Source organism: Scyliorhinus torazame, chromosome 2 (genome assembly GCF_047496885.1).
Source record: "Scyliorhinus torazame isolate Kashiwa2021f chromosome 2, sScyTor2.1, whole genome shotgun sequence".
Taxonomy (NCBI): Eukaryota; Metazoa; Chordata; class Chondrichthyes; order Carcharhiniformes; family Scyliorhinidae; genus Scyliorhinus; species Scyliorhinus torazame.
In genome coordinates this window covers 305344504-305416592 of record NC_092708.1, presented here as the reverse complement: position 1 = coordinate 305416592, position 72089 = coordinate 305344504, and the positions used below count along the sequence as shown (strand labels likewise).

The 72089-nt window shown below is 48.7% G+C and overlaps 1 long non-coding RNA gene across 1 annotated transcript; it reads right to left on the bottom strand.

Annotated features, from left to right (window-relative positions):
- Window positions 1–11702: 11702 nt before the first annotated feature.
- LOC140407889 (uncharacterized) lies at window positions 11703–67856 on the bottom strand. The gene is made up of 3 exons (XR_011939864.1): window positions 67816–67856; window positions 37096–37179; window positions 11703–13691 (listed from the first exon to the last, which is right to left on the bottom strand). It is a non-coding gene; the product is annotated as an uncharacterized lncRNA (long non-coding RNA).
- Window positions 67857–72089: the final 4233 nt, after the last annotated feature.

Sequence of the window (72089 nt, the reverse complement as noted above, 5' to 3'; positions counted from 1 at the left end):
TCGCACTCTGCCCTACTCCGTCGAGGAAGTAATGAGTCACCAGGGACTGCCAGGTCTGTGCGGAGTGCAAGCCGCACTTCTACCGGCCGGACCGTACGTGCCTGGTGAAGGCTTCCCGCCCCTTTGAACGCCTCAGCGTGGATTTCAAAGGGCCCCTCCCCTCCACCGAACGTAACACGTACATTCTCAGTGTGGTCGATGAGTACTCCAGATTCCCCTTCGCCATCCCATGCCCCGATATATCGTCTGCCACAGTCATCAAGGCCCTCAGCACCATCTTCGCTCTGTTCGGTTTCCCCGCCTACATCCACAGTGGCATGGAATCCTCATTCATGAGCGATGAGCTGCGTCAGTTCCTGCTCAGCAGGGGTATAGCCTCCAGCAGGACAACCAGCTACAACCCCCGGGGAAACGGGCAAGTAGAACGGGAGAATGGGACGGTTTGGAGGGCCGTCCAGCAGGCTCTACGGTCCAGGAACCTCACAGCCTCTCGCTGGCAGGAGGTCCTCCCTGACGCTCTGCACTCCATCTGGTCACTATTGTGCACCGCCACTAATAACACACACCATGAACGTGTTTTTACCTTCCCCAGGAAGTCCACATCCGGGGTGTCGCTCCCGACTTGACTCGCTGCTCCAGGACTGGTCCTTCTCCTTAGGCACGTCCGACTCCACAAGACGGACCCCTTCATGGACAGGGTTCACCTGCTCCACGCCAACCCTCAATATGCCTACGTTGAGTTCCCCGACGGCCGCCAAGATACTGTCTCACTCAGGGACCTGGTACTGTCAGGTTCCACCCGAACACACACACCCACCAATGCGCCCCCCCCACCTCCCACCACGCCGCCAATATTGACCCCACCAGACCACCACCCCCCTCCCCTTTTCCACACTAGAGGACGAAGAGGACTTTGGCACGATCCCGGAGTTCCCCGATGACTGGCCAGCATCAGGACCACCACCACCGCCATCGGTGCCACCTCCACCACCGACTTCGCCGCCAATATTCCAACGAAGCACCAAAGCACCGGGCCGGCTGAAACTTTGACGGACTCCGGACCGTCAACATGGACTTTTCTTTCCCTACCACTGTACATAATTGCACTAATTGCATATAGTTTCACGTCACCCCCGCCGGACTCATTTTTAACAGGGGGTGAATGTGGTGAACCACTGTAATAGGATATGTAAGGTAGGACCTGCACTACTGGTTCGCTGGTAGCTCCTGCCGGCTGGCTCCGCCCACGGAGAACTGTATAAATATGTATGACCTCCAGTGCCCTGCCATTTTGCCAGCTGCAGAAGGAGGCCACGCATCTGACTAATAAAGCCACAGTTGTACCCAACTTTAGTCTTTGTGCAATTGATCGTGCAACAAGCATGTTTGTGTGTAACAGCCTGACTGGCTTTTTGCTGGTCTGGGAAGCTGGAGGATTTGTGTCAGCTGATGGAAAGCCTCTCCCATCAGCACCATTATTAAAATATATAATCGAGAAAGCCCAAGGAAATGAGTATGGGGTAATAAGGTAACAACTCACCATCAATCCTCTGCATCAGGCAACATAAGAGCAGACGGGTTAGCTAAACAAGGCGCCAGGGAAGGCATTCCTTGGATCTCCCAATGACCGAGGAAATAAGTGCTGTCCAGGTATGTCAGACTAAACTGATTCAATCACAAAGCCAAGATGATGGTTTGAAATAGATTAGCGAAGGATCAGACCCGTTCCCATCATCATACAGTAAGTGGAAAAACAAGCTACAAGTCAAAGACAGACTAATTATAAAGATGACGATACATGGTACCAACCCAAGATTGTAACCAGGTGATTTATCCATGTCAAGGTCATTAGGGAATAAAAACTACTGTGGAAAGAATTAAAAACTCATGTTGGCGGCTAAAGTTGGATGAAGATATAAAACACCGCATTGAAAATTGTTTGCTATGTGCGGTATACATCCCCGATCGCTATGCTCATGAAAGAGAGTTCGGACAAACCGGGCCCATAGAGTGACTCTGGACAAATTTACAAATTGATTATGTGGGACCTTTGTCATGTAAGGGGGGGATTTAAATATATCCTAGTAATCAATGATACTTTCAGCAGATGGGTAGAGCTGTTCCCACAAGTATCAACACTGCAAAGGTGTAAATAAAGTGTAAAAAATAGCAGGTACTACCTTGATCCACACAGATTTGAAGCATAAATGAGGAAAGATGAATTGGAAAGGATATTTACTGATCCTGGACACTGTGACCATCTGGACTCCCAAAGTTGCAACAAATCTCGTGGCCATGTTCATCCACAGCTTCACTGATGGATCGTAAGAGATAGGAGACAACCATTGGCCTGCGCAACTTCACATAAAACCAAACTTGATTCAGGATGTGTTAAGTGTATATATCATTTGGGAAGAACATAGAACATAGAACATAGAAAATACAGCACAGAACAGGCCCTTCGGCCCACGATGTTGTGCCGAACCTTTGTCCTAGATTAATCATAGATTATCATTGAATTTACAGTGCAGAAGGAGGCCATTCGGCCCTTTGAGTCTGCACCGTCTCCTGGAAAGAGCACCCTACCCAAACTCAACACCTCCACCCAACACCAAGGGCAATTTGGACATTAAGGGCAATTTATCATTGGCCAATTCACCTAACCCGCACATCTTTGGATTGTGGGAGGAAACCGGAGCACCCGGAGGAAACCCACGCAGACACGGGGAGGACGTGCAGACTCCGCACAGACAGTGACCCAAGCCGGAATCGAACATGGGACCCTGGAGCTGTGAAGCAATTGTGGAATCCACAATGCTACCGTGCTGCCCTTGAGAACAAATAAATCTACACTATATCATTTTACCGTAATCCATGTACCTATCCAATAGCTGCTTGAAGGTCCCTAATGTTTCCGACTCAACTACTTCCACAGGCAGTGCATTCCATGCCCCCACTACTCTCTGGGTAAAGAACCTACCTCTGATATCCCTCCTATATCTTCCACCTTTCACCTTAAATTTATGTCCCCTTGTAATGGTTTGTTCCACCCGGGGAAAAAGTCTCTGACTGTCTACTCTATCTATTCCCCTGATCATCTTATAAACCTCTATCAAGTCGCCCCTCATCCTTCTCCGTTCTAATGAGAAAAGGCGTAGCACCCTCAACCTTTCCTCGTAAGACCTACTCTCCATTCCAGGCAACATCCTGGTAAATCTTCTTTGCACCTTTTCCAAAGCTTCCACATCCTTCCTAAAATGAGGCGACCAGAACTGTACACAGTACTCCAAATGTGGCCTTACCAAAGTTTTGTACAGCTGCATCATCACCTCACGGCTCTTAAATTCAATCCCTCTGTTAATGAACGCGAGCACACCATAGGCCTTCTTCACAGCTCTATCCACTTGAGTGGCAACTTTCAAAGATGTATGAACATAGACCCCAAGATCTCTCTGCTCCTCCACATTGCCAAGAACTCTACCGTTAACCCTGTATTCCACATTCATATTTGTCCTTCCAAAATGGACAACCTCACACTTTTCAGGGTTAAACTCCATCTGCCACTTCTCAGCCCAGCTCTGCATCCTATCTACGTCTCTTTGCAGCCGACAACAGCCCTCCTTACTATCCACAACTCCACCAATCTTCGTATTGTCTGCAAATTTACTGACCCACCCTTCAACTCCCTCATCCAAGTCATTAATGAAAATCACAAACAGCAGAGGACCCAGAACTGATCCCTGCGGTACGCCACTGGTAACTGGGATCCAGGCTGAATATTTGCCATCCACCACCACTCTCTGACTTCTATCGGTTAGCCAGTTTGTTATCCAACTGGCCAAGTTTCCCACTATCCCATGCCTCCTTACTTTCTGCATAAGCCTACCATGGGGACCTTTATCAAATGCCTTACTAAAATCCATGTACACTACATCCACTGCTTTACCTTCATCCACATGTTTGGTCACCTCCTCAAAGTATTCAATAAGATTTGTAAGGCAAGACCTACCCCTCACAAATCCGTGCTGACTATCCCTAATCAAGCAGTGTCTTTCCAGATGCTCAGAAATCCTATCCTTCAGTTCCCTTTCCATTACTTTGCCTACCACCGAAGTAAGACTAACTGGCCTGTAATTCCCAGGGTTATCCCTACACCCTTTTTTGAACAGGGGCACGACATTCGCCACTCTCCAATTCCCTAGTACCACCCCTGTTGACAGTGAGGACGAAAAGATCATTGCCAACGGCTCTGCAATTTCATCTCTTGCTTCCCATAGAATCCTTGGATATATCCCGTCAGGCCCGGGGGACTTGTCTATCCTCAAGTTTTTCAAAATGCCCAACACATCTTCCTTCCTAACAAGTATTTCCTCGAGCTTACCAATCTGTTTCACACTGTCCTCTCCAGCAATATCGCCCCTCTCATTTGTAAATACAGAAGAAAAGTACTCGTTCAAGACCTCTCCTATCTCTTCAGACTCAATACACAATCTCCCGCTACTGTCCTTGATCGGACCTACCCTCGTTCTAGTCATTCTCATATTTCTCACATATGTGTAAAAGGCCTTGGGGATTTCCTTGATCCTACCCGCCAAAGATTGTTCATGCCCTCTCTTAGCTCTCCTAATCCCTTTCTTCAGTTCCCTCCTGGCTATCTTGTATCCCTCCAATGCCCTGTCTGAACCTTGTTTCCTCAGCCTTACATAAGTCACCTTTTTCCTCTTAACAAGACATTCAACCTCTCTTGTCAACCATGGTTCCCTCACTCGACCATCTCTTCCCTGCCTGACAGGGACATACATATCAAGGACACGTAGCACCTGTTCCTTGAACAAGTTCCACATTTCACTTGTGTCCTTCCCTGCCAGCCTATGTTCCCAACTTATGCACTTCAATTCTTGTCTGACAACATCGTATTTACCCGTCCCCCAATTATAAACCTTGCCCTGTTGCACGTACCTATCCCTCTCCATTACTAAAGTGAAAGTCACAGAATTGTGGTCACTATCTCCAAAATGTTCCCCCACTAACAAATCTATCACTTGCCCTGGTTCATTACCAAGTACTAAATCCAATATTGCCCCTCCTCTGGTCGGACAATCTACATACTGTGTTAGAAAAGCTTCCTGGACACACTGCACAAACACCACCCCATCCAAACTATTTGATCTAAAGAGTTTCCACTCAATATTTGGGAAGTTAAAGTTGCCCATGACTACTACCCTATGACTTCTGCACCTTTCCAAAATCTGTTTCCCAATCTGTTCCTCCACATCTCTGCTACTATTGGGGGGCCTATAGAAAACTCCTAACAAGGTGACTGCTCCTTTCCTATTTCTGACTTCAACCCATACTACCTCAGTAGGCTGATTCTCCTCGAACTGCCTTTCTGCAGCTGTTATACTATCTCTAATTAATAATGCCACCTCCCCACCTCTTTTACCACCCTCCCTAATCTTATTGAAACATCTATAACCAGGGACCTCCAACAACCATTTCTGCCCCTCTTCTATCCAAGTTTCCGTGATGGCCACCACATCGTAGTCCCAAGTACCGATCCATGCCTTAAGTTCACCCACCTTATTCCTGATGCTTCTTGCGTTGAAGTATACACACTTCAACCCATCTCCGTGCCTGCAAGTACTCTCCTTTGTCAGTGTTCCCTTCCCCACTGCCTCATTACACGCTTTGGCGTCCTGAATATCGGCTACCTTAGTTGCTGGACTACAAATCCGGTTCCCATTCCCCTGCCAAATTAGTTTAAACCCTCCCGAAGAGTATTAGAAAACCTCCCTCCCAGGATATTGGTGCCCCTCTGGTTCAGATGCAACCCGTCCTGCTTGTACAGGTCCCACCTTCCCCAGAATGCGCTCCAATTATCCAAATACCTGAAGCCCTCCCTCCTACACCAGTCCTGCAGCCACGTGTTCAACTGCACTCTCTCCCTATTCCTAGCCTCGCTATCACGTGGCACCGGCAACAAACCAGAGATGACAACTCTGTCTGTCCTGGCTTTTAACTTCCAGCCTAACTCCCTAAACTTATTTATTACCTCCACACCCCTTTTCCTACCTATGTCGTTGGTACCAATGTGCACCACGACTTCTGGCTGCTCACCCTCCCCCTTAAGGATCCTGAAGACACGATCCGAGACATCCCTGGCCCTGGCACCAGGTGGAATGTGTTACCAGGAAACGTAAAATGAACTGGGAAGGGAACTGGGACTATTCACCTTTCATTTGTGGAATGCGCCACACAGATATTTATGCAATGCGCCGCCCGAAGATGTCATTTCCACGCCAGCTGGTGGGGCACCAAAGGCCTTTTCCGCCAGCTGGCGGGGCGGAAATTCGTCCGGCGCCGACCTAGCCCCTCAAGGTTGGGGCTCGGCCCCCAAAGATGCGGAGCATTCCGCACCTTTGGGGCGGCGCGATGCCTGTCTGATTTGCACCTTTTTGTGCGCCAGTCGGCGGACATCGCGCCGTTTCCGGAGAATTTTGCCCCTAGTGTTGAATTTACTGTACTAGTTTTACATACATAGATCATGTATATTGATATACAGAGATCACTACACGTCTCCCTAGGGAGAACAATCCCAGTTTATTCAATCTTTCCTCATAGCTAATACCCTCCATACCAGGCAACATCCTGATAAACCTTTTCTGTACTCTCTCCAAAGCCTCCATGTCCTTCTGGTAGTGCGGTGATCAGAATTGGACACAGTATTCCAAATGTGGCCTCACCAATGTTCTATATAACTGCAACAGAATTTTTGAGCTTTTATACTCGATACCCCGTCCTTTGAAGGCAAGCATGCCATATACTTTCTTTACCACCATTTCCACCTGTGCAGCCACTTTTAAGGATCTGTGGACCTGCACACCCAGATCTCTCTGTGTCTGTATGCTCCTGATGGTTCTGCCATTTATTTTATAGCTCCCACCTGAATTGGATCTACCAAAATACATTGCCTCGCATTTGCCGGGTTAAATTCCATCTGCCATTTCGTGAAAACCCTAGGGGAACTAGACAGGTATGTTTCAGGTGATGAAGGAGCAACGCTTCCTCACCTGATGAAGGATCAACGCTCCAAAAGCTAGTGATTCCAAACAAACCTGTTGGACTTTAACCTGTTGTTGTAAGACTCCTTACTGTGCCCACCCCAGTCCAACCCCACATCACAAGTACAGATCATGACAATGATCAGCGCTACTGAAATCCCAAAATTAAAATTGATATGCTCTGAGCAAGTAGAAGGACCTGAAAATGGATTAGTATTAGGGGAGACAGATTTAACTTTGTACGATAATGTTCAACATAAATTGGTGCCAGTTGTTTTGAATATGTGGTACCCCGCAAGATGAAGACAATTATATGATAAGTTGACGGGTACTTTACTGGGACAGGAGGTAGGTGTAAGTGATAAGAAGGAAACAAAAATGAGGAAAAGATGAGGCATTGTAGAAGAAGTGCTCGAAGCATACGTGCGAGTAAAACAAGAGATTAAGAGGATTGATAAGGAAATTAACTACATGATGGGGCTACAAATGTAACTGGGGAGATAATGTACAAATACACTCATGGGTCGGACTGCCATCTTATTTTGTGATAATACTGATGATGTTAAGAATGATATATCAGTAAATTGTAACCATTATGCTACAAAGAAGGAAAAGAGAAATACAGTGGATGTTAACTATGAATGCATTCGAATGGAGATTGAAGAAAAAGATACCTTACTTTAATAATCCATATAAATGCAATGATGCAGTTTAAACAAAAAAAAAAAATCGAATGTCATGATGTTTTAAATGTGAGATTTTAATTGAATTTTGTTTTGATTTTTAAACTTTTTTTGAAGCCACAAATGGGATGCAAAATCCAACAGAAATCACGGTCAGGTGAACCTATGCAGAAGAAAGACCAAATAAGTGATCCAGTACCCAGAAACCTGGGTGAACGGATCAAATGGGAGGCGGGATGTAGCCCTGGCCCTCGGCTGACTGGGAAATATAGCCAAACTACAAGAGACACTGTAGCCTGATGGGAAATGTGGTCAAGTAACAAAGATACTCAATAAACCACAGATGCTTTCTGGAGACTTTCTGGGAATGCAGTTTCTATAACAGGAAACAAGACAGCAGGAGGCCCCTGGCTTAAAAAGAGATTGTTAGCAGCTCAAGATACCAGAGGAACAAGTGGCTGGATTCTCTATTATTGGGACTATGTCCCCATGCCGGTGTCAAAACGGTGGAGTTTCACACCAGAAAAGCTGGCATGAAAGGGACACAAATTCCTAGCCCTGCAGGGGGCTAGCACATACGGCATAGATCTAGCAGCTTTTGCTGCAGATACGGGCCCCTGCACGTCCGGGTCGGAGGCTGCGCATGCGCAAGGCCGCAGCCTCCGGCGGCGGCGCCGTGCTCCATGGCGGACTCGACCACGGAGCTGGACTCAAAAAAGAAACCCCCGATCGGCCGCCCGCCCGACCCTCAAACCCCGCACAAATATTCCCCAGCCGCCTATAAGGCCACCCTTGGCCTCCAATCAGCCCGCCCCCGACCAGGGAGGCCATGGACTGAGTCCGCAGCCACCACGCGAGTATTCTGACTGGCTGGACCATATTAGATCCACACTTTCGGGACTTCGGCCAGTCGGTGGCGGAGATTGACGGAGTACTCCGCTTTTCGGGGCCCGCAGAATCGGGTAACCGGCGCCGGTCCCGATTCCTTGCGGAAAAATGGTATCTCCTCCCCTGCGCCGGCCACGATTTTGGCGTTGGGGTGCAAAGAATCCAGCCCAAGGTCTGGGAGTAAAGGCAGAGGCAGGATGAGAGACAAACAAGTGTGACGAATTGCAGGCCATAAAACATTAGCGGTTGCTATGGCTTGACCAAACATTAGCATTTGCTGGGACCTGTCTGAACAAATGGAGCTTGCTTACTGGATCTGTGAAAGACAACTCAGCAACCAGAGGGTCATAAAACTGACATCATCGACCCTTCGGAAAGTATAAAGAAGCAGGGAACCGAAGCCACTTCAGTGGAAAATCTGGGAACGGCCATAGCTGAAGATTACCCCGGGTGGGGCTCGGTGACCAGTAAAGCATCCTTCCAGGAGAGCTTGGCCAGCCGTTCTGCCTATGGTGATGTTTGAGTTAAATTTGTGAGTTTAGTAACAGTTACCGCTTATTGAGTTAATGTCTGTATGACACTTATTGATTATTAGTCTGTGTAACTGTTTTACTAAGGCTTAAGTATTAATCTGTGTGGCAATAATTAACTGCATCAGCATCTGTGTGACACATTTGATCCGAATAAAGTATACCTGAATCAAGAATACCTGTATAAGTAGTTTGTGTGACATGTCAGTTGTGACCTTCATCCAGGAGGGGCAACTCCAAAAAATTCTGAATTTCTTTATTTAATTTTGAACTTGCACATATTCCAGAAGTTGTCGGAATTCTTCCATTGTAACAGTGATAGCCTCACTGTTATTCAAATCTTAGTTATTATGGAAAAATTAAATACACAAGTAGGTTTGCATGTAACAATTGTTTCAGAAATTCAAGACCATGGACAGTGTTATAGATTTTCTAAAAGGTTAATGATTCAGAGAAAGCTGCTTGAATTCAGCTAACTGAAGAAGGATACAATAAAGACATATTTCAAACATAGTTTGAATGAAACGGCAGCATCCTGGAACTCCCTCCCTAACAGCATTGCGGATGTACCTACACCACATGGACTCAGCGGTTCAAGAAGGCAACTCATCCCACTTTCACAAGGGCAATTAGGGAAGGATACCAAATTTTGGCCTAGTCTATGACGCCCACATCTCGTAAATGAATAAAAGAAAATGATTTGCAATAAAGGCATTTTGAAATTTTCTCCCGAAAGATGCTGCTAACAAGAATTTCTACTTCCACGAGTTCTCAGAATCCAATCCAGAAATCCCTGTATGTGAACAATGGCAACTAATATGATCATTGAAAAGGCCACTTTGCAAGTGTTTTTATTTCTGAGAAAATATTTCTGCCTTTAAAACCTGATGTATTCTGTGAAAATACTATTTCAGTTTTTTTCTTAGGGTCCAGTTTACTCCCTACACCTTGTGAAGGTTGTTTCTTGCAGAAATTCAATATGAAATGATCTGAGATGTAAGAGGGTAAGACATAGGAACAGGAGTGTCCCATATTGCTCCTCAAGCCTGTTCGGTCATTTACTAATCTCCTGGCTGAACTACTAACTTAACTCTATATACCCACCCTCTCCCTATATCTATTGATTTCCAAAGATCTATCAATTAATATACTCAACAGCTGAGCCCTCCACGATGAGGAATTCCAAAGATTCACGATACACTTAGTGAATGTATTTCTCCTTATTTCAATCTTAAAGAATTGACACCTTATTCTCAGATGATTAACTCCACGCCTAGGTCCTTCCCATCCAGGAGAAACAATCTCTCAGCCATTATCTTGCAATGCTCGCCGAGAATTGTATGTTTCAATGTGAATATCCCTTCTTCTTCAAACTATCCAAAAAAAAATTAAGCCTGGTTTACTCAGTCTTCCCTCGCAGGACAACTCCTCTTATTCCTGAACCAATTTAATGGACCTTCATTGCATTCCTTCAATGCCAAGTGCCATTCTCCCTTATAAGGAGATTACAAACTTTACTCAGTGCTTCTGGTGTAGTCTTGCCAATGAACCATACAATTGCAGTAAGACACTCATACACTCTAATCCCTTTTTAATAAAGGCTGACGTACAATTTACTTTCCCAGTTGCATGCTGTATCTTTATGGAGGGGGGGGGGGGGGGGGGGGACAGTTAACCTGGATGGTTGGTGTCCAGTTCAGAGTAATACCAATGGCAAAAGTTCAATTCCCATACTGGCTAATGTACGTTTGGGAACTGTCTCCTCATCCTGCCTGCCTCACGAGCAAGGCCATGACAAACAACCACTGATAAAAGCTACCAGGAAAACAGCTTAGAATGAGCGTCAGCAGGACAATGAGCTAGGCGCTGTCTTTGGTCAAAGCACACAGCAATGAATGAACCTGTACATTCCCTTTAAGTGATTCTTTTACAAGGACACTCAAATCCCTCTGCTTACCAACATGTAGCAGTTTCTCAGCTTGAAAGAAAAACACTTCTATTTTTCCTGTCAAATTGGATAATTTCACAATGCATCACGTGATCCTCCATCTGTCAATTTCCTGCCCACTCACTTAACCTGTCTGCATCTCTTTTTAGCCCCTTGGCATTCTCCTCACAGAATATTCTCCCACCAGCTTTGTATCATCAGCAAACTTGTATAAATTGCACTCAGTTCTCTCATCTATATCCTGGATATTAATTGTAAGTAGCTGAGGCCAGTGTTCCCTGTAAACTGTGTGGGTGTGTGGCTGTGCAGTAATCCACAATGGGCCTCAGAGTGAAACAAACAGGCCACAAGCAACCAATGTGTCTTTTAATCTGTGTGAAATTGCGGCAACGCAGCAATCTTAAAGGGGCCACGCAGTGCAACAGACAAGCCATGCACTGCAAAACGAACGCTGGTTGAGGCCCGAGCCGACCCTTACACCAATCCATTACTGACAACACATTAACCCAAAAATGACCCATTTATTTAAGATATCCAACTTCATACCAGATGTGCACTTGTCCAAGGTTTACCCTTGTAGAAAACAGAATACAAAGCAGCAGTGGAAAATGCATACTTTTTAAAAATATATAAATTTAGAGTACCTAATTCTTTTTTTCCAATTAAGGAGCAATTTGGCGTGGCCAATCCACCGACCCTGCACATCTTTTTGGGTTATAGGTGTGAGACCCAACAGATAGGGGGAGAATGTTCAAGCTCCACACAGACAGTGACCTGTGGCCCCGCTCGAACCCGGGTCCTTGGCGCCATGAGGCAGCAGTGCTAGCCACTGGTCACCATGCCGCCCAGAAAATACAGGCTTAAACTAACAGAAGGTAATGTAAAGCTACAACTATAAACATACCTACAAATACAAACATAAAACACCCTCACTGAAAGCATTTATTGTTCTGTCACTAAAAGATGGGCCTTCACTTTGAACATTGAGAATCCAATACTGTACAGCTGCAGCTACATCAATTCCACAGAGCAAACATCCAACAAGTGAAAACAGCTTTAAAGGTGAAAGGTACCCTTCCTGTTTAAGCACTTGGAATATTTTGCGATGCTAAAGGTGCTGCTGAAAAATAAATCATTTTTTAGCATTTTAGGTGGCATGTACAGTTAACCATAAAAAGTCAGATGTTGAATAATTTATTCCTATGATTAACACAAATGAAAAGCAAGAGTGACTGGGTTCTCCATCAGCGGGATCCTTAGTTTCACCGGCAGCACACTCACGCCCGCGGATTTCCCGACTGGGAAACCGCATTGGACGGCAGCCGGGACGGAGAATCCCACTGCCGGCGGGGACGCATCGCACCAGAAAACAGGAGCTGCGGGATGGAGGTTCCCGTCCCATGTCTTTTGAAACTATGATTTGGGATATTGGTGTGCAGACTCTTAGCACTGAGAAACACTTGAAATTAGAAAGATAAATGTCTTTATCTGAATAGATTTGTTAAAATGTATGCTTTTACCCAACATTCTTAACTGACATTTTCAGAGGAAGATATCTTCTTTACAAAGATCCTATGAGCAGAAATGCTAAATGCGAATTGAATCGGAAAGCAGGTCAATGGAAAAATACCAGGTGATGGAGATAATATAGGCTGACCACACTATCCTTCCACATGTCAAGAGGTGGCATATTTAAGACTCTTCCGTTCAGACTAACGATATTAACAAATTAAGATAAATGCAAAGGCGGAAGAATGCACTAAGGGACAATGGTATAGATTCTAAATTTAGGGTAGCAGACTGGAAGAAAACACTGGCTGGCTGCTCATTTTGCCAGCAAAGAGGCTAAAGCCATCTTAAGGCACGGGCTGCATTAAAAAACGATCTGCATCTCCTTAACCAATGAGATTCGGGGATGGGGAAAGAAATTTAAGAATCATGGAGAAGGAAATGGCACCACCTGCTGCTCATGCTGCACAGCCCCCAGTGACCTGACCATCAGCAGTCGGTGGCACTCTGGACTCAGGCCTAGCTTCTAGATGCTCAGCCTCACCCTTGCACACCTACCAATGCTGCCAACCTCAGACCCGCCTCTTGCTGCTTTCACATATATCCAATTATCCCGCTGTAAAATGCACTTCTCCAAAACACAGTGAAACACATTCACTGACAATTCTTTCTTCTATCTTATAGAACAAGGTGACACGGTAACTCATAACTACAGGGAGCAGAGAAGAACAGAGGTCGTGGGGGGTCGAGTTGGGGGTGAGAGGATAGCAATGGCGGTGGACAAGAACACTTGCATCTCCTGAACTGTTTGGAGGAGATGGTTGCCTGTATCATGGAGCCAGTGCACTGAGAGCAGTGATGGTGGGTTATGACAGTATTTTCCTGCGTAACGCCCATCCTAACTTCCAGCTTATCCTCATCCTGCAATATAACATGGTGAAGAAGCTGCTGACGATGTCATCATGGACCTCTTGCTTTCCAACTTTTCCCAATTCTTTCAACTCAATGTTTTCCTTTTTTGATTTTCTGCTTCCAGGCTCTCCAGAAATGTCAGCTGACCAGCGCAAGAAACCTGAGAAGGAAGAACGAAAGCAACACAACAGCACTGATGAAAAAGCTCCATTTGTTGATCGCACAGTGACAACCGCCAGCTTGGAAAATGGCCGTTCACGACATGCAGAGAGTAGTGTAGAATCGGGTTATGCCCGTGGCAAGTTATACGGCATGGGTAAGCTGCAGCCAGGCCAAAGGGTTAAGGGTAGTACCTGTGTCAGTGCACTGGAGGAAAAGACCACAAAGAAATTAGGCTGAAAGGTCTCAGATGAGCAGCAGTATGCAGGGCAATGCTGATGAACATATAGATTGCGACGACTGGGACATTGGCAGGCTTACCAGACATCCTGTTACCACCTCCGAGGAGCATGGAGCTGGCTGCTTCTAGCTTTCCCAAGGCATTGTGAAAAGCACGGATCCTAATCTTTCCAGCTTGGATGAACTGGTCAACTCAGTCACAGCACCTCTGGATCTGAGCATGATGCAGCATCTGATGACCACTGTCTCAGCTTCTATTACAACCATGCAGAAGCCACCTAATGTCTGAATGTTATGATATGGAAATGCCGGCATTGGACTGGGGTGGGCATAGTAGGAAGTCTTACAAAACCAGGTTGAAGTCCAATCGGTTTGTTTTGCATCACTAGCTTTCGGATCGCAGCTGCTTCATCAGGTGAATGCCGAGGTGGGTTCCACAAACACATATATAGACAAGGTCAATGATGCAAGATGATACTTTGAATGTGAGTCTTTGCAAGTAATTAAGTCTTTACCTGCAAAGACATGCATTCAAAGTATAATTTTGCATCATTGGCTTTGTCTATATATGTGTTTGTGGAACCCACCTCTTCATTCACCTGAGGAAGGAGCTGCGCTCCGAAAGCTAGTGATTCGAAACAAACCTGTTGAACTTTAACCTGGTGTTGTAAGACTTCTTACTGTGTCTGAATGTTGTAATGGATGCTCAAACACAGGGCCTGAGATCCACCAATGCAGGTTCAGGCTTTTGTAATCGTGGCTTCAGATCTCAATGCTAGAAGGTGCTTTCCGGATCTCACCCAGCTGTCCAGCAATCTGACCCCAAGCAGGTTACTTCTTGGGCGATTCAATGAAAAAATGTCGAAGTGTGGGAGCTTCCCGGTGCTCGCACCAGCGTGGTCGTCACTGCAATCCAATGTTAATTGGTCAACTTAAGTAGGGCCATGGGCTTCATGCTGCAAAATATGGTTCGCCACCCGATTTACGGAAACTGCACTCCCAGTCCCCCGCTAACAAGGTAGAGCAGCTCTTGGACAGCCAACCCCATTCAGTTTGCAGCAATGGCGCTGAGACGATCGGCACCATGATTCAGGGATGCAGACCTGGGAAAGCTCCTGGAGGCGGTCGATGTCAGAAGGGATGTCCTGTTCCCCTGAGGATCCTAGAAGGTGAGCCACAGAGCAGCCAGTGCTGGCTGGGAGGAAGTGTCAGTGGCTGTCAGCTCAGGAAGTGTGAGCAGGAGGACCGACCCCAGTGCCACAAGAAGGTCAGTGACCTACACCACGCTGTATGGTTGAGTTGGCACTGGACCACCTACCTCCCCACGGGGGACTATTTTGTTTCCTACAATGTAACATCTTAATGCCCTTTGTGATGTCCTCAGGTCGTGAAAGGTGCAATATAGATGCAAGTCTTTTCCTGTTTTCTTTAATGATTAACATGTGGAGAAAATCTTTAAGCAGGAATTTATAATCATAGAATCACAACAGTGCAGAAGGAGGCCATTCGACCCATTGAGTCTGAAAGAGCTCCTTACCGAGGTTCAACCCCCACCCTATCCCGTAACCCACTAAGCCCACCTAACCATTTTAATAATAGTCTTTATTAGTGTCACAGGTTGGCTTACATTAACAGTGCAATGAAGTTAATGTGAAAATTCCCTAGTCGCCACACTACGACGCCTGTTCTGGTACACCGAGGGAAAGTTCAGAATGTCCAATTCACTAACAAACATGTATTTCGGAACTTGTGGGAGGAAGCCGGAACGCCCGGAGGAAACTCATGCAGACACGGGGAGTACGTGCAGACTCCGCACAGACAGTGACCCAAGCCAGGAATCGAACTGGGACCCTGGTGCTGTGAAGCAACAGTGCTAACCACTGTGCTACACTAAGGGGAAATTTAGCACAGCCGATCCACCTGAACTGCCCACCTTTGGACTGTGGGAGGAAAACGGAGCACCCGGACGACACCCACGCACACGGGAAGAACGTATAAACTCCCCACAGACAGTGACCCATAGCTGGAATTGAACCAGGGTCCCTGGCGCTGTGTGGCAGCAGTGCATACCATCATGCCATCGTACCACCCGTCATCATTCCTGCAAAGCTTTTTCAAATCCCACTTGAATAACAGGAACCATCAATAAAATAATACAATCTGTTAATTGTATATTGATTATGTTCAATTATATGCAGGTGCAGAGCATTCATTTGGATTTCGTTTGTGGGGGTGGTGGGTCATGGTCTGGAGTTCATTATCAATCCTGGGAATCTTATTTGAATTTGAGTTGTTACAATTCCTTTGAAGTTTTGGGTTTATCATTGTTGCACTGGGTTTGCAATGCCCCTTTAAAAGGGGAATTTCATTATTAATGGGTGCTTCAAAAGAAGTATAAAGAGACACTGAAACAGTCCTGTGGTTAAGTTAGGAAGTATATGCTTACAATATTTCTCTCTGTAAATAAATGTAAGACTGAGAAAAGAAACAACTCTAATATTATCCTTCACCTTATCATCCTTATTTGGAATAAATCACAATTTGTGGCTGAATTATTGGACATTAATAATGTAGTTAAAAGCTTTGATAATGATGAGTGTGAATATGAATACAGTGGTACTCAAGGAACTACCAGTGTTTCAGGTCGCAAAAGCCCCGAACAGGCGCCGGAATGTGGCGACTAGGGGCTTTTCACAGTAACTTCATTGAAGCCTACTTGTAACAATAAGTGTTTTTCATTTCATTTCATTTCATTTACCTCTTCAAAGTCTGTTTCACAGCAAATGGAAAGTATTATAGAACACATATGGGTTACGGTGAATTCAAGATCTATGAAACCTCAACTAAGTCTGCAGACGACATGAATTAATATGAGGTAGAAGATGAAAAATAAAGATCATCAACCACAGTGACCTAAATTTTATGCTTCCCTTGTCTGAAAAGGCAATTGATCCTAAATGGATGGAAAATTGGGGTGGAAAACAGTCCCACATAATTTTCTGGCCACATCAGATAACAAGAGCTGGCAGATTCTTTTCATAAAATTGCATTTAATAATGTATGAACACCTTTCAAGCAATGTCCTGATATTCCTGCATGGTCATGGCCAATTCATCTACTCTGGGCAGCCAAAGTTGCTCGGGCCTGAGCTATTAATGACAGATTTAAAGAGCCCGAGCTAAGCACTGCAAGGGAAATGGTCTGGTAGCATCTGGCAAAAGTCAATGTTTCAGTAGCTCACAGAAGGTCATCAGACAGAAACAATTGACCGCATTTTACCAGCCTTTTGAGGATGGGCTGCGAGATGGGTAGGCTGGCAAAATGAAGAGGCAATGTTTCCGGTGAGCGCCCAACATCTTCCCATTGCGAAGTCATTTTTCTTGCGTCAGGAATTATGGCAGTCTAGCCATCCTCTGGTTCCTCACTGAACCACCCAAGTAGCCAGTTAAGGGCCACCACCCACCTTCATGGGTATTTTGCCAGTGGCCATGGTGTCTGCCACCACAAACCATAACATCTGGCAATCTCTGAGTGGGCATCGGGGAGGGCTCCTCTAGAGGGTCTCTTTGGTCCAAGGAGGGGACCCCAGCAGTAAGGCCCAGCAAGCGGGGTCACCCTTTGTATTCTGCCCCTGCAGTGGGACTTCTGCTGTAAAAAAAATTGCTCCTTTCTCCTCAGTAGTTGCCAGACCTGCTGAGTAGTAACAGGTTTTTCAGTCTTTATGTTTATGTTAGATTCCCAGCATCCACAGCACTTTGATCTTGGAAGGGGAATTTCCACCCTTTTGTGCTTCCTTTGGTTGTCGGTGTACATTGTGGCAACTATTGCGCCACTACTATTTCTGCCCCAAACTCATCAATAGTGATAGGATGAGAACTGCCTTGCCTTTCTGTTTTGTGGCAGAACAGAAGGAGGAATAACACAGGAATACAAGGCCAGTTATACATCGCTCTGCTCGTGGCAGTGAATGTCACAATCATGTTTTTGGGTTTTCTCATGCCTCTGGTTAATTGCAAAGTAACATCAGTTTCATCAGTCAATGTATAATGATGGCAATGGCTGTTACTGCAGTAATAATCTTGGGACCTGAGACCAAAAATTACCATGGCAGTGGGGAACCTAAATTCAGTTGATTCAGATGAATCTGGAATAAAAGGCTAGTATCTGTAACAGTGGCCATGAAACCATCAGATTGTCTGAACAACCCAACTGAGGAAAACTGACGTCCTTACCATTCTCGCCCATAGGTGTCTCCAGATCAGTAAGAATTCAGTTCAACAAATTGAGTCATATCAAAAATGCTACGATAAACGATAATAATGGCTAGTGACCTGGCATTAACCTGGGCACCATGTTCCATCCTGACAAAAGCACATGCAGTTGACCATGGAAAGTGCTCCTCGTGAACATATGAGTACTTTGTGCCAAAATTGAGAGAGCTGTCCCACTGACTAGTCAGGCCAAAGACTCATGTAGTCATATTCATTGGGTCATACTTTATAATTATGTATATAGTCACACCTCACAGACACTTTACCAATACCATCCCTTCGTATGTCCTGTCCATAGGACAAACCCACCAGATGTGGTGATACAGTGATATATAGTAATAACGATGTGTCCTAGGAGTCCTCAACATCAACTCCAGGGGCTCAATTCTCCGTAATCAGCGCGATGTCCGCCGACCGGCGCCAAAAACGTCGCAAATCAGTCCGGCATCGCGCCGCCCCAAAGGTGCGGAATCCTCCGCATCTTGAGGGGCCGAGCCCTAACCTTGAGGGGCTAGGCCCGCGCCGGACTGATTTCCGCCCCGCCAGCTGGCGGGAAAGGCATTCCAGCAGCGGGACTTCGGCCCATCCGGGCTGGAGAATCGCCGGGGGGGGGGGGGGGGGCAACCGGAGCGGCGCGATTCCCGCCCCCGCCGAATATCCGGTGCCGGAGAATTCGGCAACCGGCGGGGCGGGATTCACGCCAGCCCCCGGCGATTCTCTGACCCGGTGGGCGTCGGAGAATCTCGCCCCAGATCTCATGTAATTTCATGGCATTACCTGCTATTTACCACCTTCTGCCCTCCCTCAGCTGATGAATCAGTGCTCCTCCATGTTGAACATCATTTGGAAGAAGCGCTGAAGGTAGCAAAGGCACAGAATGTACTCTGGGTGGGCCATTTCAATATTTACCACCAAGAGTGCCATGGTAACACCATAACTGACAGAGCTGAGCTAGCCCTGATGGACATTGCTTCAAGGCTGGGCCTGTGGTAGGCGATGACCTCACCCCCACAGACAAACCTGCAGTAGATGCCTCTACCCATTCCAATATTAGCAGGAATGACCACAGCACAGTCCTTGATGGGACATGGACCCCCCTACACACTTGAAGACACCCTCCATTATGTTGTCTAGCTCGATCACCATAATAAATGGGATGGATAGATTAAACTGGTCATGAATGTGAAGTTGTGAACCATCAGCAACATCAAAATTGTAGTCAATCACAATCTGTAGCCTCATGGTCCAGCATCTCCCTCACCCTAGCATCATAATCAGGCCAAACTCTAATGCAATGATGAATGTAGAACATGCCAGAAACATATCAGGCATGCCTAATATTGAGGTCCCAACCTGGTGAAACTATAATATTAGACAATATGTTCCGAAACATAGAAGTCGCATGCGATAGACAGAGCTGAATTATTCCACAATCAACAGAGCAGATAAACCTCTGCAGCCATGAATAGAGGTGGACAATTAAATAACTAGTTGGTGGCGGTGATTCCATGAATATCATCAACCCCGACGATGGCAGAGCCCAGCCTGCCAGTGCAAAAGACAAGGCTGAAATAATTAGCCAGAAATGCCAAGTGGATGATCCAGCTTGGTCTCCACCTGAGGACCCCAATATCACAGAAGTTGGTCTTCAGCCAATTTGATTCACACCACATGACATCAAGAAATGGCTGAGCATGGTGGATTCAGCTGAAGCTATGGGCTCCAAAAATATCCCAGCTTTAGTGCCAAAGATTTGTACTCCAGAGCTTGCCATGCAACTAGCCAAGCTGTCCTAGTACAGCTACAACACTGGTATCTACTCAGGAATGTAGAAAATTGGTTGCTGTCACAACAATGAGGTTTATAATATTATTGCTTTAAACTGTGTCGTCAGGCGTAAGTTAAAATGAAGTGGGTCATGTGACTAATCCGTATTATACCTGACTACGAGCCTTTCTTCAGCGACTGGCTGAGCAAGGTGCAAAGTTCTCACTAATTGCTAATTGTAGCATGCACAGGCGGATACCACCATGTCCAAGTACTTTCCAAGTCACCCGGCGCCGGCCTAGCCCCTGAAGGTGCGAAGAATTAACCATTTTCGATTGTCGTAAAAGCCCATCAGGTGCAGTAATGTCCTTTTGGAAAGGTAATCCTCTGCCCTCGTCTGGCCAGGCCTATATGTGACTCCAGACTCACAGCAATGTGGTTGACTCTTAAACGCCCTCTGCGATGGCTTAGAAAGCCTCAGTTGTATCTAACTGCTACAAAATCAATAAAAAGGAACAAACCAGACAGACCACCCAGCATCAACCTGGGTAGCAGAAACAACAACGGCAAACTCAACCCTGTTGACCCTGCAAAGTCATCCTTACTAACATCTGGGCGTCTGTGCCAAAATTGGGAAAGCTGTCTCACGGACTGGTTAAGCAACAGCTGGACACTCATGGAATCATACCTACAGGCCAGGTGTGAGACACCACCATTACCAGACGTCACCATTTCTGGGAGGGAGCTGCTCTGGGAGTCCTCAACATCGACTCTGGACCCCATGCAGCCTCATGGCATCAAGCAAGGAAATCTCCTGCTAATTACCATGCACTCTCCCCCCTCAGCGGATGTAGTACTCCTTCATGTGGAACACCACTGAGGATGGCAAGGGCACAGAATGTAATCTTGGTGGGGGACTTCAATGTCCATCATCAAGAACGGCTCGGCAGCACCAACATGGACCAGGCTGGACAAGTCCTAAAGGACAGAGTTGCTCGACTGGGTCTGCGGCAGGTGGTGAGGGGTCCAACAAGAGGGAAAACGCACTTGACCTCATCCTCACCATGCTGCCTACCACAGATGCATCTGTTCACGACGGTGTCATTAGGAGTGACCACCGCACAGTCATAGTGGAGACAAAGTCTTGTCTCCGCATAGATAAAACCCTTCCTCGTGTTCTGTGTCACTATCACCATGCTAAATGTGATAGACTTTGAACAGATCTAGCAACTCGAGACTGGGCATCCATGTGGCATTGCGGGCCATCAGCAGCAGCAGCAGAATTATACTCGACCACAATCTGGAAACTCATGGACTGGTCTACCCCCCACTCTACCATTACCACCAAGCCAGAGGATCAATTCTGGTTCAATGAAGAGTCCAGGACGGCATGCAGGAAGTAGCACCAGGCATACCTAAAAATGACTCTGCCTGTTCCCTGAAGTGTGGCATGCAAGTAGTCCTGTATTACCTGGTGACGTTACAATACAGGACCACTTGCCTGCCACACTGCAAGTAACAGGCAGAGTTAAGCGATGCCACAGCCAATGGATCAGATATAAGCTCTGCAGTCCTGCCACATGCAGCCTTGAATGGTGATAGACAGGTAAGCAACTCACTGGAGGAGGAGGCTCCACAAATATCCCCACCCTCAATGGTGAGGAGCTTGACTTAGTAACAAGCCTAATTTGCCCTTGATTACTTATTTAAATACGGTTGCGGGCTGACGATTCTTGAATTATGGGGGTGAGCTGGGGGTGCGGGATGACACCTGTCCTATTTTATGTGCCCGCTTGTCGAGGGCATGCTGAGCGGTGGCATATAAAATGTAGCCCCCTGACTGCAAACAAGCAAAGTTAAATCAATAGATGAAATTATTAAATCAGTATTCAACTATTGCCGGTACATTAAACGGCTTCTAAGATTAATATAATTAAATAATTTTGTGATGCTTTTCTTCTGAAACCTTCAAATTGAGTCTCTTGATGTAAGTTCAGAATTCATTACTCACTTGTCAGAGCAACCTAGAAATATAGTTGATCTGAGTGAGCTGCAGAAATGATGAAAGCTTCATATTCATTTCAGTGCGAGAGAATTCAGAGCAATTATTCAAGACAGATCAAAGACACAAGGGAGTGTCAGGAAGAATTGACACTTTTGATGAACAAACATTAATGCCTAGACCAAGTCTCACATCTTGAAGAACTGATAAATATTGGAGAAAATGGGTGGAATTCTGAGCCTGTGGTAGCTGTCAGCCAGACTGACGGCTTGGACGCAAAATCCCACGAGGATTGGGAAACGTAATTCTCACCGGCAAGAGCGTGATTCCCAATTCTCTACGCCCCTCGTTGATGAGGTAATAATGTTCCCTCCCACAAAGTGCATGAATCTTATTGGGATACATTTAAATACATTTTAATATTATTAACGAGCACCCCACCACATGATCCTCCTTCATTTAATATTCATATGTCAGGATCCCCCCACCCCCCACATAGGTAAGTATGGCTCGGGGGTGGGGGGGGGGGGGGAGAAGGATGCGCCTGGTAAGTGGGCAGTGCCAACTTGGCAGTGCCAATCTATGCCAGGGGACAGTGCCAGAGGCAGGTCTACTGGGTACACTATTTGGGGGTTCCAGTTATATGTAATGGGGTGGGGGAGAGTGCCAGTGCCTTTGAAGGGAAGACTTGTCACTGACGACGGAGTGGCCATTGAGGGGGGAACGTAGTCATGGCAGGGGGAGGGGGCATTGGGCAATCGGGCATTGAGTGGGGGAGCGGCGGCGATACTGCCATGGTGGTTATGGGGGACATTAACAAACTTGCACAACGGACAAAAAATTGGCCAAAAAAAGTACAACACCGATAAATGTAAGGAAGTACATTTTTGTAAGAAGAATAGGGCGGTCTCTTATTACTTGGAAGGTGCCAGTCGCGGTAAGATCGAGGAACAAAGGGATCTTCGACTACAAACACAATCATTAGCCGCAGGTTAGCAAGGCCATTGAAAAGAAAGCCAAGCACTGCTTTATTACCATGCTGTAACTGCTGTCACTGACCAGAAAGGCACCAGGAACAGTTGCGCATGCACACTTGGCCCGGACAGTGGATGTCGGCGCATGCGCAGATTCTCTCATGGAGCTGTCGCTGCACTCCGCAAAGCTGAAGTATATTCCACAAACCTAGAGGTTACTTTGGGACAACCTCAAAACATTTTAAATCACATGGGAATGAGATGTTGTCATTTTATTCAAGTGCAAACACTTAAAGATGCAATACTGTACGTGAAGACTGCCAATCCTAATACATCGGAATTAGCTGCTGGATAAATTAAAAGGCAAGAAAGTAAATGAAAATACAGTTATGAGGTAAAAAGTCCAGTTTCATGCAGCAATAAATGTAACTGCTACTTGACATTTTTATTTTGATAAGTGAGCAAGTTGGAAAGACTTTGTGCTGGTAGTTCCTACACAGCCTGATTTGATCAGTTGGTAGATAATGGGATTCCTAATCCCAAACTCGTGGTTTTGAAACCATCATTGGTGATGATTTTTTAAAAAATGAATGATTTTAGTCAAAATACTTCTTATTGACATTTACCAGTGGTGAAACGCCACCATTACGAGCACACAGTTTAGATTTCCAAGACTGGATCTGACCCAAACTAATTGGTTGCTGGGGGAAAATAAAATATCTGTTCCATTACAAAAACCTGACTGTTAAAATCGCTGCCCTCTGAGTAATTGCAATATTTTCATTATCTGATTTTGTTGTAAAGGAGACAGTTATAAGACACCAGCTTTCAAAAAAAAATGCATACTTCAGCACCAGAGTTATGCTTAAAAACATCTCACTTTATAAACAGTTTAACACTACACTGCATCTGTGTACAGTACAAAGTCTTACAACACCAGGTTAAAGTCCAACAGGTTTGTTTCGATGTCACTAGCTTTCGGAGCGCTGCTCCTTCCTCAGGTGAATGAAGAGGTCTGTTCCAGAAACACATATATAGACAAATTCAAAGATGCCAAACAATGCTTGGAATGCGAGCATTAGCAGGTGATTATATCTTTACAGATCCAGAGATGGGGTAACCCCAGGTTAAAGAGGTGTGAATTGTACCAAGCCAGGACAGTTGGTAGGATTTCGCAGGCCAGATGGTGGGGGATGAATGTAATGCGACATGAATCCCAGGTACCCTGGGACCCTGTGTGAGAACCTCTCTGGCTACATCGAGGTCATCTTGAAACCCATCGTACAAGGTACACCCAGCTTCTGTCGCGACACGACGGACTTCCTACAGAAACTCAGCACCCATGGACCAGTTGAACCAGGAACATTCCTCGTCACAATGGACGTCTCGGCACTCTACACCAGCATCCCCCATGACGACGGCATTGCTGCAACAGCCTCAGTACTCAACACCGACAACTGCCAATCTCCAGACGCAATTCTGCAACTCATCCGCTTCATTCTGGATCACAACATCTTCACCTTCGACAACAAGTTCTTCATCCAGACGCACGGAACAGCCATGGGGACCAAATTCGCACCCAATACGCCAACATCTTCATGCACAAGTTTGAACAGGACCTACTCACCGCACATGACCTTCAACCGATGTTATACACCAGATACATCGATGACATTTTTTTCCTTTGGACCCACGGCGAAGAATCACTGAAACGACTACACGATGACATTAATAAGTTCCATCCAACCATCAGACTCACCATGGACTACTCTACAAAATCAGTTGCATTCTTGGACACACTCGCCTCCATCAAGGACGGTCACCTCAGCACTTCGCTTTACCGCAAACCTACGGATAACCTCATGATGCTCCACTTCTCCAGCTTCCACCCTAAACACATTAAAGAAGCCATCCCCTATGGACAAGCGCTCCGTATACACAGGATCTGCTCAGACGAGGAGGAGCGTAACAGACATCTACAGACGTTGAAAGATGCCCTCGTACGAACGGGATATGGCACTCGACTCATCGATCGACAGTTCCAACGCGCCACAGCGAAAAACCGGACCGACCTCCTCAGAAGACAAACATGGGACACAACCGACAGAATACCCTTCGTCGTCCAGTACTTCCCCGGAGCGGAGAAACTACGTCATCTTCTTCACAGCCTTCAACACGTCATTGATGACGATGAACATCTTGCCAAGGTCATCCCCACACCCCCACTACTTGCCTTCAAACAACCGCGCAACCTCAAACGAACCATTGTTTGCAGCAAACTACCCAGTCTTCAGAACAGTGACCACGACACCACACAACCCTGTCATGGCAATCTCTGCAAGACGTGCCAGATCATCGACATGGATACCACTATTACACGTGAGAACACCACCCACCAGGTACGCGGTACATACTCGTGCGACTCGGCCAACGTTGTCTACCTCATACACTGCAGGAAAGGATGTCCCGAAGCGTGGTACATTGGCGAGACCATGCAGACGCTGCGACAACGAATGAACGGACATCGCGCAACAATCACCAGGCAGGAATGTTCCCTTCCAGTCGGGGAACACTTCAGCAGTCAAGGGCATTCAGCCTCTGATCTCCGGGTAAGCGTTCTCCAAGGCGGCCTTCAGGACCCGCGACAACGCAGAATCGCCGAGCAGAAACTTATAGCCAAGTTCCCCACACATGAGTGCGACCTCAACCGGGACCTGGGATTCATGTCGCATTACATTCAGCCCCCACCATCTGGCCTGCAAAATCCTACCAACTGTCCTGGCTTGAGACAATTCACACCTCTTTAACCTGGGGTTACCCCATCTCTGGATCTGTAAAGATTTAATCACCTGCTAATGCTCGCATTCCAAGCATTGTTTGGCATCTTTGAATTTGTCTATATATGTGTTTCTGGAACATACCTCTTCATTCACCTGAGGAAGGAGCAGCGCTCCGAAAGCTAGTGACATCGAAACAAACCTGTTGGACTTTAACCTGGTGTTGTAAGACTTCGTACTGTGCTCACCCCAGTCCAACGCCGGCATCTCCACATCATGCATCTGTGTAGGAAGTGCTCCCCCTGGTGTCACGGCACGGATGGAAGCAGCCTCGTCTTTAGAGGGATGGAATTCAAAACCAGGGAAGCTATGTTAACCTTGTATCAAACCTTGGTTACACCATACTTAGGGCAGTATTTGCAACTCTGGGCACCATATTATTAAACAAAAATGATATGAAGGCACTGGAGACGGTGCAGTGAAGATTAACAGAAAAGCTTGGTGCAGGCCAAGTGGTTGCCTGGGAACGTGATGACACGGCCACAAAAGAGGTCACATGGCGGGAGCGTAGGGTGTCATCCCCAGGAGAGCACGCAGAGCACAAGTATTGTATACAGCTGTTGAGCTCATGAATAAACTACATTTGTTGAAAGTCCTCATGTTCTCGGTGGTTTAGGGAGCCCACAACATTCTACATGGTGCCAGGAGTTGGCAGTATGGCACAAAGACTTTGCCACAATGACCCACTTGTCTTTGATGAAAATAATGCAGATAGTTGAGAAATGTTCCAGGAGGAGTGGGGTATTTACTGCGGGGCAGCACTCTCTGACAAGTCAAAAGATGTACCGCTTATACCTTAGTAAACTCATGGTCACCGCAGCCATCGAAAAACACAAAATTTTATTTGGAAGAATTGAGAAAAACATAGACCCGAGATCATCTTGAAACAGTTCGAGAACCAGCAAAAAATATAATCTTTGATAGACGTATTCAATTCAATGATCCAAAGGACGATGAGTCAATACGATCTTGCACAGCCACCCTAAAAATATTGGCACAGAATTGTGTGCTGGTACTCTCGCTGAAGAACTAATAGGGATAGAGTTGTTTGTGGGATATATAGCGATTTAGTCTGCATGTGGCTGTGAGAAAAAGATTTCGGCCACAATCTACCTGCCGCATTAAACCAAACAGGGGCGCAATGTGGACGGTAGATGCTGGGAGATCTCTCTCCCGGGATTTACCCGGTTCACCTCGCCTCGGAGATCTCACACGAGCTCTGTTCAGTGCTGGTCCCCACGAACGGGGATCAGATGGAATGGCACTTGAATGGGTCTCCCAGGAAATCAGAGGCCCTCAGATGGTTTCCCTTTGGGCAGGGTGGCACTCTACTGCTGGTGCACCTGGACACCTTTGCACTGCCAGCTTGGCATCCTGGCAGTGCCACCTGGGTACCAGACTGGCAATATCAGGGTGCCCAGGTGTCAATGCCAGCTGGCAGTGCCAAGGTACCAGGCTGGCATTTTTCCTATTCTGGGGAATGGGCCTGGGGTGTATTGCCCATGTGGGGCATGGGAGGGTGGTGGGGGGACGATGACACCCTTATAGGTGAGTTGGGGCTTTTGGGGTTCTGGGGGTCGCATTGGGGGTTTGAGAGATCAGTACACCATTTAAAAATGGTGCCAGTATATCCTCCTGCACTGAGCAGATCCTGCGAGCGGAGCTCTTCATTGCAGGAGACGGGACTAAGTGCGGCCTCAGCAGAGCATTCCCTAGTGAGGTCCCAGATTGCAACAAATTCCCTTTCGATAAAGTTGTGTTTCTCCGGGCTGTGAGCGTCGGGAAACCCCCGGCTAAACGCACTTGGCATGGTACTCGTGCAATTTGCGTCTGGGTGCTGGGATCTGGTGTTGAATACTGGTCTATTTCCCGTAACCTTTGGCTGGACAGTACATTATCCTTCGCTCCGGGGTCAATCTTGACTTTAAGTGTGGCGTTACTGCTAATTATGTTGAGAGTAGTGAAGATTTCACCTTTTCCTGTGACATTGCCACCAATCTTGCAGTTGAGTGTTGTTGGAGGCTCTGCTTTGGCTGAACTCCAGTTTCTTCACCCTTCTGACACTCCTACCCTGGAGGACTGAACAACCGCCATGTTGCTGATGGTAGTGCAGGGCTGTGTGGTTTGCATCTGCAGCACTTGGCAAAGTAATTCCATTTCCTCCATTCGTGGCCGCAGTTTTAAAAAATGACATGGTCAGGGTATGTATTGACCCAGTGAACTTGAATAAAGCGCTGCTCAGACCACATCACCCTGTAAAGGCAGTGGAACAGGTGATGCAAGACATGCTAAATGACAAGGTGTTAATCATTCTCAATGCAAAACGTGCGTTCTAGCAGATCCTGGCAGATGAGGAATCCTCAAAATTAACCACATTCATGTCTCCCATTGGCAGATAACATTTTCTTCACATGTACTATGGGATCTCCACTGGCAGTGAGAATCTCCTGCGGTGCATGGAGCAACTCTTTACAAGTCAACCTTGTGAGATCATGTTTGATGACATCCTTGTTTGTGGTTGTACTTTGCAAGAACATGATGCAAGTTTTTGCCTTGCCCTTGACAGAATCAGAACCATCCAATTAAAGCTTCATCCTGCAAAATGCAGTTTCGAGATCAATCACTTCCATACATGGACCACTTACTCATAGCCAATGGTGTAAAGCCCAATCCAGACACAGCAATGGCTATGCGACAGATGGTGATTCCCTGTGGACAAGTACACTACAGTGCTTTCTTGATTGAAAAATTATCTTTCTCAGTTTATCCCATGTTATAGTAACGTCATTGGACCTCTTCATCAACGTCTTCACCAGGACATTGGATGCTGGCAGGAGCACCACACAGAGGTCTTGAACAGACTCAAATAAAAGCTCAGAGCCCCACCGGTGCTACAATACTTTGATGTTTGAGCACCCATATTCATATTAGGAGATGCCTCCCAGCATGGACTTGGTGCAGTCTGCATCCAGAATAGCAGACCAATAGTCTTTGCACCAAGGGCCCTCACTGACACTGAGACTCATTATGCACAGATCGAAAAGGAACTTCTTGCATCTACCATATATAGTCATCCTACAACTGGTGAAACAGATCACCAACCACTCATAACCATCTTGAAGAAGCCTCTCTGCACTGCATCTTCACGGCTGCAACACATGATGCTAAAACTGCAACACTACAACACCAGTGTCGTCGACAAACATGGTAAGAAGCTTCACTTGGTGATGCCCTCTCCAGAGCCTTCCTACCCATTAAAAACCTGGCAGATCGAGAGGAAGGCATAGAAATCATGACAATGGAGGTGCTGTCCTCTCATCGACTTCAGGAACTCAACCTTGCCTAACAGATGCACATCACATGCAGGCAACAGCACAACATCACTTTGAGGGCCTGACCAGAGTCCTCAAGGAAGCTTCCCCACGAGCTCCGCACGTTCTTCACCTCAGAGATTAACTTACCATACAGGATGGACTGATGCAGCAAGATCGGCGATTCACCATCCCTACTGCACGCCAGAGGTACTACACATGACTGCACCATGGACACCCCCGGGTTGGAATGAACCAGATATAGGGCCAAGGAATCACTGTACTGGTCCTCCATGTACGCAGACATGGAAATGCAAATCTCCAGGTGCGCACCGTGCGGTGCACTCAAGCCCTATCAAGCAAAGGAACCGCTGCATTTAGATGAGGTCCCAGGCCTCCCAAGGTCATTCACAGCAGCTGATATCTTCAAGTGGAATGGTAAACAACATTGTGTCTTAGTTGATTCGTATTCCGGGTGGTTTGAACCTAACTACCAACCAAACATGACGAGTAAAACACTTCTCATCAAGTGACCCTGCATCACACACAACATCACACAGAGACTCATGACAGACACCGCCCACCAATTCATCTCTGCTGAATTTCACAACTTTGCACACACATGGGACTTTGAGCATATCACGAGCAGACCCCTATATCCACAGTCAAACTGTTTGGTAGAATGGGCGGTTCGCTCAGCTAAGCATCTTCTAGAGAAATGTGCCCAGGATGGTACGGACTCCTCAGCCTGTGAAATCGACCACAGCAGGGCCAGCCCTCGGTAGCACAGTGACTTTTTTTCCAGGCACACCAGGACCACGATTCCTACTGCTAAGGATCTGCTGCAGCCCAAACTTGAATCCAATGTGAAAGATGTCCTCCTGCAATACATACCGAGAAACAAAACGCACAATGATTGAAATGCACACAGACTCAGCCCACTAACTCAGGCCAAATGGTCAGGATTCAGACTGCCCGTGACCATAACCAGTTGGCAATGGTACACAGTATTGTTCCACAACCAAACAGTTATGTGGTAGCCTCAGACGGTGCCCATTATGTAGAGAATTACCATCATCTTCTGCAAGTGGCAGAACCAGCACCAACAGATAACATAGCACTACATTAATCTGGCCTATGGCACCAGCCCCCTACACCAGTGGACATGCAGACTCCTACAGAGATCATTGCAGTGAATCCTGCACCTGATGAACATACAGATGAAATGTCCTGTGTTGCTAACAGTAAGGGCACTAGTTACAGAAAGACTACAACACCACCAACTGGTGTAATCACAAGTTCAGGGCGCCTGAGCAGGCCGAACATTTTCAGTTCTTAATTACCACTTGGCCGAGAACTGACTTTAGAATTTAGGCATTTCCTTCCAACAGAAAGATGGGGAAGAAGGAGACACGATGGGTTATGCACTTGTTGCTACAACTTAATCTGTGCCTCAATATAAATATGTAAATAGTTATGCATTGTCAGTTTGTTTAATTGTATGTCACCCAATGGTCTGTACTTAGTTTTCTTTTGCGCAGTTACATCTCACGCCACCGGGCGTTCCAACCAAATGTGGAAGATGTAGATTGAGGGGTCATGTGAGAACGTGATGACATGACTACAAAAGTGGTCACGTGGTGGAGGGCGGGAGCTTTCCCTGGGAGTGTGGGCAGAGACAAGCGTTTCCTCCCGGTGTTCCAGTTTCCTCCCACAAGTCCCAAAAGACATGCTTGTTAGGTGAATTGGAATTCTGAATTCTCCCTCAGTGTACCCAAACAGGTGCCGGAGTGTGGCGACTGGGGGATTTTCACAGTAACCTCATTGCAGTATTGTAAGCCTACTTGTGACAATAATAAAGATTACAAATTTTAAAAATTATACAGCTGTTGAACTCAGGAATAAACTACCTTTGTTGGAAGTCCTTGTTGTCAATGATTGAGGGAACCCACAACATTCTCCATTTGGGATTACCTTTCGGGAAAGGGTTGACAGTTTGGGTCTTTTTTTCCCACTTTAAAAAAATAAGGCTGGAGGTTACCTAATAGAGATCTTTAAGATTATGAAAGGTTTTCAGGGAGTAGATACAGAGAAAAGGTTTCCTTGTGAGGAAGAGCATGATTGCGGGCCATCAATGTGTGATATTCATCAAGAAATCTAATATGGAATTCAGAAGAAATGGCTTCACCCAAGAGTTTAACCATCTTTATAATTAGCAGATTTTGTTGGGTCATTGATTAATTGTCTCAATTAATTCATAGGAACTTATAATTCCTTATCTGTTCGATTGTAAAGTATTATATCCTTAGAAATGTCCAAGATGTTATGGATGAAATGTGTACAAGATCCAAAAGAACAGCTGTAATATTGAAAGTGCATTAAAACTGAGACCCTGCAGTATAAAATATTACATGCCACTATATCAAAGCATTTTAGTAAATTTTGTACATTAAAAACTTAACTTCAGCATTGTTTCTGTAGAAAAACTAGAGAAAACGGAACTCTTGGGGAAGCCAGCAATACAAAGATTTTTCAATTCAACTTCTGCAAAGTGGAAAATTGATACGGTTTGAGTTTGCTCCATGGAACCCACCAGGTCAACGGCCGAAAGGTTTGGAGGAAGCCTGGTTGATAACCTCCTGAGCTGCATAATCAGCAGATTGATAATGGATACATCCAGTTCAGATAACTTTGTCCAGCTAATCTTGATTGGGTGATGCAATGATGTAACATTATTGGTGCCCTTCAGTTAGACTATGTCTCATAATTTCCTGGTTTCCCAGTGTCGCATTTAGGCGGTACCCCAATGATGCGTTGGGGAATCCCTCTAAGAGGTTCCCATGTAAGGGCTTACCCGGCAATTGCCCAAATGTCCTAATGTCCTCTGGGCAATTGCGCTGGGCTGGGAACCACCTGACAGAAGCAATTTAAATCAGTAACTTCAGTTACTGCCAGTTTAACCCTGATTGTTACTCTGAAAGATATCGAGGAAAAAAATCACTTCTAACTCCAGAGCAATTATTTAAAACTCTATACAAGGCTATAGGCAAGTGCCGGAAAATCAGATTAGAATAGTTAGGTGTTGTTTTTGATCAGCACTGGCGTGATTTGCCGAAGGGTTTTTTCTGTGCTGTATTACTCTAGGCTTCTCTATTACTCTAAAAAACCCAGACCGAGCCACACATGGGCACCCTCCACATATATGACTCCCCAGGGAACCCTGCAGCCCCCTCTGCCCTTCCGACCCAATCTTCCCACTTGACCCACCCCCCGGTCGTTTCCCGATTGCCTGAACTTTAAAACATACCTGCTCCCTTTAAATTTTCCTTTTAAAACTCTCCTTTTCAGCAGATACTGCCGTGAAAAAGGCGAGTGGCGTACCTATCTGCACCCCAGTTACTCCATGCCGATACTCCCGTGTGCATGTTCCATCCGTGCTCCTGATTCACCCAGACTGAGCGTGGAATGTGAGGCGAGACAGGGACTTTGGAATTCCAGTCTGGCAAAAGTGGAGATTGCCACTCTGAGGAACAAGAACAAAGAACAAAATACAAGGAACAGGCCCTTCAGCCCTCCATGAGAGTCATGAGAGTAAAATTGGCCAAACCCTCAGCACTTCCTAGTGCCATATCCCTCTATACCCATCCTATCCATGTGTTTGTCAAGATGCCTTTTGAATGCCGTTAATGTATCTGCTTCCACAACCTCCACTGGCAACGCATTCCAGACACTCACCATCCTCTGTGTAAAAAAACCTGCCTCGCACATCTCCTCTAAACCTTGCCCCATGGACCTTAAACCTATGCCACTCAACCCTGGGAAAGAGTGCCTGCCCATCCACTCTATCCATGCCCCTCATAATCTTGTGGACCTCTGTCAGGTCACCCCTCAATCTCCGTCGTTCTAATGTAAACAGTCCGAGTCTATTCAGCTTCTGCGCATAGCTGACACCCTCCAGACCAGGCAACATGTTGGTAAACCTCAAGTTACAGGCCTTCCGGCTCTCTCACGTTGCAGAACAGGGGAGTTTCAAAGAGGAACTTCTGCCCTCTGTATTTGCAGTATTTCTTGCTTTCGGTGCATGCTCAGGACACCACTTAGAACGATTCTTTACGATTTCATCTTTTTACCTGTTTGTTTGAGACACTCTATCATTGACTTTTTAATTTATTTCATATTTGTCGAAATTATTTCTGGTTAATTTTTTATTTTTTAATTGATTGACTTGAAAACATGTATTGCTAATTCCTAACAAAATCAGGGACAGAATGAGTGAATGCTCCTCCAGACTGATCAGGTTTTGGGAGACAATCTTGAACCCTGTCCTTCCTTGCCTCCGTTTTACTATAAAAATACCTTTTCCTATGCCATGAATTTTAAATCATGAAGGTAATTCCTTTGATCCTCTCTCAATCATTTTCTTTGATTCACATCTTTAAGCCCCTAACATGTGCCTTCAGCCCTCGTGATGCTAATTTGCTTCTATTATGCCCACAGGAATTAATTGGCTGGCTGTCAAAGGTCAAGTACTTAAACAGTTGTAGCAAATATTCTACATGGTGGCTTGAATTACTGTCAGCGGTAAATGGTGTTTTGTAACCTGAATGGAAATCATTGGTGACCTAGCATTTCCTATTTAAATAGACTAAACAGAGTAATTCAGTTCTTTGAGGTGTAGTATCTGAGAGTGTGCATGACTCCTAAGCACTTTTACTCCATTCAATTAGTTCTATACTGCAGAGGTACACTATCAGTAAATCAGAGAGGGCACATTGAACAGACCATCTCACTTAATAGTTCAAGGACATTGTATCAAGCGGAAAGTAGAATGTGGGAGAAACAGGGTTTTCATGTCGGAGGGGAGAATCGGGAGACGGGACTATTCCCGCCATCACGATTCACCCTCTGTTTCGAGACTACCAGCAGGCTGGGTTTTCCAGATGTCCAGGTGCTAAGTGCTCTGGAAGCATGAATGGAGGGGGCCAAGTCCAGAGCGAGCAGGGTAAACGGCCCATTTCCGTACCCATAAAACCTCAGCCTAGTTCTCCTGAAGCAATCAGTAGAGATGATGAGGGGGAATGTGGTGTAATGGTAATCTCACTGGACTAGTAACCCAGCAGCCTAGGCTAATGCTCTGAGGACTTGGGCTCAAATATCACCACAGCAGCTGGCGGAATTTAAATTCAGTTCATAGGTAGGGAATATTGGGCACGATTTAACTAAATGGGAACAAATTCTCATCGTGAGCGCGTTCAGCCGTGTGTTTCCACCCGGTGCTTGCTGTGCCGAGAAACACAACGCTATCGAATGGCACTCGGGTTAGATAAGGGGCCTCAGTGGAGAACACACGGCCGAGGCAACACATAGCTCCATTTTCTGCAATGCGGAGCTCCGCTCGCCAGATCTCCTCAGTGTAGCAGGAGATCGGGATGCCATTTTTAAATGGTGTCCCAATCTTTGGAGTCCCCGATGTGGCCCCCATCCCCAAACTCACTGAAGGGATCCCAGCGCCTGCCAACACCCGCGCAGGGCACCCCCAGTCAGATTGCTGTTGTGTGAAAAATGCCAGCGGGGCACATTGGCAGTGCCCCTGCCAGTATCACATGGGCAACTTGGCTGTGCTAGGTTGGCACCAGGTGGCACTGCTAGGGTGCAAGGATGGCAGTGTCATGGTGCCCAGGTGGCACCAGCAGTGTCAGCATGCCACCCAGCCCAAAGCGCATTGCACCTGGGGGCCTCCGATCCCCGGGGGAACCCTCATGAGTGGCGTTCCGTCTGGTCCTCGTATTTGGATACTACTGAGCGGTGCTCGTCCAAGGTCTCCGAGGAGAACGGGTTAAATTCTAATGCCCCGGGTTCCTAGAGAAACTGCGTATTACAGTGAGGCTAGCTGTCTCGCACAAATATGCAGATTTGCCAAAAAATGTTCCCACCCACAATGGGTGGGATTTACATCTAATGTGATCCCGTGAGGCATTGCAAGCTGCGAGTATCCCGGGAGCGGGGCCTCCTGGCTTCTAACGGCACGTTGCACTGCAGCGCGCTGCTTTTCGGATGCAGTGTGGCCGCACAATCGCGTCCATAAAGTTGGTTACATGTAATGGGGACCATGACAAATATTATCGATTGTTGTAAAAAACGCTTTGATTCATTTATATCCTTTCGGAAAGGAAATCTGCAATTTTTACCCAGCCTGGCTTACATATGACTCTAGACCTACAGCAATGTAATTAATGCTCCACTGCCCTCTGCAATGGCCTAGCAAGCCATTCAGTTCAGGGGCAATTAAGAATGGGCAACAAATGCTGGCCAAAGTAGCATGATCAGAACAGATGTGACGGAGATGGAAACATTGGGATGATGGAATGGTGTCCTTACAAGAAGCAGGGTGTGAGGAGCTGTTGTAGAGGTAGCTGTGGGGTTGTAATGATTATTGGTGGTCAGTCTGTCACTGAAAATGGAGACAGAGGTCAAGGAAGGGAAGGGAAGTGTCGGAGATGGGCCATGTGAAAGTGAGAGAGGGGTGGAAATTGCACGCAAAATCAATTAATATTTTCCAAGTCCAGCCGAGAACATGAAACAGCACTGATTCTGTCACCAGGAGCAGGCTGAATAGGACTGAAACAAGGAGTGTTTCACATGAACCACAAAAGACAGGGATAACTGGGGTCCATGTGCATACTCATAGCCACACCCTTTATTTGCAGGAAGTGAGACAAGTTAAAGGAAAAATTGTTGAGTGAGAGAACAAGTTTAGCTAGGTGGAGGAGAGTAATGGTGGTTGGCAATTGTTCAGGCCTCTGCTCAAGGAAGAAGTGGAGAGCCTTCAGACTTTCCCAGTGGGGGATGGAGGTGTAGAGAGAAGAGGTGGTGGTTATGGCCAGGAAACTGAAAATTGTTGACATGATGCAGGGCATTAGATGAATCATGAATGTAGATGGGAAGAGAATGGCCAAGGTGAGAGAGGATGGAGTTAAGATAGGAAGAAATGAGTTCCATGGTGCAGGAATAGGCTGATATGATGGATCTACCAGGGCAGCCCTGCTTGTATATTTTGGGAAGGAAGTAGAAGGGGGCTGTGCTGGGTTGGGGTGCTATGAGGATGGAGGCTGTGGGGTTAAGATCACCAGAGGCAATGATGTCAGTGACCGTCCTGTAAACAATGGCTTGATGTTCAGTGGTGGGGTCATGATCCAGTGGGAGGTAGAAGGAGGGGGCAGCACGGTAGCACAGTGGTTAGCACAGTTGCTTCTGCACTGTAGCACTGTAAATTCTATGAAGCTATGAAATGCCAGAGAGTTGGCATTCAGCTCTGCGGGGTGGATGTCAGTATGCCAGATGGCAACGGTATCACCCTTGTCAGTAAGTTGAGGCAGTTGGATTGCAGCCAAAAGCAAATTAAACCCTCTGAGTAAATAAAGAGAATTACTATCTCCATCTATGTCGAGACTGAACACATAGAAGCAATGAGGAATATAAACCTTTGCAAATTGTTATCATGGTAAGCTGCCCTTTCAATAGTATAAAGATCTTTATCAATTAGATGAGCTTGCAAGTGTCAGGGCACTGCCCAGGCATGTCCCCCTACCTTCTCCCAGGGGCTAGATTTACCTCTGTGCCCCGGAGAGATTCCCTCGACTGTTCCCCGCCTGGCCGAACTTGGTGTAAAATGATGCCAGCTTGATGTCACACCGGCCCTGGGTCAAGATTCCATGCGGGGAAAGGTCTGGAGGGAGTGCTCGCAAATGACATGGTAATGTATTAAAATGAGGTTCCTGGGCTCATGCCACACGATTTGCACTACTCAATTGGCAGGGTGGGTTGGGTGGGGTGGGGGGAGTAAGATTCCAAGAACCAATAACATTGGAGAGAATCACGGTTTTTGCCTCTCTTCCGAAATTTGAGCCCATGCTGACTTCCTCGCGGAGGGAGATACAGGGTTCAAAATCGTCTCCATTGCATTTGATGACAAACAGTAAAAGGGGCAAAAAAGAAGTACTTACTTTTTAAAATCCTCTCACCTCCAATTCATGTCCATGCTTCTAAACGTTTGGTGTAAAACCCACCAGCAGCAAAAGTCTGACTGCCTTCATGAAAATTAAAACAAAATTCCTGGTTAGCTTGCAATGATTCTCGAACACCCTCACTAGCCTCTTTCACAGGGATGGGAGATTCTCGGGTCCGCTCCTTTCCCAAACATCGCCAAGCGCGAAAATAGATGAAGGAATTCTGGCCGTGCCGCTTGGCGGCTATTTGTTTCTGGTCGTGCTCAGGACCATGAAAATCTGGCTCAAAGTGTCTTAAAATTGAAGTCAAAATTAACTTTCAATTGGCTTGCATTTTTACTGCAAAATCTGTAAAATTGTGGAATGGGGTGGAAGTCAATTTAATGTTTGTAGGAAAAGTCAATTGTGAGGACTGAAGAGTAGAAACCAACCTTCTGGAACAGACTCAATAAATTCCAGAAGTCACAACCTAGGGTACACTAGTATTGTGCCCACACTACTGCAGTTCACTCTGTTAGTGAAAGGGCACCTCATTTGCAAGGGTTAGGTGAGGTCAAATGTTATTTTGGGCACATCACCGATGTTTGCCTATTGATGCCTGCTAGAAACTCTGTTGCCCAGGGCACCATCTTACTGCAAACCTGCATGATGTTATTGACTCCCTGGGCAAGGGGAGAATTCATTTTCAAATGTAATGTTTTTAGTGGTCTCTAGACCTGAGTACAGTACGAAGTCTTACAACACCAGGTTAAAGTCCAACAGGTTTGTTTCGATGTCACTAGCTTTCGGAGCGCTGCTCCTTCCTCAGGTGAATGAAGAGGTCTGTTCCAGAAACACATATATAGCCAGATTCAAAGATGCCAACCAATGCTTGGAATGCGACCATTAGCAGGTGATTAAATCTTTACAGATCCAGAGATGGGGTAACCCCAGGTTAAAGAGGTGTGAATTGTGTCAAGCCAGGACAATTGGTAGGATTTCGCAGGCCAGATGGTGGGGGATGAATATAATGCGACATGAATCCCAGGTCCCGGTTGAGGCCGCACTCATGTGTACGGAACTTGGCTATAAGTTTCTGCTCGGCGATTCTGCGTTGTCGCGTGTCCTGAAGGCCGCCTTGGAGAACGCTTACCCGGAGATCAGAGGCAACATGTCAGGACACGCGACAACGCAGAATCGCCGAGCAGAAACTTATAGCCAAGTTCCGTCACATGAGTGCGGCCTCAACCGGGACCTGGGATTCATGTCGCATTATATTCATCCCCCACCATCTGGCCTGCGAAATCCTACCAACTGTCCTGGCTTGACACAATTCACACCTCTTTAACCTGGGGTTACCCCATCTCTGGATCTGTAAAGATTTAATCACCTGCTAATGGTCGCATTCCAAGCATTGGTTGGCATCTTTGAATCTGGCTATATATGTGTTTCTGGAACATACCTCTTCATTCACCTGAGGAAGGAGCAGCGCTCCGAAAGCTAGTGACATCGAAACAAACCTGTTGGACTTTAACCTGGTGTTGTAAGACTTCGTACTGTGCTCACCCCAGTCCAACGCCGGCATCTCCACATCTAGACCTGAGTGTTAGAGATCAACAAGCCTGCCTCCACTCACTCGATGTACCAGTTATCAGTACTACACCGGGGTCGCTCTCCAGGCTCAGCAATGGGAACGCCTGTCTGAAGAATAAGCCTCCTTATTCACTGGGAGCTCCACCCCCGTACCCTGCCCTCCCAAGGTTTTCTTCATTTCACTAGAGGTTTCACTGATATCTCATCGGAGCTGAGGTGGAAACCCAGATCAGAGGAGTTTCAGTCTCCTAAGCTTGATACCAACTCTGAATATCAGTGCTGCGTGCTTGCTTTCATATTATAATGGCGTGATTAACCACAATTTTTGTTTATCACAAATACATGGCAACAGCAACATTTCTGGTAAAGTATTTACAAATGTAATCATTAGTCATATCAACCAACCTCATTGCTAGCTATGTTTTTAAGTTAAATTGACTATTTCACAAAATATATTGGTTTCAGTGTACTGTGAATGTGCATGCTAGTATTTCCCAAGTGGACTCTTTGGAAATGCATTGAAAAGCAGCAGTTTTCAGTTAATAAGGCCGCAAACAGCTGGAATTCCAATTCACTCTATATTGAATGAACTCACCCGTTAACTTGATCCTGTGTTACTGCTTAACTTTCCTTTCTGGCCCTTTAATGTTTTGGCAATTGATGTTATTGCCAGTACATTAAATAAAGCTTCCCGAGACACACCATCTAGTTTATACTGTTGTGTTCAGTAAAGATGCATTCTGTAGCTGGTTATAATGTAAAGGTAGGCCATGGCCCAACCACAGAGGATAGGAACAACACTCCCTTGAAAATGTACTCTCACATCATTTTCCTTCAGGCTTTGCCACTACCAGCAAAACATCAGTGCAACAGTTTTGTACAGATGCTAAACCTATAGGTGTGCAGTGAAATATTCTACTTTCTTTCAAAACTCAAATCACCACTGTGCATGTGTAGGTATAATTGCCCTCTCTTGCATTTAGTCAGCCAGCACAATACATCATGCTGCTGCCAGAATCAGAAGAAGTCATATCATTCAGTCTGTGCAACCATACATATACCCCGCCTGAAGGCACATCATGGGATATCATGGCTGGTGTATTTTTGTAAAAAAGATAGTCTTGCAGACCATAAAGGTACAAACAAGAGCTTTACTGGAAAGGTGCTTTCTCACAGGCTGCTTCGACTAGACTGACCATTAGTTGCCCAAACTGCCAATGATGTCATCAGTGTAGTGATATGTATATATACAGACAAGTAAAGGGTTAATGATGACATCTCAGTGCAACACAACCACGAGAGGGCAACACTAGATCCCACTATAAATATGAGAACTCAAGGGATCTTGGGTCTCTTCCAACCAGGAATGACTAGACAGCAGAATGTTGGAGAGATAAATCAGAGCATAGTTCAGCACATGTAGTTTAAATTAGTTCTTACTTTAATATAGATTACCTGATTACTAGTTATAGTTCTGTGGAGTGTGCAAACTCAATATTAATCAATTCGTTATTCAGTAAACCTGTTTAGCTTTAAGTTAAAGATTGGTGGTTTCTTCAGAATCACACCATCAGACCATTCTGGATTAAGAAGCAAAGAATAACGATATATTAGAAAGCGTAATGTAACAATCAGTACATCACGTGATTGAACTCTGAAAGTGCCCTTGTTCCAACTAGGAACAAACATGAATACACAATAATGGCAATTATAAGTTTGGAGCCAATAAGACTGATACAGATTTTTGCTGTCAGGATTCACCATAATTAAAGTGGAAATTGGACAGGAGTTTTCAATGACTGTACATGCATGTGGGAATCAGGAAGGCGCAGTTTAAGTTGACCTGATTCCCCAGAGGTTTTGCTATACCAGTACCTCAGTGTATATTTATTTATTTAGCATGTGCCGTAGTCCCAGAGACAAGCAATATAATAGGCTTTTCAATGGGTGGTTAGACGGAGTTCTTTAATCCCACCTTCAGATTTAGTTAGTCAACACTCCTCAATAATGCGAGTCATTGTTTGGACTGCACCATAGCTACAACCTGCAGGCTCTTGGCAACCCCACTGATATTGGGAGGCTGCAAAGAAGCCAGTCAGGAATTAGGTAAAAGGGGCCCACTAGTTGGGTGGGTGAACAATGGGCCCTACGATCAGCGAGTAGTTTCGGTTCAATGTTTTCTCCTGCCAATCCTCCTGCCATAGGTCCTCCACTGTTACTCCTTGGCATGGCGGGTTTAACCATATGGAATGGCAAGAGGGGATGTGTACTGCTGGTGGATTGAGGAGGTCCTTAATTAAAAGCAGGCTTGGGTTGGAATATATCTTCTCCAGTAGCTGCCTGTTGCAATTATCCTCTTGATTAAGAGGGTGGGTGGAGGCTACAGAGAGGAGGGAAATATTGCACAGGATGGGGAGCAAAGAGAGGTGATTTGGTCAAGGACAGATGAGTGTTATGGCAGGTTGGTATGGTGGCAGGTGGGTGAGGCGACAGATGGATGAGGTGATAGGTGTGTAAAGTGGTAAGTTAATAGGCTTGATGGTCGTTAGAGTGGCTGGTGGTTGAGGTGGCAGTTCGGTACAATGAAAGGTGGGCGGAATTGTAGGTGAGTGAAGTTGCAGGTGATTGAGGTGGCAGGTGGATGAGAAACGAACGCCATGACGTCACGACGTGCGGCAACTGTGGCTCCGCCCATTTAAAGCGGCAATATCCGGCCAAAGCGCGACAATGCCTCCACTGTGGCAGGATGGGCCACTACCCTGCCTGCCGTCGAGCAGCTCAACCTGCCAACTCCCAACAGTTCCGCCAGCCTCGCATGGACGTGCGGGCGATTCTGCCCCCCTACACTGAGTCATATCCAGACAGTATGCAGACCAGCGACACGGAAGACAGGGAGCCTTCCGCGTTGCGGTAATCCACAAGAACCGGATGTCCCCAAGTCGGAACCACCAGCCGCTGCCAGTGCACAGCATTGATCCGGGCGGTGAGTGGTGTGCCACCCTAACGGTCAACCGATCACAGATGACATTTCGCCTGGACACTGGTGCCTCCGCCAATCTCCTCGCATGGTCAGCCTTCCAGACCTTGAAGGTTAAACCACCGATTCTGCCATCCCACTGTCAGCTGGTTGACTACAATGGAAACGTCATCCCGGCCATGGGGTCCTGCCAGCTCGATGTTACACACAACTCACACAAAGCCACATTATCATTTGAAATTGTTGGATCCTCGAAGGACTCTCTGTTTGGCGCACAGGCGTGCAAGATCCTCCACCTCGTTCAGCGGGGACACACTCTGTCTCCAGAAGGCACGTCCGATTTCCCGGAAACAGACATTAGTGCGCAGCTCCACTCACTCCTCGCGCACAACCAGGAGGTTTTCGAGGGCATGGGCACACTGCCCTACACGTACAAAATATGGCTCAAACCGGACGCCACCCCGGTCATTCGCGCACCTCGTAGGGTCCCAGCACCACTCAAGGACTGCCTCAAGCAGCAGTTTCAGGACCTGCAGGACCAAGGAGTGCTTTCCCGGGTCACGGAGCAAACGCCATGGGTCAGATCCATGGTGTGCGTAAAGAAGCCCTCCGGCGAGCTCCGGATCTGTATCGACCCAAAAGATTTGAATCACAACATTATGAGGGAAAACTACCCCATACCCAAACGAGAAGAAATCACGAGCGAAATGGCTCGGGCAAAAATATTTACCAAGCTTGATGCCTCAAAGGGTTTTTGGCAGATTCAATTGGATCAGTCCAGCAGGAAGCTGTGCACTTTCAACACTCCATTTGGCAGGTACTGCTACAATAGGATGCCATTCGGCATCATCTCGGCCTCCGAGGTGTTCCATCGCATCATGGAACAGATGATGGAGGGCATCGAAGGGGTACGCGTCTATGTAGACGACATTATCATCTGGTCCACCACACCACAGGAGCACATCAGTCGTCTCCAGCGTGTCTTTGCACGGATACGAGATCAGGGCCTGCGCCTCAACCGAGCCAAGTGCTCTTTTGGCCAGACTGAGCTCAAGTTTTTGGGGGACCACATCTCCCGGTCGGGTGTGCGGCCGGATGCCGACAAAGTGGCAGCCATCGCAGCCATGCAGCAGCCAGCAGACAAGAAGGCAGTGCTGAGCTTTTTCGGGATGGTCAGCTTCCTTGGCAAGTTCATTCCTAACCTTGCTTCGCACACGACTGTTCTTTGCCACCTAGTCAAAAAGACAACGGAATTCCAGTGGCTGCCCGCACACCAGGGTGAATGGGAGGAGCTCAAGGTCAAGCTCACCACCGCCCCGGTACTGGCGTTTTTCGATACCACACGGGAAACAAAGATCTCAACTGACGCCAGCCAGTCCGGCATTGGGGCGGTACTCCTGCAACGGGACGACACCGCATTATGGGCCCCGGTCGCCTATGCCTCGCGGGCCATGACCCCCACAGACAGCGCTATGCGCAGATTGAGAAGGAGTGCCTCGGCCTGTTGACTGGCATCGACAAGTTTCACGATTATGTGTATGGTCTTCCGCAGTTCACTGTGGAGACCGACCATCGCCCTCTGGTCGGCATCATTCAGAAGGACCTCAATGATATGACCCCTCGCCTCCAGCGCATTCTGCTCAAGCTCCAGAGGTATGACTTCCAACTTGTCTACACCCCGGGGAAGGATCTCATCATCGCAGATGCTCTGTCCAGGGCGGTCAACACTCAGAGGGGTTCGTTTGTCAGGTCGACGCACAAGTAGCCTTCACATCGGCCAATCTGCCGGCCACTGATGCACGTCTGGCCCACATTCGCCGTGAGACTGCGGCTGACCCCCTTCTACAGCGTGTAATGCGCCACATGACGGAAGGTTGGCTCAAGGGGCAGTGGCCACAATTTTACAACGTCCAGGATGACTTGATGGTGTCCTCTTGAAGTTGGACCGGACCGTGATCCCACACAGCATGCACTGGCTTGTCCTCGAACAACTGCACGAAGGCCATCTCGGAGTTGAAAAGTGCAGGCGGAGGGCCCGAGAGGCTATGTACTGGCCGGACATCAGCGACGACATCGCCAACATGGTGCTCAACTGCCCCACCTGCCAAAGGTTTCAGCCGGCGCAACGCACTGAGACCCTTCAGCCCCATGAGTTGGTCACGTCCCCCTGGGCGAAGGTGGACGTGGACCTCTTTCATGCGCTCGGCAGGGACTACATCATTCTGATTGACTACTTCTCAAATTATCCGGAGGTCATACGCCTGCACGACACGACGTCATCAGCTGTCATCCTGGCGTGCAAAGAAACCTTTGCTCGCCATGGAATTCCGCTCACCGTCATGTCTGACAATGGGCCTTGCTTTGCGAGCCAAGAATGGTCTTCCTTTGCCACTTCATACAACTTCACACACGTGACGTCCAGTCCCTTGCATCCTCAGTCGAATGGCAAGGCGGAAAAGGGCGTCCACATTGTGAAGCGGCTCCTCTGCAAGGCTGCTGATGCCGGATCTGACTTATATTCAGCCCTGCTGGCCTATCGCTCGGCCCCACTGTCCACAGGCCTCTCGCCAGCCCAGCTGCTGATGGGTCGCACCCTCAGAACCACTGTGCCGTCCATTCATGCTCCTGACCTCGACCATGCTCCAGTATTGCGAAGGATGCAACAACAGCGTGCTCAGCAGAAGGTGGCACATCACGCTCGGGTGACTGATCTTCCTGCCCGGGCGCCTGGAGACAACGTCCGCATACACCTACCGGAGGGTGGCTGGTCGGCAACCGCCGGGGTTCTCCGCCACGTGGCTCCCCGCTCATTCCTGGTTCGCATCCCTGATGGCTCCATTCGCTGCCGTAATCGGCGGGCCTTTCGTCTGGTTCCGCGCTCGCTACGAGATCATGCACTGGTGCCACGCCCTCATATTGCCCCTGATGTCGACTTTGTTGAGCTTCCTGCCACTCTGCCTCTTCCTCTCTCGCCCGTGGCCAGGCCCATTCCTCAGCCGGTGGATCCTGACCCACCCTTGAGGCGGTCAACCGGAATTCGTCGCCCATCTGAGAGACTTGACTTATGAGCCTGTTAGCACATTGGACTCACTGAATTGTTTTACAGTACTGTTAACGAGTTTCTTTTCTTGTCGTTCATTGTTCCAGAAGTTTTCTCTTGTCGTTTGCTGATTGCATTTGTTCTGTTATTGGTACAACCTCGTTGCTCTGTTGCACCTGACACCTTCCTCTGTATATAGTTTAGCCTCATGTACATGTTGTAAATATTGCACACACATACTCAGATGCACTCAGTACACATTTCTATTTATTAGCATGTAGGCACATATCCTTTGTGAAAGGGGGGGAATGTCATGATATCCACATCAGCATATCATGGTGCAATCACACACACTGATGGACAGGCAGTTGGACCAACCAGCACATACATAACATCACAGCCAATCACCAGTGAGAGCACACGCACTATAAAACAGGGAACACCACAGTTCCCGCTCATTCTACCATGAGACAGCTCAGAGCACAGAGCTCAGTGTGCCACTCAGACATAGTCCATGTGCTGAGTGCCTCACTAAGATAGTGATAGGGCTGGGTCCACAGGTTAGCTGGTGAAGCACGTACCCAAGCCAGCAGTTATTTGTAACCATTGTTAAGACGATAAAACAGAGTTGTACCATCTACAGCCGTGTTGGATCATTTTTGTGCAGCAGAACACCCAACACGACAACTAGCTGTTTCTGTGCCTCGCTAGCGATTCCCGGGCAGCAGGTTGTAGAGTCGGCAGGGGCCCCATAGGTTTACATTTCCGCAGCCCGTTTCAGTGCCTTGTGCGCCATCTCTGCAGCTCTACTCACTACAACAATATGTGCACTGAAAACATTGATCCTTGTTTGAAGTAAGACCCCAGTAACTCACAGTTGTCCGATAGCTTATTTTTTGAAAACCCTTTATTTGCATTAGCAGCTGTCGCGATCGGCCGGATGATTCGCCAACCATCCCACTCCAAACATTTACTTGAGGGCTTTTTTTTCTCCTTGCCACAACGATGATTTTGCCTTGGCAGTCGAAGATGTTTCTCCTGAACACACTCCCATTGGTATATGTGCCTGGATCTTCAGACGATGATTCCTTCTTTGGTTCACAAAATCACCACTGATTGTTTTTCTTTCCCTTTTATTTACGGCCCAGAACTCATCGGCAGTTTCTCTTTCTCATGTTTTTGTTTTAACTGCAAATAGAAAGGATCAGAGGTGGCACACATCAAGTTCGTATAACGTAGTGCAAGGTTTTTTTTTACAATACATTACACCAGCCAATGCTATTCGGATACATGATGTGGAGATGCCGGCGTTGGACAGGGGTCCGCACAATAAGAAGTCTTACAACACCAGGTTAAAGTCCGACAGGTTTGTTTTGAATCACTAGCTTTCGGAGCACAGCTCCTTCCTCAGGTGAATGAAGAGGTGTGTTCCAGAAACACATATTTTGCATCATTGACTTTGTCGATATATGTTTTTCTGGAACCCACCTCTACGATAGCACTGTGGCTTCACAGCGCCAGGGTCCCAGGTTCGATTCCCCGGTGGGTCACTGTCTGTGCGGAGTCTGCACGTTCTCCCCGTGTCTGCGTGAGTTTCCTCCGGGTGCTCCGGTTTCCTCCCACAGTCCAAAGATGTGCAGGTTAGGTGGATTGGCCATGATAAATTGCCCTTAGTGACCAAAAAAAAAGGTTAAAACGGGTTATTGGGTTAGGGGGATAGGGTGGAAATGAGGGCTTAAGTAGGTGCAGACTCGATGGGCTGAACGGCCTCCTTCTGCACTGTATGTTCTATGTTATAACAGCTAGGTTTATTTACTTTACTCACAACACTACAATTATACTACACCTCACCCTGCAGGGAATGGTTCCCTCGACCACTTGGGAAGTGAACGGTGGTCCAGGAGCAGTTAGGTCGGTCCGGGAGACGCATAGCGCATCAGCGACCGTCGTTTTCATGAAGAGTGCCGAGGTGGGAGTGGCTTGGCTGGCAAAGGTGTCAGCGTAAATGCCACCAGTATGCTGTCATTGGACGGGCCGGTGTCCATGTCAGAGCGATTGTCGTTGTTGCCGTTGTCTTTGAACGGCTCCGTGGATTAGTCAGGTACCTCGGCTTCCCAACATCTGATAAACGGCGGTGATGGCGAGCAGTGTTCTGGCCCCAGTGGTGCCTCGGGAGTCCTCCTAATCTTTAAAGGGGTCTGTGCCCGCACCCTGGTCGGGGTACCCTGACTTACCTCTAGCGGTTCTTGTGTGCCTTGGCGAACGTTGTCAAGGTGGTGGATGGCTTTATTCCCTTGCGTGTGGACCATGTAGGAAGCCGGGCCCATTGCTCGGAAGGCAATGCCAGGGATTCATATGGCTCTGGGGCTGAAATTTCAAACATAGACCGTGTAACCTAGCTTGAAAGTGCGTAGTAAGGAGCGCTGATGTGAGTCCACCTTAGAGCGATCCTACCATTGGTGGATCCATGCACCGACGTCCGGGAATTCTTGGCTGAAGCGGGTTCTGAGCCATCATCCCATAAGCCAGTGTAACTCTGTTGGTGGCATGCAGCATTATACAATAGCTGAAGAGAAAGCAAGCCAGCCATGTCTCTCAACGTCCGGCGGTCATCTTCTTCAAGGTCTGGACTGCCTGCCCGGCCAATCCATTGGAGGCGGGGTGGTATGGGGCGGTTCCCACATGCCAGATTCCATTTGCGGCCATGAATGGTGCAAAGTCTTGGCTGGTGAACGCTGTTCCATTATCGGTCACCAGGACTTTGGGTATCCCATCCTCATCGCCAGTGTGAGAGCTGAAAGTACGGACTTCATACGATATCATGTGGGAAGGATAACAACGAGGCTTATTTACTCTTCTCACAATACTACAATTACACTACTCCTCACCCCGCAAGGTCACCTTCCTCGACATGTTCCCAGATCGGGGCTTATACCATGTGAGGTTCATAAGCTCATAAGTTGATCAGATATAGGAGCAGAATTAGGCCATTCGGCCCATTGAGTCTGCTCCACCATTCTATCATGGCTGATATATTCCTCATCTGTTATCTACAATGCTACAGACCAAGAGCTGGATTGCAAAATCAGCCAGAGCATGTCCTCCCTAGAACACATGACCTAGGAGCAGGCAATTTAGCCTCGCTAGCCTAAATATCTTCAATGCGATCATGACTGATCCTATCCTGGCCTCAACTCCACCGTCCTGCCCATTCTCCATAACCCTTCAACCCATTACCAATTAAAAACCTGTCTAACTCCTCCTTAAATTCACTCACTGTCCCAGCATCCACCACACTCTGGGGTAGCAAATTCCTCAGATTCACAACCCTTTGGGAGAAGCAGTTTCTTCCCAAATCTGTTTTAAATTTGCTACCTCTTATTCGAAGATTATGACTTCTCATTTTACAATGCCCCACAAGAGGAAGAAACTGATCATGTCTACTTTAACCATACCTTTTAGCATTGTGTATTCCTCGATTTGATCTCCCCTCATTCTTCTAAACTCTGGCGAGTATAGGCCTAAACTGTTCAATCTCTCCTCATACGACAAACCCCTCATCTCTGGAATCAATCTAGAACATCCAATGCCACTACAGATAAGTGGTTAAAACTGTGCACAATATTCCAGGTGCGGTCTTATCATTGCCTTGTATAATTGCAACAACACTTTCTTACCGTTATGCTCAATTCCTTTTGTTATAAATGCCAACATTCCATTTGCTTTCCTTATTAACTGCACCTGCTCATTTTCTGTGACTCATGCACGAGGACCCCCAGATCCCTTTGCATCGGAGCACCCCAAAGTCTCTCCCCATTTAGATAATAAGTTGCCTTTCCATTTTTTCGACCAGAATGCTTAACCTCACACTTATCCACATTAAACTCAATCTTTTGGCCCAGTCTCTTAACCTATCTATATCTATTTGTAAGGTTCTTATATCCTCATTGCAACTTACTGTTCCTCCCTATTAGCAAACATATGGGGAGTTTGTACTTCAAAGTGTAAGAGGGGAACTATAGACAATATACGGTTTGGCTCCTGAGGGGGTCACAACAGATTGGTTGACTAAATGCCTTTGACATTTTTACTGAATACGAGAGAGTCAGCATGAATTTATAAAGGTGTCGATGGTAGCCATGATGTGGAGATGCCGGCGTTGGACTGGGGTGAGCACAGTACGAAGTCTTACAACACCAGGTTAAAGTCCAACAGGTTTGTTTCGATGTCACTAGCTTTCGGAGCGCTGCTCCTTCCTCAGGTGAATGAAGAGGTATGTTCCAGAAACACATATATAGACAGATTCAAAGATGCCAAACAATGCTAGGAATGCGACCATTAGCAGGTGATTAAATCTTTACAGATCCAGAGATGGGGTAACCCCAGGTTAAAGAGGTGTGAATTGTGTCAAGCCAGGACAGTTGGTAGGATTTTGCAGGTCAGATGGTGGGGGATGAATGTAATGCGACATGAATCCCAGGTCCCGGTTGAGGCCGCACTCATGTGTGGGGAACTTAGCTATAAGTTTCTGCTCGGCGATTCTGCGTTGTTGCGCGTCCTGAAGGCCGCCTTGGAGAACGCTTACCCAGAGATCAGAGGCTGAATGCCCTTGACTGCTGAAGTGTTCCCCGACTGGAAGGGAACATTCCTGCCTGGTGATTGTTGCGCGATGTCCATTCATTCGTTGTCGCAGCGTCTGCATGGTCTCGCCAATGTACCACGCTTCGGGACATCCTTTCCTGCAGCGTATGAGGTAGACAACGTTGGCTGAGTCGCACGAGTATGTACCGCGTACCTGGTGGGTGGTGTTCTCACGTGTAATAGTGGTATCCATGTCGATGATCTGGCACGTCTTGCAGAGATTGCCATGGCAGGGTTGTGTGGTGTTGTGGTACATTGATCCAACCAAGGAACACATCCGCCAACTTAACAGACTGATCAAGACCTTGGATCCAGTTCTTCAGAGCACCCTACGTGCTCTCATCCCACGTACTCCCCGCATCGGAGATCTCTACTGCCTCCCAAAAATACATAAGGCCAACACACCAGGCCGCCCTATCGTTTCAGGCAATGGGACCTTGTGTGAGAACCTCTCTGGCTACATCGAGGGCATCTTGAAACCCATCGTACAAGGTACGCCCAGCTTCTGTCGCGACACTATGGACTTCCTGCAGAAACCCAGCACCCATGGACCAGTTGAACCAGGAACATTCCTCGTCACAATGGACGTCTCGGCACTCTACACCAGCATCCCCCATGACGACGGCATTGCTGCAACAGCCTCAGTACTCAACACCGACAACTGCCAATCTCCAGACGCAATTCTGCTACTCATCCGCTTCATTCTGGATCACAACGTCTTCACCTTCGACAACAAGTTCTTCATCCAGACGCATGGAACAGCCATGGGGACCAAATTCGCACCCCAATACGCCAACATCTTCATGCACAAGTTTGAACAGGACCTACTCACCGCACAGGACCTTCAACCGACGTTATACACCAGATACATCAATGACATTTTTTTCCTTTGGACCCACGGCGAAGAATCACTGAAACGATTATACGATGACATTAATAAGTTCCATCCAACCATCAGACTCACCATGGACTACTCTCCAAAATCAGTTGCATTCTTGGACACACTCGTCTCCATCAAGGACGGTCACCTCAGCACTTCGCTTTACCGCAAACCCACGGATAACCTCACGATGCTCCATTTCTCCAGCTTCCACCCTAAACACATTAAAGAAGCTATCCCCTATGGACAAGCGCTCCGTATACACAGGATCTGCTCAGACGAGGAGGAGCGTAACAGACATCTACAGACGTTGAAAGATGCCCTCGTACAAACGGGATATGACACTCGACTCATCGATTAACAGTTCCAACGCGCCACAGCGAAAAACCGCACCAACCTCCTCAGAAGACAAACATGGGACACAACCGACAGAATACCCTTCGTCGTCCAGTACTTCCCCGGAGCGGAGAAACTACGTCATCTTCTTCACAGCCTTCAACACGTCATTGATGACGATGAACATCTTGCCAAGGTCATCCCCACACCCCCACTACTTGCCTTCAAACAACCGCGCAGCCTCAAACAAACCATTGTTTGCAGCAAACTACCCAGTCTTCAGAGCAGTGACCACGACACCACACAACCCTGCCATGGCAATCTCTGCAAGACGTGCCAGATCATCGACATGGATACCACTATTACACGTGAGAACACCACCCACCAGGTACGCGGTACATACTCGTGCGACTCGGCCAACGTTGTCTACCTCATACACTGCAGGAAAGGATGCCCCGAAGCGTGGTACATTGGCGAGACCATGCAGACGCTGCGACAACGAATGAACGGACATCGCGCAACAATCACCAGGCAGGAATATTCCCTTCCAGTCGGGGAACACTTCAGCAGTCAAGGGCATTCAGCCTCTGATCTCCGAGTAAGCGTTCTCCAAGGCGGCCTTCAGGACGCGCGGCAACACAGAATCGCCGAGCAGAAACATATAGCCAAGTTCCCCACACATGAGTGCGGCCTCAACCGGGACCTGGGATTCATGTCGCATTACATTGATCCCCCACCATCTGGCCTGCAAAATCCTACCAACTGTCCTGGCTTGATACAATTCACACCTCTTTAACCTGGGGTTACCCCATCTCTGGATCTGTAAAGATTTAATCACCTGCTAATGGTCGCATTCCAAGCATTGTTTGGCATCTTTGAATCTGTCTATATATGTGTTTCTGGAACATACCTCTTCATTCACCTGAGGAAGGAGCAGCGCTCCGAAAACTAGTGACATCGAAACAAACCTGTTGGACTTTAACCTGGTGTTGTAAGACTTCGTACTGAATTTATAAAGACAAGGGATTGCCTGATGAATTTGATTGAATTTGTTGAAGAGATGATTCAAGCAGTGGACAGGGGAATGTCTATAAATGCTATTTATATGGACTGTCAAAGATTTGTGATTAATAAAATCCCTCATAAGAGACCATTAGTTGTTGTTGAATCTCATGGAACTGAAGGCAAATTATTGACCAGGTTGGGAAATTGGCTAAGCAGCAGTAGACAGAGATACATATAATGGGCAGGTGCTCAAAATGGCGGATGTGACTAGAAGTCTTCTGCAAGGCGCTGTGTCAGGGCTTTAGCTATTCACTGGATTCATCAATGACTTAGATGTTGAGGTAGAAAACCAACTATGCCAATTTGCCAACGACACAAAGCTAGGTGCGATTGTAAGTAGTTCCAACAGAAATAGAAAATAACAAAGAGTTATTGATGGATTAGGGTGAATAGGAAAAACTGTGTCAAATAGATTTCAATGCTGGCCAATGCGAGTTCATCCACTTTGAGTGAAGAAATCTTTCCTCTGCTCAGTTCTGAATAGCCGGCTTGTTGTGCCGATACAATGACTCCTATTCTAGACTATCCATTTACAGGAATCGCCCCTCCCAGCATCTACTCTGTCAAGCCTGCTAATGATTTTACATGCTTAACTGAGATCACCTTTCATTCTCCTAAATTCTGGGGAATATAGGTTCAGTTTGTTCCATCTTGCCTCACAGGACAATCTTCGCATCCCAGGCATTACTCTTGAATTGATTGATTCTAATGGCTCATCACTTCATTCCCGTCAGGCAAGCTGGACTAAAATGGACTCCCTTGCCTAATTTAGAACATTCCTTCTTATGGTTATTCTCTTCGTCAGTAGTGATGAGATGAGTTCAACTTCGTGGCAGATTCAATTACAGAAACTGATAAACTGCAACAAAACATAAATAGGAATCTGTACACCTGTCAGCCATTCATTCTTTTGAAAACAGTGTGAGCACAAAACGGAGAGAGAGAGAGAGAGAACTCAAGAAAAAATAAGTAGTAAAATGTTCTATTCAGCAGTTTGATGAAGTAGATGATAACACCTGCTAAATTTCCTGGATTGAATCATTTCACTTACAATATTTCCAATTTTCATCCTTCCCTCAGCTTTCATTGGGCGTTCTCTGACTTATTGAACTAGTGACTGCATCTCTGTCATGTTTGTTTGCTTTCTTGACTAAACCAGAGCGTTTAAAATGTCCTGAGCTTTCAGGGCCAAAGAGACCTTTCGCTATTCTTGGACTTTTTCCTGGACCTCTTCGCTCAAGCTCTCTCCCTCCTCTCGCAGCAATGGAAGTAGTGCCCCCCTTGTACTCACCTTCCATCCCACCCCATCTGCCATATTTGACAAGTGGCGGAGTGGTATTGTCACTGCACTAGTAATCCAGAGATGCAGGGGACCAGGGTTCAAATCCCACCAGGGCAGTTGGTGGAATTTGAATTCAATAAAAGTCCGGAATTAGAAAAGTCTAATGACGACCATGAAACCATTGTCATAAAAATCCATCTGGTTCACTATTGTTTTAAGGAAGGAAATCTGCCATCCTTACCTGGTGTGGCCTATATGTGACTCCAGACCCACAGCAATGTGGTTGACTCTTGAATGCCCTCAGAGATGGGCAGTAAATGCTGGCCCAGTCAGCGATGCCCACATCCCATGAATGAATTTTAAAAATCATGGTGACAATAAAAGAACGACTATAGATAGCACCTTTATCACAGGAAAATATTCCAAAGGAGCACCTGAAAGGCCTAAGGGAAAGAATGCACACTGAACCAAAGAAGGGGACTTTGGGGAAGATAACAAAAAGCTTGGTAAGGATTTGAGTTTTAAATAGGGTCTTAAAGGAGAAGAGTGAGCTGATAAATGGAGGGTTTGGGTCGGCAATTCCACAGTGTGGAACATTGGCAACTGAAAGTACACCCACATCCTGCATCCAGGTCAGGGAGGGTAGCCCTTCGGGAACAGGAGTAGTAGTTTTCTTGATTTTATTCTGTGTACGCCGTAATAAACCAGTCATTCATTTCTACCCTACCGTGTGTTCCTGTTGTCTCTCCCGTTTGTTTTCTACACTGGCGACAAGGGTGAAATGGAGCTGCCACAGCCGTCATGCATTATACCACCAACATGCTTAGTTCAGGCCCACAGAGGCCTCCACTCAAAACAGTGAGGTGCCACACATCAGGAAACCCGACCAATTTGACACGGGTACCAATGACTGAACCCAGTACATAGAGCAGGAGCAATATTTTTTTTGGTCAAACAGAATTGTTGGAGATGAACAACAGGCCATTATCCTGCTGGTGGCAGTTGGAGGACCCACCTCTGTGCTCATCAAGAGCCTCATACACCCAGACAGACCGAACTCCAAGTCTTTGACCACGTTGATGGCCCTAGTCGAGGCATATTTTAACCCACAGTCCCTGATAATGGCCCACCAGTTCCCTTGTCACAATGCCTCGCAGGCCTAAGTAGAATCAAATGGCAACTCTTTGGCTCACTTGAGGACGCTCGCCGCCTCATGTCAGTTCGGGACCGCACTGTCCGAATCCTTATGGGACCATTTCGTCTGTGGGCTCCAAGATGCCGATATCCAAAGAAGACTCCTTACGGAGACTGGCTTAACCCTCCAGAGGGTGGTAGACATCGCCATTTCCCAGGAGAGCGCAGGGTCTAACAGTTGTAGGGCTTGTCAGTCATGAACCTCGGTTGCGGACCGCTCCCAGGTCCGAATAATGTGAGATTCTGTGATGGGGGAGTGACCGCAGGACCCAAGGCTGTCGCTATGGTGCATCCGGGCGCGACCGGGAGGATTCCCCCGAAACTGAGCACAAAGATGGCGGCCGCGGGCTGGATGGCGCTGATAGTGCTGGACAAGCCCGGGACGGCCCATCTTCCGCCACAACCCCAGGAATAACCGCTCCCCTGGAGGCTGTGCATACCATGTGGAAGACCAAGAGGAAAAGTCTGCGTTACAGACCCAGGATCGCACCCATCCAAATTGCATTAAAGGTGAATGGAAATCCCATTGAAGTGGAGCTCAATACTAGAGCGGCAGTCTCAGTGATCAGCCGCCAGACATTCACCAAGTCCGGTCTCCAGACATTGGACCTTTGGGTCACGGATGCCCAACTGGCATCACTGGAGAGCCTTTGGCCATTGGGAGGACCGCCCACTTGACTCTGGCATACGGGGACCCGTCGGCATGTTTGCCGTTGGTGGTAGTCCATGGAGGAGGACCTAGCTTCTTGGGTCACGATTGGCTATGCTCTTAAAATTGGACTGGTAACGCATTTGTTGCACCTCCCCCCATGGCCTGGAAGGAGTGTTGGCAAAGTTTTCAGGTGTTTTCGCAGAAGACCTCGAGACGATAAAAGGCACAGTGGCCAAAATCAGACGAGGACACACAACCTCATTATTTCCACACCCGCGCAGTACCGTACACGCTGCGACCCAAGGTCGACACAGAGCTGGATCGTTTAGAACACTTGGGCATCATCCACCCAGTCCATTTCGCTGATTGAGCTGCACCAGTGATCCCAGTGCTAAAACACAATGGATCCATACATCTGTGCAGGGACTACAAGATGACGGTCAACCGGGTCTCTCATCTTGACCGTTACCCAGTCCCACGCAAAAGTCAGCGGTGAAACAACATTCACGAAGCTCGACATGAGCTAGGCGTGCCTGCAGCTGGTCTTAGATCTGGACTCTCGGAAGCACGTGACGGTAAACACCCAAAGAGGGTTGTATGAATACACCCGACTGCCTATCGGGCTTTCATTGGCCTGTACAATTTTCCAACACGTGATGGAAAATATCCTGTGGGACCGAACCAGGGTGGACGTATACCTGGATGACGTACTCATCACTGGGGCCTCAGAACAAGAATATTTGGAGAACTTGGCCAAGGTCCTCAAAAGTCTTGAACAGGCGCCGTCCGCCTCCGCAGGGAGAAGTGAAGTTTTAATGCCCACGAAGTCACCTATTTAGGGGTCTGGGTCAACAGGAGAGGGCTTCACTTAATGAAAGACAAGGTGGGGGCCATCCAGTAGGCTCCAATCCCTAAAGGCCTAACCGAAATCCGTTCCTTTTTAGGACTTATCAACGACTCTGGGAAATTTATTCCCAACTTAGCCACGTTGATTAATACGCTCCAACAATTGTTAAATAAGGACAGCAGTGGGAATGGAATCCCCCACACCAGAAGGCATTCCAAGAGGTAAAAAGGCAATTGTCATCCAAGAAGCTGTTGACGCAATTCAACCCAGAGAAACCACTTCTCCTGGCTTGCGACGCTTCCCCATATGGCGCAGGAGCCGTATCGCACACTGGATGCCCGATGGGTCAGAGTGACCGATAGCTTTCGCGCCATGCACACTGGCCAATGCCGAACGGAACTATGTCCAAATCGAGAAGGAAGGCCTGGCTGTTGTACTTGGTGGAAGGAAGTTTCACCATTATGTCTACAGCCACGCATTCATGGTCTGTACGGACTACAAACCTTTACTTGGGCTGTTCAAGGAGGATCGAGTAATTCCCCGATCGCGTCTGCCAGGGTCCAGCGATGGCCGTTACTGCTAGCGGCATACACATACATATTGGAACACCACCCGGGCATGCGGATCCCGCATGCCAATGCATTGAGCTGCCTGCCCCTCTCCACAAGACCGCCAGCTCCCACCTTGGCCGCAGAAGTAGCAGCGGCCCTCCACTTCATGGATTCCTTGCAGGTCACGGCAGTTCGAGCGAAAGGATAGACCCAGACGGACCCACAGCTATCAAGGGTCTGACACATATCCAGCACAGTGCTTTGCCTGATGATCTGCAGGCCTATATGTCAAATCCCCCGGAGCTCAGTGTAGAGGACGGCGTCTTATTGTGGGGAACACAGGTGGTCATCCAAGAACATGGTCGGGTGTCCTCGTTACAAGGCCTCCACAATGGACACCCTGGGGTGTCTTTGATGAAGATGCTTGCCCGCAGCTATATCTGGTGGCTCGGGATAGACTCGGACATCGAGGAGGTTGACCAGCGCTGCGGCCCATGCAAGGAGAACCAGAAGGCCCCACCAGATGTGCCAATACATCCTTGGAAATGGCCGGGAAAACTGTGGTCCCATGTTCACATAGACTTCACCGGCCCATTTCAGGGGGTTACATTCCTCGTGATGGTAGACTCCCACTTGAATTGGCTAGAGGTCCACAAGGTGCAAACCATGACGACAAAGACTACAGTAGATAGGCTGCAACACAGTCAGCATTCATGGAACATGGAATACCCAAAGTGTTGGTGTCAGATAACGGCACCACGTTCACCAGTAAAGAGTTTGAAGCATTCATGGTCTCAGACGGAGTTCGGCATGTACAAACTGACGCGTATCACCCAGCCTCAAATGGCTTGGCCAAGAGGACAGTCCACACTTTCAAAAGAGCAATGAAAAAGCTGCCCAAAGGGTCTTGGGAGACGTGACTTGCCTGGTTTTTATTCAGTTATTGGACGACCCTCATGCCACCACGGGTATGATTGATGGGGCTTGGGTTCCGGACCCACCTCAGCGTGGTTATCCCGGATATAGGTGCTAGGATCCACCAGCAACAGGACCGCTCTGAGCCAGACACAGGTTGACGCTTCCAGCGGCGCGAATTTGAACCGGGGTATACTGTATACGTGTGCAATTTCAGCGCCACAACGGCCCCGGGTGTGGTACTCTGGGCCACTGGTCCGCTTTCCTATTCTGTCATGAAGTCAGCGGCCATCTGGACCACATCTGCCATTGCACGCGGGAGCCCCCAGAACAGACTCGGGATACGTCAGTCAAGGTCCGCCCATGGTCCCCGTTGCCACCTAGGTCACCACACCGGTCGGCATCACCTCCACACGAAGCTCTACCATCTAGCCAGTTGAACTAACTGACCCTACTCTTACTGAATTGTGTTGATTTTTAGGTCTGATACCATTCTCAAATTCTCCTTGTCTTTCCCATCATAGATGTGACTAACTGGCTGTGCAAAACTAGCATTTTTAATCTTTCTGTTTACCTAAATGACTGTTAAGGCTATGTTGTTTTCCAACAGCAGGGGCAAAGTTATCTGGTGTATTGTTCCTAGCCCCCATTGCCAGAGAAAATGGAGAACATAAGTAATCGAGGCAGTGGTGGAAATGATTGCTGGCGACAGACGTTGCATTTCTCCATCAGCTGCAGTTAACAAAATGTTGGGATTATGTTTGCATTTGTTCGTGATGTTGCATTATTGGGTTAACTGGCTCTGCTCTCTATTTCTGCTTCAACATTCCCGTTAGTGTTTGTCTTTACCTTGGGCTGGAGAAAGAGAAGTGAGAGAGTGACAAATGTCGCAAAATTTGCACACGTTCAAAAATGTCAGTGGGTGGTATATTATACAGAAGAAACGGAAGACAGAGGGAGTGTAGTGTACTTAGAACTCTTAGCCTCTGGGATCAGGCATCCATTAGGATGAATTTATCCCCTCAAGAGAGACCACCTGGATTTGATTGCACAGCACCGCACACATTATCCCATTGATGTTGAATGAACTGTGCAGGCTTATGGCTCCTTAGCAATGGGACATTTGAGAGTGAGCAAACCTTTACATCCGGCTCTTAAATTAACCGTAGCCCAGACCTTTTATGTTTCAGTGTCTTTACAAACTGCCAGGGAGCGTTTGACATGAATGACCCTTTCCTCGATGACTTTACTAAGGCTTTTGTTATAACCCCCACAAGGCCCACGAGGGCGACCCGATTAATCTCCCTGTAAACCTCGTGGTGTTCGAGCTCCCCTACTGAGGGGCGAAGGCTCGTCACCGGGATAGTTAACTCAGGACCTTTAAAGCTGACCCAGGTAGGAGCTAAGCTGTAGAGTAGTCCCGACCTGGACTGTTACTTGTATATACTTTACTTTTGGTAATAACCATTTGTTTGACTCTCATTTCCGGACTCCTCTGTGATGACTAATTTGGCGGCATGTTGTAGTAGTAGAGGTGCAAGCAGCAAAATCGTCCTGGGTATTGACAACCTGACAAGGGGCAAGGCAATAGTAATTGCAAATGTGTCCATCCAGGTTCCATCAGGTTAAGCCATTCCTTACTAACATGTTAACAGGATATTACTTAGTCAATGTGCAAACAGGCATTATACCAACCCGAGCAGCCTTTAAATTTAGACCAGAGAGCTGCCTGAGTTGCTGCTCACCCTTCCTACAAGGATATGGATCTGTGCCTCCCACAGCTATTCAGAACTTTATACACTGTAACCTCACCAGTCCAGAATTGAGAGCAAGTCATCTCTTGATTTTGGAGTTCCCTGGATTACAAAGTGATGTTAGAACCCCTCGCCACAAGACTGTGTACGGGAAAACAATATTGATATAAATGTATGCCTAGAACATGAATAATGAAGAATCAGAGTAATAAAATGTTATTTTAATGATCAAAATACTGTATCTTCCATCTTTCTGCTCCCAAGTACTGTATGAAAACTATGTTGATGATGTTGAAGGGATGCTTGGATCTGCTCAAGGGAGTTCCAGACAACAGGGCCGGAATTCTCCGGCTATTGAGATTACCTTTTCCGGTTGGCAGCTCACCCCTGCCCGCGGGTTTCCGGCGGCGTGGGGTGGCTTCAATGGGAAATCCCATTGGCAAGTGGCAGGAAGAGAGTATCCTGCCGCCAGTGAATGGCGTGCCACTGAGAAACACGTGGCTGGGGGAGCAGATAGCCCAGCCACTGGTGTTTCCGAACAATAGATTTTTGACGTAGAGAGTTGGGTGAGAGTATATCTTTAACCAGAAGATAGGGATGAGAAAGTGCCTGGATCTGAGCCACCTGGGAGCTTTGCAGCTGCACAAGCTCTGCATCCCTTTCCCTTCAAATGATTGAAGTTGGTTTCGATACTTTCTTGCACTCTGAAACTCAGGGGCGATTTAACCGTAAAAAATCTCTGTCCGGTTTTGGGCGCATTTAGCGGGGTGTTTCTCGCACTGAGAAACATCTGCTATTCAACGTCACTTACTGTTTATTTTGGGCCTCGAGGAGTTTCTCACTGCCGAGGCCACACGTAGAGCCATTTCATGCCAGCGTGCGGGTTGGGTACCATTTTGTCTAGCTGCCCGATCTTCCTTGCACCACCCCTTTCAGCCACCCCCATTGTTTTGGATCCCCCCTCACCCCAACCTCAGGGAGGCCCTCTGGAACACCCCCTCGTCACCTTCCACCTGATAAGTGTGCCCCACCGGGGCCCAAACCCTGGCACTGCCAACCAGGCATCTAGGCACCATGGCAGTGCCCTACAGTCACCCTGCCAGGGTAGTACTGCCAGGCTGGCAGTGCCAAGTTGCCTGGGTGCCAGAGGGAGTGCCAGGGTGCCACCCTGCCTGTCCCCAACCAACCAGGAGCCCTAATAGCCTTGGAGACTCCCCAGATGCCCTTATGACTCGTCCACGTTTGTGAAAACCAGTACTAAATGGTGCTCTGGTGAGGTGTCCCAGACCCGGTCGTAAGGTCCCGGATGCCGGGATAATCCTGTGACGCATATTTAAATGAGACAAATCGCTCATTTAAATATGGTGATCTGGAGCATGCCCAATGAGGGTGTGATCCAGATCGCAACGTCTTGCAAGAGTCCATTAAATCTCGTGAGGCATTTCAAGCATTGCAAATCTCGTGAGAGGCCTCTCGCAAGATTCAACAGCTCCATCCCGGCACCATGTCAAGTGTGACAAGACAGTTAAATCACACCCTCAGTGTAATTGGGCAGAGATGTATGCAGCCACGTAGTTTGCAGTACTAACAAAGATTACCAAAATTGTGTCTACCTACAATCAGCATGTTTCTACAACAACCCATGCTCCATGGTCCTAGGCAATTGGTCCTTATTGGTGGGCACCTTGGCCATATATTCCCAAATAATAAATTGCACTCCACGGAACCCAATCATTTCTTAAAATCGTTTGTTCCCAGTTCCATGAAATGTGCAGAGAGCTGCTTATCTCCTTTGAACAGTCTGCTAACCATTCTGTAGATTCTCCTGGATCTGTCCCTAACTTTGTGGCATGCTACCATCCCATTCGGTTGAATGTGCTGGTCCTACGATTCCTAGCATTGTAAAAAATAATCTGTTAAGTCCCAATGTTGATTAGTTCACCTGGACAATTCCAACCGTTTGTGCCAGAGGTGTTCTACCTACATTCATTGATGGGAGACTAGGGGCTCTTCACAGTAACTTCATTGCAGTATTAATGTAAGCCTACTTGTGACAATAAAGTTTATTGTATAAAGATTATTATAAATATTAGGTGGGTCCACAGCATACATCATTGTGATATCAGGCAGCATGATGGCACAGTGGTTAGCACTATGGCTTCACAGCGCCAGGGTCCCAGGTTCGATTCCAGGCTTGTTTAGCCAGGGCTAAATCGCTGGCTTTGAAAGCAGACCAAGGCAGGCCAGCAGCACGGTTCAATTCCCGTAACAGCCTCCCCAAACAGGCGCCGGAATGTGGCGACTAGGGGCTTTTCACAGTAACTTCATTTGAAGCCTACTTGTGACAATAAGCGATTTTCATTTCATTGTGTCACTGTCTGTGCGGAGTCTGCACGTTCTCCCCGTGTCTGCGCATTTTTCCTCCGGGTGCTCCGGTTTCCTCCCACTAGTCCCGAAAGAAAGACATGCTGTTAGATAATTTGGACATTCTGAATTCTCCCTCGGTGTACTCGAACAGGTGCCGGAATGTGGCGACTAGGGGCTTTTCACAGTAACCTGATTGCAATGTAAGCCTACTTGTGACAATAAAGATGATTATTATGCTTTTGAACATAGCAATATCACTAACATTAGGCATTTGTGGATCCACACTTGACCACCATGATGCCAAATTCAATGAATGGTACTGATACAGTCAAGTCAAATGAATCATCTTCATATATATGGGGCGGGATTCTCCGCAAACTGGCGCGATGTCCGCTACCCGGCACCAAAAACGGCGCGGATCACTCCGGCGTTGGGCCCCCCCAAACATCGCTAATTCTCCAGCTCCGAATGGGCTAGCAGCGGCGTGATGCCATTCACGATGGCTCACCCGACGTGACGGTCACGCCGTGTGGCGTCACTCACGGCGCACGGCGGGACGGCTCAAAAGACGCTCTGCTCCCCCCACCCGACCAGAAGACCCGGCTGGATGGCCACTCGCCGCTCAGCCCCGAGGTTCCAGGACCGCGACATCGAGGCGCTCCTGGACGCAGTGGAGCAGAAGAGGGAGTCCCTGTACCCCGGACACGGCCGCAGGGTCGCCCCACGCCTCAGCCGGCGTCTGTGGAGGGAGGTGGCAGAGGCCGTCAGCGCTGTGGCTCAGACACCACGAACAGGCACCCAGTGCCACAAGAAGGTGAACGATCTCATCAGGGCAGCCAGGGTGAGTCCCCCCGCCCCCCCCCGCCCGATATCCGCATCCCCATATCCCCCCTCCCCCATTTCCCCCCTCCCCCATATCCCCCTCTCCATATCCCCATCCCCCATATCCGCCCTCCCCATATCCCCATCCACCATATCCCCCCTCCCCCATATCCCCCCTCCGCAACATCCCCCTCCCCATATCCCCCCTCCCCCATATCCACCCTCCCCATATCCCCCCTACCCCATATCCCCCTCCCCCATATCACTCCTCCCCCATATCCCCCATATCCCCCTTCCCCATATCCCCCCTTCCCCATATCCCCCCTCCCCATATCCCCCCTCCCCATATACCCCCTCCCCCATACCCCCCTCCCCATATACCCCCTCCCCCATATACCCCCTCCCCATATCCCCCATATCCCCGCTCCCCCACATCCCCCTCCCCATATCCCCCATAGCCCCCTCCCCCATATCCCCCCACCCCATATCCCCCCTCCCCATATCCCCCATATCCCCCCTCCCCCATATCCCCGTACCCATATCCCCCCTCCCCCATATCCCCCCTCCCCCATATCCCCCACGTGAAACCAACCCTAACCCTAACCTCGGCAATATACGCGCAACCGATGGCGTGCATTCACATACCTGTCTAACACTGTTGCCTTCTACCCCTGCCACCCCCCCCCCCCCGCCCCCACAGGAGAAGCGCGCATAGAACAATATGGAGCATAAGAGGACTGGAGGGGGCCCCGCTGATGAGAGGCCACTCATCGTACATGAGGAAAGGGCCCTGGAACTGGCTGGCAGACCTGAGGACCGGGAGGTTGCCGGTGCAGAGGTCGAGGGCCCACCAGCAAGTGAGCCACCGACAGCCTGTCCCCATATCCCACATATCCCCCCTCCCCCATATCCCCCCCCATATCCCCCCTCCCCCATATCCCCCATATCCTCCCTCCCCATATCCCCCCTCCCCCATATCACCTGATCACTGCCTGCGTGTCTAACCATGCATGCTTCATTGTGTATCGCAGGAGCAAACGTCGAGGCACCCATCCCCGCAGATGCCGACCGCCCGCAGGATGCCCCTCGGAGGCCACGGGAGACGGAGAGACCTGGAGCAACAGGGAGACGACGCCCGCAGGATGCCCCACGGCGACCATGGGAGACGGAGAGACCTGGAGCAACAGGGAGACGACGCCCCCATCTCGTGCTGGTGCAGCGACGCAGGCGTGTGCCACCCAGCGACGAGGGGGGCAGCCACAGACCCCCGTCACAGCCGAGCCACGGAACCACAACCCAGGACAGCCCTACCCAGGAAACCAAAATACAGGATGGGTGGAGAAACAGTGGATGGGTGGAGATGAACCGCCAACCCAAAGTATCATGGACTCAGAGTCGGACGATGCGCACGACACAACGCCACTGCTGTCTCCAACACCCTCCGCCATTGCAGAGACACTCACCTCGGTTGGGCAGTTTAGTGATGAGGCGTCTGGTACACTCACTGGTGCGCACAATACAGTCGTACAGGTACAGCAGGTGGAGGTAGGAGCAGCAGAGGGGCCGGGAGGTCGGAGGGCAGCCCGGCGCAAGCAAACATCTGCCGCCCAGATGGATCCCGGGTTCCTGGAGTTACCACACTCACCCATAGCCCCGATGCAACCACCGAACTTGGGACGAGCGAAGAGGGTAACGGCCGGCTTGCGGCGGCTGCAGTCGCAGGTGGAGGAGTCCACCCGCGTCCAGGAGCTGGGAGTGGTGCCGGTCATGCGTGCCACCCAAGCTGACACCGCACGGGTGGCGTCCGCGGTGGAGGCAATGGGTGCGACGGTGTCAGACATGGGGAACGGTTTGCGAGGCCTGGGGCTTTCCGTGCAGGCGGCGTCTGTGGCCCAGGACATGGCTGCCCTCTCACAGGAGGCCATGAGCCAGACCCAGCGGCAGATGGCAGAGGCGCTCAACGCCATGGCCCAGTCTCAGCAGGCCGTCGCTGAGGGCATCGGCGGCATTGTCCATGTGCTAGCCAGCATCGCATAGTCACAGACAGGGATGGCAACTCCCTGAGCTCCATGGTTGCAAACCTGCAGACCCTTGTCGATACCAGCACGGGCCTCCAGGACTGGCAGCGCCAGGTGTCGGAGGAGCGTCGGATGTCCAGTCCGTTCGCATCCCCGACTCATGTAGAGGCCTGGGGGCCATCGAGCACCCAGAGGGAGGAGGAGGTGCTGGGGCCCATCCCGGGTCCCCCTGTAGGGGAGGTCCCGGAACACTGCAACACCTCGGACACCCCCCTTCCGTCCCAGGTGCATTGGGTGGGCAACGGGCAGGACAGGCTGGCAGCTCGCCATCCCAGTCGCCCGGGCCGCAGCCTGGCCCATCTAGGCCAGTATGCCCCAGGAAACGGCCGCCAAAGGGATCCCGAGTCAGAGGGCATGAATCGCAGGAGTCCACCTCCAGTTCTGATGTACCGTCTGGGGAACCACCTAAGCGTAGTCAAAGGGCCCGTAAGGCCAAACAATTGGACACTGAGTAAGTTGGCACGGGCGCAGGGCACAGATGAGTTTTAGGGGCTAGGGCAGGTGTATGCACTGTTTTTGTTATTAAAATCAATTTTACACCTACAGAGGCTGCCTTTGTGCTCTGTCCGAAGCGTGCGGGGGTGTCATGTACGTTGAGCGCCAGTGTGTGTGTGAGGAGTGGTCTTACGTCAGCCTCAGGTGAGTCTTCCCCCTGGGCCGCCGTCACCATCCCCCCGGGCAGAGGACGGGACCGTGCGCTACAGTGTCACAGCCGCATGCAGGGATGGTCCGGGTGGATGGTGGTACTGTGGCCATGGGTCAGACATAGTCCAACGATGTGGAGCCAGGAGCTCATCGCAGAGCGGGTTGTCATCATCCTCCATGGCCTGCAATAGACACGCTTCCACCGGCGACTGTGTGAGCCCGGCCGTTGTGCCGCAGGTGGATCTGCAATGGGGGGCGTGGTGTGCATGCGGGTCGGGTGGGTGTGGTTGGGGGGGGTGAGGATGCTGGGTGGGTGGATGGGTGGGGGTAAGTGAGGGTGTTTGGGTGTTGCCATGATGTGTGGTATGTGGCCATACTCGCCGATTCCCATGCCCCCTGGTCAGTGAAGCGGGCGTCTATCAGCCTGTCCTGTGCCCGCTGGCCCAGCCGGTAACGGTGGACAGCCAGCCACCCATGTCTAGCCCGTCTGCCTTGACCATTGCCCCCATCCCCCTCATCTGGGAGGACTGCGCCTCTTCCTGCTGCTCCTCCACTCCGCTCTCCTCTGCCTGCGGCACATCGCCCCTCTGCTGGGCTATGTTGTGCAGGACGCAGCAGACCACAATGATGCGGCCGACCCTATCTAACGGATACTGGAGGGCGCCCCCAGAGAGGTCCAGGCACCTGAAACGCATTTTGAGCACGCCAAAGCACCTCTCTATCACATCCCTTTTAACTGCATGGGCATTCTCCGCGTCATTCTGTGGCCTCCGTATAGGCGTCATCAGCCACGACCGCAACGGGTAACCCCTGTCGCCCAGCAACCAGCCCCTCAGCCGGGTGTGGCATCCCTCGTACATGCCGGGGATGTAAGACTGCGACAACACGTATGAGTCATGTACACTTCCCGGGTACCGGGCGCAGACGTGCAGGATAATCATGCGGTGATCGCAGACCACCTGGATGTTCATGGAATAGGTCCCCTTCCTATTGGTGAACACGGCCCTGCTATCTGCAGGTGGCCGCACGGCGACGTGCATCCCATCGATCGCGCCCTGGACCATGGGGAACCCGGCCACAGCAGAGAAGCCCACGGCGCGGCAGCCTGGCTGGCCCGGTCCACAGGGAAGCGGATGTAGCGGTCCGCAATGGCACATAGGGCGTCTGTCACTGCCCGGATGCACCGGTGCACCGATGTCTGCGAGATGACGGACAGGTCCCCACCTGGCACCTGAAATGACCCCGTGGCATAAAGTTTCAGGGCCACCGTAACCTTGACGGACACGGGGAGAGGGTTTCCCCCGCCAGTGCTACGCGGTGCCAGGTGTGCCAGCAGGTGGCAGATGTGTGCCATGGTTTCCCGGCTCATCCGGAGTCTCCTCCTGCATTCCCCGTCCATGAGGTCCTGGTACGACAGCCGGGGCCGGTACACACGGGGCCTCTTCGGGTGCCTCCGTTGCCATGGCGCCGCGACGTCCTCCTCCCCCTCCTCGTGTTCCTCCTCCACTATGTGCTCCTCCTCTTGTCGGGCGGGTGCCTCTCCAGCATGGGCGGCTGCCACCTGCCCCTCTGCGGCAGCCTGCGCCGCCTCTCTGGCACGCTCCTCCTCCTCCAGGGCAACATGGAGGATAGCGGCTGCCGCCACGGTGGCCAACATCGCTGGCTGATCAGAAAACATGACGGCCTGCGGAGGGGGAGGGAAAACGATGACATGTCATCATTGCCCGTACCCCCTCTCCCCGCAGCCAGGTGGCATGGACCGCATGGGCGCGACTGTTGGAGGATGGCACCGGGTGAGTGCCAGGGACGGTGGGGATGCGTGCTGGGGGGGTGAGAGTCAGGGAGGGGGACGGGGGGATGAGTGCCGGCGACGGGGATGGGGGGGGGGGGTGAGTGTCGGGGACGGGGGGACGAGTGCCGGGGACGGGGGGGGGGGGGTGCGTGCCAGTGAGGGGGACGGGGGTTGAGTGCCGGGGACGGTGGGGGTGCGTGCCGGGGAGGGGGACGGGGGGGATCAGTGCCGGGGACGAGGGTGAGTGCCGGGGACGGTGGGGGTGCGTGCCGGGGAGGGGGAAGGGGGGGGTGAGAGTCGGGGAGGAGGACGGGGGGGGATGAGTGCCGGTGACAGGGACGGGGGGGTGTGTGTCCGGGACGCGGGGATGAGTGCCGGGGGACGGGGGTGTGCGTGCCGGGGAGGGGGACGGGGGGGTGAGTGCCTTGGACGGTGGGGGTGCATGCCGGGGAGGGGGAGGGGGGGATGAGTGCCGGCGAAAGGGGTGGGAGGGTACGTGCCGGGGAGGGGATGGGGGGATGAATGCCGGCGAGGAGGACGGGGGGGTGAGTGCCGGGGACGGGGGGTTGCGTGCCGGGGAGAGGGATGGCGCGATGAGTGCCGGTGATGGTGGGCGTGCGTGCCGGGGAGGGGACGGGGGGGGTGAATGCCGGGGACGGGGGGGGTGAGTGTCGGGGACGGGGGAGATGAGTCCCGGGGACGGTGGGGGTGCCAGGGGGGGGTGCGTCCCTTGCCCTCGCACCCCCCGTCCCCGACACTCACTCCCCCCCCGCCGGCGGGCGGCGGGGGCGGGATTCACGCCGCCCCCCAGCGATTCTCCGACCCGGTGGGGGGTCGGAGAATCGCGCCCATGGTAATGGACACCGCCAGTTCATGTTGTGCTCTTGCAGCCTTGGTCTGCACTTAGCATGTAACCTTGGTGACTATAATATACAGCCAGATAGCACCTTGTACATAGCTGTCTCACATCCGTGGTTTGAGGATGTTACAGCAAATGCTTTGTCTACTTAGCAGCTGCCTTAGGCTTTATTTGAAAACCACCCTCTCCCAAACATCACATTGTCGTACAAAGTGGTTGGATTTATGTTGTTGTCGAGCACACCAATCTGAATGTTTGCTGCTTCCTAAAACAGCCCTAATCAGCATACAGTGAAATAGGCTTTTCTTGTATGGGCAACAGCCAGAGTATTTCCTGTTTCTCTGCCCTGCACAGCTGGTGCAACATCATACTTTTATTACAATTAGCAAGGCCATTAAGTCATTTAATAAGTGCCTAATTGCCCCCATGTAGACTGATTATTTCTTACCTGAACAACATGGGAAGTTAGATTATTGAGAATCCGTGGGTTTGGTCCCGGTTGCGCCAAGGGTTGCTAATTATTTGCTAATTTTAATGATTTCCAATGGCTCTGAAGCAAAGAATTAGCTTTAGTTTAAAGACAAAGTTCTCAAAGCAAGCAGATGCTTAACTATTAACTTGAATCCTCCAGCAATTAGGTGCACTGTCTGTCATGCACAGTGGCACGTCTTTTATTTGTTTATATTTTAAAATTCATCCTTGGGATGTGGGTGTCGACAGCAAGGCCAACATTTATTGTCCATCCCTAATTGCCCTTGAGAAGGCGTTGGTGAGCTCCCTTCTTGTTAAGCTCTGATGTAACTCTACAATACGAACTAGAAAGCAAGTCTTGACTTCTTCAACTTCACATTTATTGTGTTCAACAATGCCTTCTCCAACGACATCACAGTGCCACCTAATGTATCCCCTTTATATTTGGTGCAGTCTATTGAACAATAAATTCAGTCATTAAACCCCAATTCCAGATGAAGCACTAGGGAATGTTAACTCTTTCCTAACATTCTTGAACCGCTGCAGATGATGTGATATAGGTACACCCACAGTGCTGTTTGGAAGGGACTTCCAGGATTTTGGCCCATCAAACGTGAAGAAATGGTGATATATTTCCAAGTTAGAATGGTGGGCGGCTTGCAGGGGAACCTCTTCTGGTGGTGTTGTTCCCATTATTACTTCATACTTTAAAGCAGCAATGCCTCGAAATGAATCACTCTGGTCTTGAATTTCGCCACAATAGGGACCGAAAATTTCAAGTCTTTACCTCCAAACTGGCATTTCCCATCTTCACGGGGGAGGGAGTGGAATCAGGTCAGAATTCACGTGTGCCCAATTCACGGAGGCAACTGGCGGTTTCAATCACCAGCTTTGTCCAATATGGGGGCACGGTAGCACAGTGGTTCGCAACGTTGTTTCACAGCGCCAGGGTCGATTCCCGGCTTGGGTCACAGTCTGTGCGGAGTCTGCACGTTCGCCCCTTGACTGCGTGGGTTTCCTCCGGCTGCTCCGGTTTCCCCCCACATGTCCCGAAAGATGTGCTTGTTAGGTGAATTGGACATTCTGAATTCTCCCTCCGTGTACGTGAACAGGTGCCGGAGTTTGGCGACTGAGGGATTTTCACAGTAACTTCATTGCCATGTTAATGTAAGCCTCCTGCTTGCTGAAGTTAAAGAACCGCTCTATCGCTTTGAAAGCCATTAGTGTCTGGCACACCCTTTGCTGTGAACCTGAAATGGTGTTGAGCTTGCAGAGAAAGTGGACAATCTTGCCAGAGAAACCAATCTCAAGCCAAGAAGGAAGAAGTACCAAACGAAGCCTGAACATCAGAAAGACATTGATGGATGTCATCCCAGTGCACCAAATATCCTTATCCTTCTATCTTTATTTAGATTTTCTTTCCCTTTCTCCCATCATTTCCCCTCTGTGTTGTTTGTCTGTATGTGTATGTGTTTGCATATGTGTGTGTGTGTGTGGAGAATGGAGCAAGTTAGAAAGGAGGGGTTAGGATGGGGTATTAAACAATCAGTTATATTTTCTGTTGGTTTAATTATAATATTATACATAATCAAAGGTTATGTGTGTTTTTAAGGTACAAACCTGGTAACTGTAGTTTGTGGGCTCAACCAAGGACCTCGGGTATTTTAAATAATATCTAATTTTACATGTGTTGTGATTCCGTGTTAAGTAGCCCAGTGTGTCGTGACACAGAGACTGCTGTTTGTCCTAAGAGAGAGTTCTTTGATTCGTGCCAAAGCCTTCCACAGGACTAGAGGAGAGCAAGATGTCTTTGCAGAACTGGTACCCAGGGCAGTGCAACCCTCCCATATCATAAATGTCGACCTGGATCTAATGTTGGAGTGTGTCTGGAGGCTACGGCATCATGCAGAGCACTTAATGGGTCACTGGGATGCCTCTGTCTACTGTTTTTACCTATTAGTACTGTATAAATGATGACACTTCAATACACACACCAGGTACCTTTTATTACTGCCGTGGTAGGAAAGGTGGTTTTATCAGATGAAGGAGATAAGGGAATTCACCAAGTTGAGGAAAAGGCCTCTGGGCTGTTGTGCTTCCTTCAATCACAATAATTGACTTGATACTCCAGGCTGAATCTTCCATGTACATGTTCGCACAAGTATCTCAGATTCCTTTCTATGGCCCTCCACCTAAGCCAGAGGGGTTCAGTTGAAAGGTTCCTGAATCAGGAGATTCCTGACATTCATGGCATCCTCATGAGCCCTTCATGCCCTGAGCCACACCCAATTGCCTCATCAGGCAACAGGGACACCTCTCTGTTCAGTCTAATTGCCCTCTGCCTCCACTTCCTCTTCCTATCTCACTGGCTGCCTCTCCTCCTCTGAGCTGTCTCGTTCAAAGGTCTCACAATCCTCAAGGCCCACACTTCTCTGAAGGGCCATGTTATAGAGAGCACACTGCACCACCACAATGGCTGAGACCCTTGCAGTAGGGAATTGCAGGGCATTACCCAACTCGGCCATGCACCAGAATCAAATGTTCAAAAGGTCCCGTGGCCGACTCAAAGATAGTCCTTCTGTGCAGGTGGCATTGGCCATATCACCTCTGGTGACTCTTTCCAGATCTCCTGTAGATGGGTAAGTAGCCATTTCTCCTTGTGTCCATCCCACACTTTGGGGATTGGAGTAATGATCTGAGGCAGCCCGTGCTGATGGCGGATTAAGGAGTCACAGTAGCCACCAGGAAGTGGTGCAAACATGGAGAAAGCTCTTAGTGTGGTAGCAGACCAGTTGAGGGAATGGATGAACTTCCTGTTGATGGATCTTAGTCGCCTTTCACTGGGTACTTTTATGGCTAGTTACACTTTGACAGCTACTGGCAGGACATGGAGAGCAATGACACATGGTGGGATCTCTTTGGCGAAGAGGTCACAGATGCCTGTGATGACCTGCCTGGAGAATCACAGTCTCCTGGCTTATTGGATCTCGCTCATCTCCAGATTGGATTTCCCAGCAAAGCTGGAGCTGAGTTCCATATGGGGACAGATGGAGTCGGGTTCTTGTAGGGGAACTAGTTTTGGTGCCTTGGTAACTGCTTCTCTTCCATTTCTCCCCTGCGAGGGTTTTAATAACCTGGTGGTGCTGTCCACCCTGAGGATATGGAAGCAATTTTAAGCTTAGCTCCATGTTGTTGTTGTCCGCTGTCTGTGGTAACCATCTTACTGTGCCTTCAAGTTCAGACTCGACGTCTAGGTCATGGGAGGGGAAAGGGTCTTGAGAGGTTTGGGGATTTGTTTGTGGAGGGGCGATTTGCCAGTTTTGAGGAGCTGCCAGTGAAGTTTCAACTCTGGAGCGATCTTGTTCTGATAATTCCAGATTCGTAACTTTTCGCGAGAAGATTTTTCCTTCTTTCCTCTTGTCACCACCGTTGCCTGTTGAGGAGAATGCTGTCTTTACCCGGGTCTGGTGGGGGGAGTATTTTGGGTATCTATGGCCAGATCTTGTCAGCAGAGTTGAGAGGTGAGAGCAAAGTGGGAGGGTGAATTGGGACCTATTTTGGATGCGGAGATGTGGGGTGAGGCTCTTCACAGGGTACACTCCACGTCATCCTGTGCACGGCTCAGCCTGATCCAGTTCAAGGTGGTGCATAGGGGTCATCTCACCATGCCTGGGATGGTGGTTTCTTTTCAGGAGTGGATGACAAGTGTGAGCTGGTGTTCTAGGGGGCCAACTAACCACACTCATATGTTCTGGTCGTGTCCCAAGTGGCTAAATGTTTGGGCCTCCTTCTTTAACACCATGTCAGTAATTCCTTTTTTTAATTTAGTATACCCAATTATTTTTTTTCCAATTAAGGGGCAATTTTCGCATGGCCGATCCACCTAGCCTGCACATTCTTTTGCATTGTGAGGGTAAAACCCATGCAGACATGGGGGAAATGTGTAAACTCAACACGTACAGTGACCTGGGGCCGGGATCGAACACCCAGGCCCTCGGTGCCATGAGGCAGCCGTGCTAATCAGTGAGCCACTGTGCTGGCCTTTCATGTCAGTAATTCTTAACGTCGAACTGGAGCCTTGTCCTATGGTGGTTATTTTTTGTGTAACAGACTCGCTGTGGTGCAGACGGGGTGAGGGCGGATGTTCTCGCCTTTGCCTCGTTGATAGCCCAGAGGTGAGTTCTGCTTGGGTGGAGGAATTGTACTCCGTCCAGTGCCTCGGCCTGGTTGGGTAACCTCATGGAATTTTTG